We start from the raw sequence: 72,089 nt of genomic DNA, 5'->3' as shown, positions 1-72,089 counted from the left end.
GAAATGGAATTCCGACATCACAAGTTAGGAGTATTTTGCTGAATTGCTTTCAAGAAAGTTAGTACCAGTTTTTCAGTCCTAGAAGCAATTTAAGAGAGATGTATATTTATATTCTTATTTATACTCCACTTGGCATTGAGAATTACCATGAAAATTTTTCTAAGTTTCATAAGGAAAACTGATAACATTTAATTTTCATTTCTTTGATTGTTGATGAGGTTGAACTTTTCATTTAATGTTTATTAGCCATTTATGTTTCCTCTTGTCTGTTCTCTGTTCCTGTTTTTTTCTCATTCAGCTTTTGATGCATTTGCATTTTAAAAGAGGAGCTCATTAACACAAGTGGATCTCTAATTAGTGAACCTGTTCAGGAAATACTTTCTAAGCAGAGAGGGATCTTCTTTGCTCTTGCTTACTATTTTAAAAAAATGTATTTAATAAAAAAAACTATTGAGCATCTACTTGGTATAAGGAACACTGTGCACTGTGGGAAATAAAATAGAAAAAAATGTTTTTGGCCCTCAAGAAGGCAGCTATTGGATGGCTTGAGTTTAAAATGATTGAGTTTATTGCTGCTAAAAGCCACTGATTTCTCATTAAGAGATTATAAAAACTAATTGAAATATGTTAGAGAAAATATGAACAATAGCAAAAACAAGAGATTAGTTACTCATAAATCTATCATCTTAATGCATCACTTTTATACTTCTTGGATAGCCTTTTATTTTTTTTTTTTGCATTTTGACATAGTTGTAATCAGACTGTACATAGTACTTTCTATCTTACTCTCTTTACTTCACATTATAGCTTAACCTAATTTTTTGTTAGTAGAAGTTTTTATTCTACTGACTGGGATTTCTCTACAATTTATTTAATCATACTCATATTTGGGGGCATTTAGTTTGTTTCCTTTTTTACGGTATAATTTCTATAGGTCTGTTCTATATTTATTTCCGGGCAATTTAATTTTTTTCACTTAATGTATGGTGGGCATAATACTCAACTATTTGCATTTTAAATATGAACTTATTAGAAAAAGCTAATTAGAAAGACAAAGAATAACAAAGTGATTTTTGGGAAATTATGCCACTTTTTGCAGGTGATGATTTTTGGGGTAGTTTCCTTGTATACCCCAGAGCACACCACATTAGTTGCTACTTATGTTGCATTGGAGAAAGTACTAAACCCAGTAACAGAAGACCTGGCTCACACTTCACTATATCATCTGAGATTACTTACGCTTTTAGAATCTGTTTTTTCATCTCGAATGTATGGCTTCTAACGCCTGCACCACACAACGTTGTCATAAGGATAAAATAAAATAGCATACAGTGCCTACTACAACGTGTTCCAAATTGGTTCAAGTTAATGTTAGATTTCTCCCTCCCTCACCCCTCACTTTCATTCTGGCTATTTGGGAGGAAAACTGGAGCTTAAGTTGGCTTGAGGAGTTGGATGTTTTATTTCTGTTTTTCAGATTCTTATAGGAATAGGTTCTTCATCATGGCTGTGCTTTAAGTTTTCTTGAAACCCCTAAAAATATGGAAATTACCCATTTTCCATCAGTTTAAGACAGGGTGTGAATATAATTTCTGTCAAAGAAATCTTTTCCATCCTTTCTTTGGTTGACTGTGACATGGCCAGAGTGTCTCAGGTAGAGCCAGGATTCCGAGCCACAGCTCAGGACTCTGCTGCCTTCTCAGGAAGCCAGGCTCCTGTTCCTCCATTGTACCTCTAATGGACTTTGTTCTCCTTAATCGTGTCCTTGAAACTTGTCCTTCACGTATTTTGTTCATCAAGTAATCAAGATACTTGTCCAGTTTTGACACAGCTGGAACAGAGTTACTCAAGATGCTCTATCCTAATTCCATAGTAATGTAGTGGAAGTTATATTTCAAGAGGGTAAAATGAGATTCTAAAAGTGGGCCTGCACAACAATGCCTTTCTTTCTCATGAGAGAAACGATACCTGTATATATGTGCTTTCCTTATTGAATACTTACAGGCATCACTGAACGAAGGTGGGAAAGCCCTGCTCTGGAAAAGCTGCTTTCTGTTTTAGGATCCAAAGTTAAAGGGAGACAGAACTTTTCTTTTACCTGTAGTAAATGTGTCCTTTACTATATAGCCTGTACTTTACTGGGCATGAGCCATATGATAATGTCAATAGCCTGCCCATGAGCAGAATGAAAGAACATTGTGCATATACATTCGAAAAGAAAAGCCATTTCTCCCAGGCTGTTTTGGAAAAGTAGAGATACCATGACATTCATTTTTTAAAAAAGAAAAGCACGTTTCAATATAACTGTTGTATACCATGGGCAGTTTATATTTTTCTGTCTTCGTGTGTTAGTATGATAGTGGATGAAGAGGAAAGATAATGAATTCTATTGAATTACCCAATCAAATGTGTGTCGGGTGGGTGGGGAGGGGAAGAGCATAAGTACAGGAGGGAGCAAAGCCTGGGCTATGCTCCAGAGCTGGACTACTTCACCTCAAACCCATCTCTGTCCTGAACTACTGCTGACCTTGGACAAACTATTTAAACTGTCTACACGTCAGGCTCTTCATCTATAAAATGGGATAATGTTCATACCCACTATCCATTGCCGTGAAGTTGGAAGTAATTTGGTGCAGTGCCACACAGCAACGGATCTCGAGGGGGAAAGTTATTGTTATTATTAATAAATTCTAGCACCTCAGGTTTTACCGGAAAATAATTTGATCGAGACTAGGGTTGTCAGTACTTTGATACATTAATAAATTTGAAGGAATAACTAATGACTTGGTTATTAAAAAGTGTGTCCCAAATTATCCATTCTATCCAAGTTACAGGGAGCAATAAATTACAATACAGAATTTAGCTATTACAGATGAAAACAGTGACAGCAAAAGCAAATTCTGGGAGAAATTTATTCATATATTTAGAGAATTGTGCTGTCAGGAGTTTCAAATTCCTTAGTGCCTGCTTCTTTTGAAGTGCAAATTTTCCAAGAAGAGTACTGAATACTTTAATTCACTAGCATCTTGGTGCAAATTATTTTTTATCAGCCCTATTTCTTTCTTCAGCTGAGAAGGACTGCATGAAACCACTTGGGGAAAGAAATGAATAAAATAAAGGTAAGGAAGAAGTGGGAAAAGAAGGGAGCGAGTCAAGAAGCAAGACCTGTCCCGCAGCTTCCGAGTTCGTAATTTTACTGACAGCCGTGTGCAGAATAGACATTTTGCTTGATATCTGTCTATGATTTCTTTAAAAATTCTCAAGAAAAATGTCAAATAAATTGCTTGGGAAAACTTTTTTAAAATTATGCATTTTGAAATTAACTTGCAATGATTCAAAAATCATTCTTGTCTAGCACCTGCTTGAGTTAACTACCAAACTCACTCCTTTCTTTCTTAGCTAAACTTTTTTAACACACTATTTTAGAATAAATTTAGATTTAGAGAAAAGTTGTAAAGATTGCATAGAGTTCCAAATACTCTTCACTCAGCCTCTCCTAACGTTAACGTCTTAAATAACCATGATACATTTGTCAAAACCAATGCACAATGGCATGATGCTGCTAACTAAACTCTAGACCTTATTTGGATTTCAACAGATTTTCCGCTAATGTTCTTTTTTGATTCCAGGATTCAGTTGAGGACATCAGATTGCATTTAGTCTCGTCTGGTCTGTGATAGTTTCTCAGTCCTTCCTTGTGTATTAGTTTCCTATTGCTGCTGTAATAAATAACCACAAACTTAGTGGCTTAAAACAATGCAAATTTATCTTATAGTTCTGGAGGTCAGAAGTCAGATAATGCGATTCACTGGGCTAAAACCAAGGTGTCCACAAGGCTGTGTTCATTTCTAGAGGATCTAGGGAAGAATTCACTTTCATGTCCTTTCCAGCTTCCAGAGGCTGCTTCAAAGCCAGTAATGTCTAGTCAAGTCTTTCTCACAATGCCATCTCTCTGGTTCTGCCCCTTCTGCCTTTTTCTCATTTAAACGTCCTTGTGATTATATTGGGATCACCATGACAATCGAGGATAATCTCCTTATCTTAAAGTCAGCTGACTGGTGATCTTAATTTTATCTGCAAACTTAATGGCCCATTTCTTTGTAACATAATTTATTTGAAGGTTCTGGAAATTAGGATATGGACATATTTGATGGACCATTATTCTGCCTACTACAGCCTACCCTCTGGCTCCCAAATATTCATGTCGGTTCCACAAGCAAAATATATTCCCCCTGATTCCAGGGTCCTTGAAGCATCAAGTCTGAAGTCTGACTCAATCTCCTCAGCTCAAAGGTCCCAAGTCTCACTGTCTAAATCATCTAAACCAGGTGTGAGCAGGCTCTGTGCATAATCCGTCTGGGGTGCAGTTTCCATCTGTGAATATGAAACTCAAGAAACAAGTTATTTCCAAAATGTAATAGTGGGACAGGCATAAGATACCAGTTATAGGTGTTCAGCTCAAAAGAGGAGAAAATAGGAGGAAGAAAGGAGTCATTGTGTATTGTAACCTTTAAAAATTCATACTTTCCTGCTTCTTGACACGCCTACAAACAGGCTGTGAGCACTGTCCAGGTGACCGGGCTGTCAGGCTGCTCCCTGCCTCGTTTCCCTTCCTGTCCCCCCCTGACTGTGACCTAGTGATATTCAAATGCACCTTGAAATCCCATTTTGCCTTTTCTTGTGTGCCTCACCTTGACCCCTAATAAAGGCACTTGCCCACAGCCTTGCTCTCTCTTGGCTCCCCACCTGCTTGGGTGAGCTCACTCCCCTGGTGTTCTCTCCCATGTCACCCCCTCTCGGGGTGCAGTGACCCCCTCTCTGGGACCTGAGAGGATGATAGATTTTGTTTTTTCCTGAGCCTTTCCTCTGTCTCCTCTTGTGGCCACACCTGACTGACCATGTGATAAAAGAATACAAAACACGCAAGTCCCAAACAATTCCAGAACCCTTTGGGGCTCTCTGGGTTTAATGCTTCACCCTTGCAGTTGCCCTTCCTTTTCCGTAAAAGGTAGCGCATGTCTGCTGCTGAGTAGTTGCATCCATCTGTTTCTCGCCTGTAGAATTTTGGGTCTCTGACAGTCTTCTTATAGTTTGTACTCACTATCTCTTTCAGTCCAAAGTTGCACTGTTTCTGCTGGTATAAAATTCTCAAGAACCTAAAAACATCATGATTTTAGCCTAGTGAGACTGTATCAAACTTCTAACCTAGATGGCTATGAGGTAATACATTTGTGTTCTTTTAAGCCACTAAGTTTGTGGTAATTTATTACTGCAGCAATGGAAAGCTATTACAATTGGATTTAGCAATATGGAGGTCATTGGTGATACTCATAAAAGTTGTTTCAGGGAAATAAGAATGGAAGTCAGTTTAGAAGAGATCTGAAAGAGAAAAACAGAAGAAGAGTTGGAGAGAGTGTGTTTGACCACACTTTTTCCCCACATACTCTATACTTTCTTACCTCCACCTTGGCTCATTACCTTCGTTGACTGGCTTGTCTTTCTTCCTATGCTAATTCACCCTGTTAGTGAGGTTAATTTCTATCATTAAGCCTTCCTTTGCTCTCAGTCTGGATTAGCTCTTTCTGCTTTGGGTCCCTATCACCTGGACACTCACCCATTGTATGATATAGGCTCTGTCCCCACCAAAATTCTTTGTAGGCTCAGCGCTGAGCAGACTGCTTAACCGTGATAGATGTCCATAAATGCTTATTGAATGAATAATTTGGGGGCTCTTGCACATTGATCAATTAAGCAGTTATAAAGTCTACCCTATGACTCTATGAAGTTTATTATTTCTATTCTTTAGGTGCAGTTCAGTAGTTAGGCTTCTATCCAAATATTTGGTAAGGTAAGCAGAAAGATTAACCAACAGAACAAATGGCTGGCAAATTTCAATCAAGTTCTAGCTTCAGCACATACAAACTATTTACTTAGATGAAAGCTCTTTTCCAGGGAAATATTTGTAGATCATTATCCTATGTTTCAAAAGTAAATTTCCCAGTAAGTCCTAAGTTGTGGATTTCCTTGGAAATTAAAAAAGAACGTATTTATAAAACTGAATACGAAGCTACTTAAATTGCAGGAAAGAGGATGCTAGGAAATGCTCTGAACATTTGAAAGCTTAAACACACCTATATTGAAAGCCTAAACACACACAGATGTAGGAACTAGAAACTTAAACCAATTATAATAATCAGGAAGCAAATTTTACCCAAATAAACAGAAAATATGATTTAAGTTTTAAGGCATTATAGAATTTTACTTCCTTGAACTTAATTTACTTTTAAACTTTCTCACTCATTCCTATCAATTTCCTAAACTTCCTCTTGGCAGTCCGCCCCTTCAGTAGACAAAACGTCCTGCGGCTTCAGAAACCGCATTGTTTAGTTAATTTTTCCTGCCCTCTCACCATGCACCAATTCCCACACTTTGTCTTTTTATTATCTGATAGGCACTGAAATTTGCTTTGAGTAAGCAGCACCATCTTACATAATTAGAAGTCTTTCATCTTGCAACTGCATCTTGCAATACATTTGAAACAACCTGGAATAAGGAAGAAAACAAGTGGTGTTTCTAAGCAACCAGAATTGCTGTCTCAAAGACAGACTCCACAACTCAAAGAATTTACTCTTGGAGAGTGCCTAAGCCCTTACTCAAAATCTACTTTGACATAGCCTATTTATCAATATATCCTGAGAACATTAATGACTGACGTCATAAAACAGTAACTAACATCCACGATGGAATGATCCCGAGTCTCAAGTACAAGTTAACGCACGTTCTGTAAATTAGAACAAATTAGAAGAGGTAGTGGGCAGTTCATTCCCGGAACAGTTCCCTCCAAAATAGATGAAACAGAAAAAGTTTTAACACTTAAGAAATGGCCTTATTAGTTTACAAAATACATTTTTGTGGAACACATCATTTCTAAATAATGCAGAACAAATTTTTCAATTGATCCACCAGCATTACTTTGTGATTTTAAATTTACTTTACTTTTAAAATTAAATGTGTTTACACAACAGTTTGGAGATAACTAAAGAAATCCTAGGATATCACAAAACCTATTGGGGTCCACGTGATGCCATGGCTAGAGAAAGAAAGTCTGGCTAATAAGTCAAAATTAGCCTAATTGACTCTGAATTCAGATAGCCTGGGTTCAAATCATTATTCTGCCACTGATGATCTGTGAACTTGGTCAAACTACAAAATTGTACTCTCCCTTAGTTTCCTCATTTGTGAAAAGGGGTTAATAAATGCAGCCACATTTTAGTGTAGGACACAGAGTAAAACACAATGAATCTTAGTTGTTATAACCATTTCTACATATTTTTCGTTTTATCAATGCCAGAAACACATTCATTAGATGAATAGAGAGAAATCAGAGAGAACTCCAAAATCTTCGCATTGGAGAGGAACTAAAAGATTACTCGGTGAAGGGAATGTAGAAACTATCTAATCCATCTGCAGTATAGGAATCCAGCATAGGAATCCCTCTCAAATTCCCTGATAATCACTTACCATCTGCATAGAAAGTTCATGGAAAGGAGCTAACTTTTACGAGTCTCTCTTTTGTGGCATGGCTCTGCCGACTTCATCCATTCACCCTACTCTACCTTTTAGAGCAACAGAGGATAAAAATTTCCACCATTGAGGGAGTGCAGACAGTGCTCCAGGTGATGTCACACCTTACGTGTATCATTGCTAATCCTTATAATAACCCTAAAGAATTGATATTCTGAACTCTGTTTTAGAGATTAAAAAAGACACAAATGGCCAAAGATCTTGCCTGAGGTTATACAGTTAAGACATTTAAAAACGATGCGGTATTCTTATCAGTAATAACCCTTTACAATATTTGAAAACACATTAGTTTTCTAGAAGCTCTCTCTTTCCAACAGCAAGCAATTCCTCAGTTGTTCCTTATATGATATGAGGAGTACATTTCCTATTTGTCATCTTTCCATGAATACTATAAATATTGCTCTGAAGTGTGACACCCAGGTAAGAAGACTCTTCTCCACACAGATATTGCCTATTCCTGGTTTAGGTATTAGATATTACTCTGTTATACAGCCTAAGACATTTTTTTGCACTGTATCAAAATGTTGACTAATGTCCAACTAGAGATCAACTAAGGCTTCTGGGTTTTTTTTTCCCTTAATAAAAATGCTATCAAGTCTACTCTCTCTCATCTTGTACCCTTGCAGGGTGTTTGTGTGTTCATTAGTTTGTTTTTTTATTCCTACCACGTCTGTTAATTTCATTTTATGAGTTCCATCTCAGTGTTCTGCCTTGTCAAAATCATTTTGAATCTTAATTCTGTCATCCAACCCATTAGCTCTGCCTCTCAACTTAGTGTTATTTGCAAATTTGATAACCATCCTTTCTATGTCTTCATCCAGCTTGTTGATAAAAATATCAAATAGGAAAGGGGCAAAGATATAATTCTGTAGCACGCTACCAGAGACATTTTAGTTAATGATGCTCCATCTAAACGAATAATTGTCAAGCAATAAAAAATGATGCAGGCTTTGTTTGTGTAGTGTTTAATAGTTTCCAAACCCTATATTTATCATATCACACATTATTGTGATCTACCTAGCTGGGTAGACAGAGAAATTAGATTCAAGGACAACAGGCCAAGGGGAGCATGGAGTGCCTACTGTGTGCTGGAATTTTAGGAGCTTTGGAAAGACTGCTTTTCCTTCTCAAATTCCTCCTTATTCAATCAATTTCCAAGGTCAATTCAAAGGGACCTTATTCTTGTGACAAGTCAAATAGGAGTTCGCGAGCTATTAAAAATGCTTTTTTGTGTGTGTTTTTCACCGTAGCACTTATCGTACTATATGTTTTACTTATTATCTTCTTTGTTTTCTCTCTCACTAGAATGTAAGCTCAACAGGGCAGGATTTCTTTTTTCTCACTATTTCCTAGCGCCTAGGACACTATAGAGTCTCTACTCTTTATAGTAGAGTCTCAAAAAATTATAAATAAATGAATAAAATCTTTAAGGCTTATAGGTATGTCGAGTTTTGCAAAAATGTGCTATTTCCTGCAGAGCAAGTTTTGATCAATTCAGCCCCATCAAGGCAGTGAATGTCTGTGGACTGAATAAATGTGAGCTCTCTGCTACTGACCACTGCCCTCACCCCTTGTGTCCTCTGTCACCCTTCGTGCTACTCTGACCCATGATATAGGGGGCAGGTGCTTCCCCCATGTTCTCCAAGTTTCCTAACACTTTCTCCATGGGGCCCAGGTCTAATGCTGACTTTCCATTCTAGTCCCAATTCAAGTTTGTCTTCCAATGACCAGTCTAGTCTGATGGTTTTTCTGAAATGAAAAACACCTTGCCTGAGACAGAAGTCCCAGATTCTGAAAGCCTGCCCTCAGTTTCCATTACTGCTCATTTGCATTCCTTGTTGCTTAGATTCCTTAATAGAGATGCCCACTCCCTTCACTTTGTATCTCAGTGTGCTGCTTGTCTGTAGCTTCACTGTAGATGCTGTAAAGTCCCAGGCCAAAATGAAGATGCGTTAAGCTCCAGGCTCAGTTGGGTCTGACCAAGCCCACATCCCTCTCATTGTCTGCCCTATCTCATATTCTTCTGCAATGACCCCAAGGTATTACAGACGGGGATGGAGGGGGAGGGAACATGAGGTCACTGATAGATGGAAGATAAGACACTTAAAAGCCAACTGTGCCCTCTGCTTGGTTTTGCACTGAAGACCCCTACTTATACTATTACTGAAATTGTTTGTATATGTACCCCTTCAGATATGATTAGGAAATAAAATACGTGCAAAACACCAATGGATTTTTTTTCTTTTGTTAGGCTGAAGAAAGAGAAGTGACCTAATTATTGTTTTCAACTACATGATGAATTGTGTCCACCTGTTTTTCTCCTCCACCAGGAATAGAAATAGAGGAAACAGGCTTAATCTGTAGCTTGAGCATTGTGGTTTAAATATGAAGGAGAATTTCCTGACAGTGAGTAGTAGATGATGGAATTTGTTTCTTAGGAGGTTTAGATTTCCATCTGGTTAGGGTATGTCTGAGGCAGTTGTCTCCGAAGGTGGCAGAGGTGGGTGTATATGTAGGTTAAACGACCTCTCAAAGATTCTTATTCCTAAGAATTGATGATTAACTTTTTGAAGAAAAAAAAAAAGAAGGACTACAATGACTTCATGCTTTCCTAATATTTTTTAATGTAGGATAATATGAATTTTTAATTTATTGGGGGAGTACATTTAAAAATAACTTCGAAAATGAATGTTCAGCCACTTCTAGAGTGTAGGAGGGCAGATCTTTGAATTTTGAAAAGATTGAACATGGTTTCCTAAAATATATTCCTGAGTTTGCCCTAGATGAAGTTGTTATTTATCCAGTATGTTTTATATTTCTAAAATTGAGTTTGAATTTGCAATGAATATTTTTTTCACGTGAAAGCATTTGGAGTGGACAATATTAATAGCAGCGATCTTAATGCCCATAATCTTTGCCCATGAGTGAAAAGTTTTGTAGACTTAGCAAGTAATCATAGTTACTCAACTAGTCCAATGGTAGATAATGGTAATAGAAATAAAAATAACCCAGGGACTGAATTGTACAATATGGCACCCTGAAACACACGATATATTTAGAGAATAAATGAAGTAGAAATCACTCACAGTAGATAAGGAAGGAAGATAAGATTCCAAGTGGCCTCAGAGTTACTTTAGACATCTACATAAATATCACAGTATTGCAACTCTGCTAAACTCACATATGGCACCTGCATGAAAACTACTCTCTCAAAAGTAAGTGCAAAATGTTGAAAATGTGAACTTTTGAATCTTGATAGAAAATGTTAAATGTTAAAGACTGATAACTGAAGAAAAGACTTTATGATAGTAGGTTAAATACTGAGAACCACACTACCCTGCACTGAGAAATCTGTGTGCCTTTCAAGTTAGAAGATGACTGCTTACATTTATGGTCTTGATTCTATTTGAAATCTGATTTGTACAAATGGAAAAAGAATAACTTAATTTGTACCATCAACAATGTTTTAATGATTTAATTAACAAATTGTATTTAACAAATTGTGAAAGAATACTAAAATTATGCTAAAGAGGCTATGTCAAATGCTGGCATTTTTATAATAATTTAGACAATGTGAATTAATCTTCAGGTTAGACTGTTCTTTCTTAAATATACAAAGGAATGCCAAAGGCTCTTTAGACATATCTAGAACAGGTTACATCGTTAGGGACGTCACTGGAGCAATGTTTCCCCTTCTTCCTAGTTTTGTTTTAAAAAGGAAAGTGATTCAGGAATCAGTCAGTCAGGGCATATAGAATTAACTAATGTCTTCCTAAAGAGTAGAAGTTAAAGTTTGAGAAATCTCTTAGGTACTATACGAATGTAAAAAAGGGGCTGGCTTGGTGGTGCAGTGGTGAAGTTCACGTGCTCCACTTCGGCAGTCTGGGGTTTGCTGGTCTGGATCCCGGGCATGGACCTAGCACTGCTCATCAAGCCATGCTGTGGTGGCATCCCACATAAAGTAGAGGAAGATTGGCATAGATGTTAGCTCAGTGCCAATCTTCACTGCCCCCTCCCCAAAACATGTAAAAAAAAAAAGTTTAAGAGTTTCACAATTCCAGGCAGCATTGGTGCATTACAGGTAGAAGTCACAACTCATATGTGACTGAAGTTCATGTCACTATGTGAATTGTATTACTTTTATTTTCCTTTTCTGACATTCTTCTGCCTATTTACTGTGTCTGCCTCTCTATCATTCCTTGGGCCCCAATATGATTACATCTAGCCCATGTTTTACTTTCCTCAATATGATACGGCTTTATTCAATATCTTGGGTAGATCTGCATATTATCAACTTAACTCTTGACTTCTTTTCAGTACCAGTAGCAGACTGAGAGGATGCACTTTAGAGTTGTATGTTCTGGATTTGTACGAGATTAAAAACTTTAGGGATAAAATTGTAGGGGGTTCTACCTCATGTGTTTGAAAATAAATGATTTGGATGAAGGATTCACACTGAGAAATCATACTCTACCATTGAAAAATAATCTTATTAGGTCATATTTAAATATGCTAACAAAGGGAGATTTTAGCTTAAAAAAGATGAGGTGAGAAAGAGTTTTGAGAATGAATCTATTAGTTATAAGATCCACTGCTATATAAACTCTTAAAAGTAGGGAAAGCTGTGAGGATTTTAACACCTTCTGGCATAGTGCCAGTTGTCCACCCTGCAAAATCTACTTACTCTTCCTCCTGGGAGTATGGTCACACAACTAGAGACTACTTTATCCAAGCTCCTTTGCTGCAAATGCCATAGGACAAAGTTCCTTGCCAGGAAACATGAGGGGAAGTGAGGTGTGCAACTTTGCCCTCACTTTCTTGCTCTGGGCTTACCTCCTTTTCACGTCCTGTGAGCTGGAGCACAGACATATTCGAGACCGAGCTGGACCGTGGGAGGAGGACCATGCCCTAGGACGTGGTAGAGCAACAAGATACAAGAACACGGTCCCTTGATAACTGAGTGGAGTGGAACCACTCTACCAACCTGGCTGCTCGACTGGAAGCGTGCATCTACTTTTTTAATCCATTGTATTTCAGAGTATCTTTAATACAGAAGCAGATTTGTCATCTAAATTATGATACTTTATGGACAAATACCTCAATCCAAGAAAAAATATTAAGGCAAGATGTTAAATAATTTTGATAATAAGGTGAGGACTAGTAAGAAAGGCTTTAAGTTATGTTCATGTTTATATTTTTATATCTTTATTCCTTTCTCCATACTGTTTGCTGCCCCCAGGAGACCAGCCTGCATGGATTATAGAAACAGACTTTCTTGCCCTCTGATTTCTGGTTGGGTTTGACCAGTAGGGAGTCTTGGCAAGTGATGAGAGGTAGGTGAATGAGGTCAAGTATTTACTTCCCTGGCTCTCTCCATGTATGGGTGTTTTCACTACTCTAACTGAAGGTAACTGCTTCTTTCAAGGCAGCCTCCCCCACAGGAGTCTCTCCTTTTTTTACAGTAACTGCTCCCTCTCCTGTCCCTTTGAAGTTAATAAGCCCGGGTTACAGAACCATCTCTTGAGGTTCCCCTCACCTTATCAACACCTTTATGAATTGTCACTTTGTAATTAAACTTACCCTGAATTATCTTAACTTGAGCATTCCACCTGTTTCCTGTTGGTAACCTAACTAAAACAGTATTTATGCAACATTCTTTTAAGTATAGTGTTACCTGAATGCTAGGAATTTATTTATGATCAGACAAAATTACTTTATTTTTATGAAGACGTTACTATAACTGAATGGCAATTTAAAGGAAAGCATACAATTTCTGTTCTAGATTACTAAACTTATATAACCTCAATTATTTTGTAGTGAAAACCTGACTTAGAGTCTTGTTTCCTTATTTCTACAGAAGTTTACTAAAATTACAGAGTGCTTGGGAAAAACCAATCAAACAAACAAAAACAAAGACTTCTAGAGAATAGTGTTGAAATTAGTCTACTCTAAGAAGTGATGGCTCACGTCCCCTCATGGCTCATGGAGGCTGGCAGGAGAAATAGTTTCCTCAGGTAGCTAGTTGTATATCTTGGTCCTCAAACGCTGTGGAAGAACAAACAGTTGAGCAGTGGGTTCTATCAGCTATTAACATTGGATTAGTCAAGATTCTTTCATTTTGACTCTTTTTTTTTTGAGGAAGATTAGCTCTGAGCTAACTACTGCCAGTCCTCCTCTTTTTGCTGAGGAAGACTGGCCCTGAGCTAACATCCATGCCCATCTTCCTCTACTTTATACATGGGACGCCTACCACAGCACGGCTTGCCAAGCGATACCACGTCCGCACCCAGGATCCCAACCAGCGAACCCCAGGCCTCCGAGAAGCGGAACATGCGCACTTAACCACTGTGCCACCGGCCGGCCCCTCTTTCATTTTTAAAAGAGAAGAACCCAATCAGACAATTAGATTATGACTTAGGTTTAACAGAAAAGTACTTTCTTTGCTTATATAACCGGTAAGTCCAAGAATCAATGTCCAAGGCATCATGGGTCTATACATTGCTCCTTTCTGCTTTCTTCTCTTTAGTTCGTTCTGCGCATGGACTTAATTCTGAGGCGGGCTTTTTCTGTATGTCAGGCAAGGCGGCTGCAGACAGTCTTAAAAAAATATGCATGTTTATGGCATGCGATTCCATGGACATAGAGCCCCTTTCCCTTTCAAAGTTGATACATCAGATCTCATGGAGGGACTGTGATTGGCTCTACCTAGCTCGAGTTCCCAGTTCTCAGCTGTGTTTGTGGTGGATGCAATACTTTCAATAACTAGCTTTTTTCATGTTACCAGTCCTGTGGCTAAGAAGAATCAAGTAGCGTGACTGACAGCTCTGTAGAATCATGAAATTGAAGAAGAGTAGCTATCTTAATGTCAAATATCTCTTTTAAAATCACTCAGAAAATGAGGTCTAATGTTTTTCACACGTTTAGTGGAAAAGTTAATGTTCTTGGACACCTACTTCCGGTAATGGCAAGATTGGTAATTTTGACCAACCTTGCTTCTCAAGAAAATGAAAACGCTGAATAAAATATTTAAAAATTATCCTTAAAAGCATCAAATGGCTAGTAAGTTAGAGAGAGATTTCTGAAACAACATCCCAGAAAAAGTGAGGACTGAGCAAAGTAAAAGCAGCACTTGAAACTGCCTTTGCTCGAAGGACATTTGCTGTTCTCTTAGAAGCCTCTTTGAAACTGGATTTAGGTAAGGGTTAGCTTAAGTTTCAACCTCATGAGTTGAGGGAAACAAAAATTAAAGTTGAGGACCATTCCTAAATAGAGTTTCTGATCGTCTCTCCCTTTACATGCACACACCTTAACTGGGACCTAAAGAATGAGACCCTCAGGACAAGTTTCAACACGTTGCAAATGACGAGAATCTTGCAGTTTGTGTTTTTGCACAATGACGGAATTATGACAGAAATTTATAGCCAAAAGACAATTAGAGAATCCACAAAAGTTTGGAAGTTAACAAATATGTTTGTAGATAACCCATAGGTGAAAGAAGATTTCATAAAGAAATCAGAAAGTATTTTGAATCACACAATTTATGCATACTACTTATCAAGTATGTAGGATTCTGGTAAAAGAGCATTAGAGGGAAATTTACAGCCATGAATAAATATGATAAAAAGAACACAGTCTGAAAATCTATCAGCCAAACAGACATCTCAAGATATTAGGGAAAAAACCCAACAAGAATAAAGAAAGTAGAAGAGAACCGGCCCTGTGGCACAGCAGTTGGTTAAGTTCGCATGTTCCTCTTCGGTGGCCCAGGGTTTGCCAGTTCAGATCCCAGGTATAGACCTGTGCAATGCTCATCAAGCCATGCTATGGTAGGTGTCACACATATAAAATAGAGGAAGATGGGCATGGGTGCTAGCTCATGGCCAGTCTTCCTCAGTAAAAAAAGAGGAGGATTGGTGGCAGATGTTAGTTCAGGGCTAATCTTCCTCAAAAAAAAAAAAAGTAGAAGAAAGAAAATAATAAAGATAAAAGCAGAGATTAATAAAATAGGGACCAAACATAAGCTGATTCTTTAAAAGAATTAATAAAATTGATGCAATAATCTTTTGGCTGCAAACGACAAAAGAAGAGACATATAGTCAAGGTTTTATTTCTTAAAAAAGTAAGATTTTAAAACTATTTTTATGCCTATTTTATTATTGTCTTATAAGAATCCTAACTCCTTTAGGTGTTTTGGTGAATTGCCACCTTTGTAGTTGAGTCAGAGAATCACATATGTACGTGTATGTGTTGTACAATGAGGAAAACAATAGTTATACCTTGAATACGTATATATAGATGCCTACATATATCTTTACTTATATATATCTTTATATATGTATGTCTGTATAAGTATGTGTATATATGTATATATATGTATATGTGCATGTATATACATGTGTGTGTATATATATATATATATATATGCTTTTTCCCTACAAAAGAGTGAAAAACTCTTTTTCTTTTTTTTTTCTTTTTGTTTAAAGATTTTATTTTTTCCTTTTTCTCCCTAAAGCCCCCCGGTACATAGTTGTGTATTCTTCGTTGTGGGTTCCTCTAGCTGTGGCATGTGGGACGCCGCCTCAGCGTGGTCTGACGAGCAGTGCCATGTCCGCGCCCAGGATTCGAACCGACGAAACACTGGGCCGCCTGCAGCGGAGCGTGTGAACTTAACCACTCGGCCACGGGGCCAGCCCCGAAAAACTCTTTTTCTACATATACTTCTATGATTTCTGATTCATCCTCATGCACATTGAGTCAATCTTGTTTTTTTGTCTCCTTAAAAAATTTTTTTTTTTTAATTGTGGTGAAATGTACATAACATGAAGAGCTGGCCCCATGGCTTAGTGGTTAAGTTTGGCACGCTCCACTTCAGTGGCCCAGGTTTGGTTCCTGGGCATGGACCTACACCACTCTTTGGTGGCCATGCAGTGGTGGCGACCCACATGCAAGGTGGAGGAGGATTGGCACAGATGTTAGCTCAGTTGAATGTTCCTCAAGCAAGAAGAGGAAGATTGGCAACAGATGTTAGCTCAGGGTGAATCTTCCTCAGCAGAAAACCAAAAACAAAACCCATGAAATTTATTATCTTAATCTTTTAAAAGTGTACAGCTCAGTAGTGTTAAGTTCATTTACATTGTCATGCAACCAATCTCCAGAACTCTTTTCATCTTATAAAACTGAAACTTTATACCCATTAAACAACAACTCCCCCATTCCCCACTACCCTCCAGCCCCTGGCAACCACCATTCTACTTTTGGCTCTATAAATTTGATAACTCTGATACCTCATCTAAGTGGAATCATACGATATTTGTTTTTTTATGACTGGCTTATCTTGCTTAGCATAATGCTTTCAAGGCTTATCCATGTTGTGGTGTATGTCAGAATTTCCTTCCATTTTAAGGCTGAGTAATATCCTGTGGTGTGCATTATACCATCTTTTGTTTATACATTCATCCAGTGATGGACATTTGGGTTGCTTCCACCTTTTGGTTATTGCGAATAATGCTGCTATGAACATGAGTGTCCAAATATCTTTTCATGACCCCTTTCAACTTTTTTGAATAAACATCTGGAAGTGGGATTGCTGGATCACATGATAATTCTATTTTTAGTTTTTTGAAGAAGTGCTAGACTATTTTCCGTAGTGGCTGAGCCGTTTTACATCTCCACCAACAGTACACAAGGGTTCCAATTTCTGCACATCCTTGCCAGCCTTTGCTACTTTCTGTCTTTTTGATAGTAGCTGTCCTAAAGGGATGTGAGGTTATAGTTAGGTTTTACGTCTATAGATTGAGATTGGGAATGGGCATATGCCATTTATTGGTTGGTTTGAGAGCTTGTAAAAATATTTTCAATTAGACTACTTTCCAAGGCAATCTCATAGCCTTCATTCCATGTTTCTCTTTCTAATGCACTTTTTTCTTGTCTAAACAGCTGTAATGTCATAAATTTTTGAAAAGTCCCCACTTCTAATGACTTCTTTTCCTCAGCCATGAATCTACCAGGAGCCTCAACTCAAAAATACCACAGTAAAATTAAAATTATTATGTATATATTCATATATATATATATATATATATATATATATATATATATACACACATACACACAGACACATAAACATATGCTGCATGGATTAATAGTGGGTACAGGAATGACTCCCTCAAAGTAAAAATAAGTCAGTATTAGCACAAGAAGGGGCAAGTGTTTGACGGGACACAAAATCTACCAAAGTCTACTGCACAATGTCTCCTGTTTAGAGAAATTTTCCTTGTTCCCCACGGCCTTAAGCACTTATCTCTCTCAAAAATTTGAAAATGAGAATGAATAACATTTTCCATAGGTTAAAAGATTTAAAAAATTGATATTGCATTGGAGCTTTCTAGAAATCTACTCATGAGAACAGAGATGTAGAAAGGCCTTATGGGAGAATTGTCTCCTTATGTTCCTTTGTTACTTGACAAAGGAAAGGATACAAGACGACCCTCACACCAAACTCCACTTCATAGAGAGAGATGCCGTAGTGCAAGCATGATGTAGAGAATCAAGACTTGAAAGTTTTCACTGGACTAGTCTAACTCTGAAAGGTGTTAAAATTCCATCTCTTTCATCTCTTTCAATGAAATACTAGGAGTAATTCCACTTTCCTACGTGTAAAGTGAGGGGAGAGTAGGGCAAATTAAAGTTTCAAAGCTTCAGTTCTCCTCCTTGATAATAACTACTGAAGAAGGGCACAAGTGGAATTTTCAAAGGACCTCTGTTCCCAGTGTTGAATTCTGTGAAATGAAGCAATTAAGTGACTTGGTTAATTCTATTTATTTAAAAAATTGTCCCATTAGTTCTTCCTCATTTTCTAATATGCAAAAAAACTCAGAAATAAGGAGCTACAGGTCCTGTTCATTACTTAAGAGAAGAGCTGTTTGCCAACAACAAACGGCATTGTTGGGGGGAGAGTTTTCAAATATCAATAACTTTCATTATAAGGTGTCCCATCACACCAAACACTGTTGATGGCTTAAAATTCTTAAGAACAGGTTCAGGAATTTTGACCTTACTAATTATTTCAAAGTGGGTACAAAAGAGAGGTAAACTATTATAAAATTGTGTTTTCTACTCAAAGCACCTGAAAAGCAGTATTTGAAACTTCCTGCAGTTTGAAATAAGCAGCGTGGCTTAGTGTTTCTAATATATGAGAGAATATCACACTTGTGGGTGTATTTTCAGCTCATTTCTAGAGGACGAGTTGTAGAGCACAAAAGAGTCAACCCAGAAGGGAAATGGAAGACGTAAAGATTGAACGGTGTTCTAACTTCTGTTTACCCTACATGAAAGCTGCACATCTGTGAGCCAATTTTCTAGAGATTAATAGCTTAGAGCTGCTAACCTTGAGCTGCCCAAGGAGGGTCAGCATGGGAATATTACTGAGTAAATGGAAGAAAACAAATTCACAAACACCAGATTAAATGCAATTGGAAACAAGATGAAAGGTTCAACAATTTTTCTCGAGAGGTTTTCTCAGGAAAGATCTGGGAAAATCTGAGAAAGTCTTTCCCAAAACGTTCATAAAGTTGAAGAGAGAAATGAAGGCAGTGGTGAGAGAAGCTGGGCTGAGGATGGGAGAAAAAATGAGCCTGACAGCTCTGTGCACTTAAGATGCAGACAACTACAGTGACTTATTTTTTATGAGGTTTTCTTTGAAGGAACAAGGACATGAAGGACCAGTGGCCATTCTTTCACAATTTGCTTTTGTTTTTCTCAGAAAAAACGTAGAAAGCATATTAGGAGTTTTGATATAGCTTTTTTTAAAAAAATAAAAAATTGGATGAATGTCATAACTTCCTACTACTTTATGGCTTAACAGATCTCTCATTTTATTTCCAGGATTCAAAGAAGATAAAAACTACCAGCACAAAAATAGATTGCTATTTTCCATTTAGAAGCTACTTATTCATAGAAAGAAAGAGAGAGAGAGGTCTTTTAAAAAATCTTTAATGAAGAATTCAGATGATTTTTTCAAGGAAATGTCATATCTTACTATGTTACCCACATATCATAATGTTTTCGTCACAAGATGATCCCAATATTTAACACTAACAATTACACTGCTTTTCCTCAACACAAATTTGTTTTGCGGACTGCTTGGGGTAGAGAGAACTGTGTGAAACGCCATTTTATGAGCCCCATCTAGGGCTGTCACTTGTTATTTTTACTTTGTTCCCTGAAATTTCAGAATGTGGATGAAGAGTGGTCAAGTCCTACAAAGTCACTGAGGAATAAATTGGAATTGATTATTTATATAAGCCAAATGAAGTCTTGCAGCTCCATACTAAAAAAAATTTTTGGTGGGAGTAGAATTTAAGAAGCTCTAGTAAATCCATTTTACCAGAGTATTCTCTTCTAAAAACTAGCCTCACGGCAAAAGACTATACAGACAGTTGTGTGGAACTTAAGAAGCCCCCGCTCCTTCACTGAGCACAGCACCTCCCCTCTGAAACTGAGGAGAGAGCTTCACATTAGAAAGGAGCTCAGTTTTGGTCTTAAGAACTTGTATTTGAATAAACAAATTAAAATTATTTGTAATCAATCTTTGCTTAGTCTAATTTTACACGATAGTTTTAGCTTTCCTTTTGTTCCCCCCTATTTCAGGTTTAGTTGTTTATTTTAGGACACATTACATGAAATGCAAAACAATAAAACCATATATCTTCTGCTTTCTCTCCTCCCTTTTTCGGGCAGTTATGGCTTCCTATGGTTAGATGACAATTAGAGATTAAAGACGGTGATAGAATTAATGTAGACTGGTTTTGTTCTCCACCTGGCCTTAGCACAGATCAAAGAAGATGAATGTCCAGCCATTAGGAAGCAATTAAAACTATTGCCTCACACGGGAGTTTTTGTCCTTGTTCCTCCGTGTATATCACCAAGAACTCCTCATTTTTTTCCTCCTTCTTGTCCACATCTTAACCCAACCTTTTCCAATTACTGAGTGTAAAGAGTGTTTTATTCAGTCCTCCATATTGGCTTTGCAATCCCTCTTGGTGGACAGTTCTGGTGCCTCCTGAGCCATGGTTGAGAGGAGAGACTGAGGAAATCGTCACAAACAACTCATTTTCTAGTCTTCACTAGATGATTGACAGTGGTCAGTTATTTGTGTGGTTACCTTGTCTACTTGAATCAATCAGGATTCAACTTTTGGTTATTTTGTCCTTTGGAATCTTATCCTTCCTGATTCTTTAACTAGCTTTTAATACTAAAACAAACAATAAGCAGGACCTGGCCTCATGGCTAAGGGGTTAAAGTTCCGTGCACGCCGCTTTGGTGGCCCAGTTCGTGGTTTGGATCCTGGGTGCAGACCTATTCCACTCACTGGCCATGCTGTGGCAGTGTCCCACATACAAAAAAATAGAGGAAGATAGCCACAGATGTTAGCTCAGGGCTAATCTTCCTCAAGCAAAAAGAGGAGGATTGGCAGAAGATGTTAGCTCAGGGTGAATCTAACTTGGAAGAAAAAAAGCAAATTTAATTTTAGGTGTAAAAACTTAGGGAAGAAATAATTATGCTCCCTTAACTAATATTCTAATACATTCTATCTATCCATACCCCTAAGATACAGTGGGTTTTGTCTTAAAGAGTTACACTCATCAAAACTGGTTGGCATCTATTCTATTAATGGTTAAGGCCAGTCTTAGGGAACTTTGAGAAGTAGCTATACGATCTTTAGTGCCTCCCTCCCCAGTTTTGATTTTGACCAGCCCCTTTTCTTCTCTTGGTCTTTCTTTTCTGTCCTCACTATAGTCTTCCGTCTTCTCAAAGGCCACGCACGCCCAGCTCCCTGCTTCCACAGACACTAGTATTTTTCTCCAACAGTATTGCTGAAAGTTCTTCATATCTTTCCAGACTTTCTCTTCCTTTTGTCATCAAAGTTTTCTTCACCTCTATCCTAATATAGTCCTATCAAGTTACTGGTAAATTTAGCCAAAATTTAAACTAAATGCTAAAGGCTGATGTAAAATAGTTTATATTTATATTTTGACCTAACGGAGTTAGGAGTTGTGAATTTCAGGCCTCTGTCAGAGCCAGTGAGAAAGATATCTTTAGATAAGGTTTCTCCTACTAGAGATAATTAGATCATATCCATCTTCAAACGAACAACAGAGACGGGAGAAATGCCCTGGGAAGAGCCAAACGTGTATGTGAAGGACCTGACCCTCATCGGCCTCCGTATATTTTGCATCACTGCTTTTCCTCCGTCATCACCTCAGAGGCTTTAAAACTTTCTGCGAAACGTGATGAGGCTGTTATGGGTGGCATTCATGAGGGATGTTTCTCTTCTAGTTGGAATCTCCTTATGCTGTCTGAACTACAGAGGCCAAATTCTCTTCAGGGCTAGAATGTAGAATGTAGTATTTCATGTGCAAAATTTTCTTTTGTTATGAGACCAGATCAGTGCGATATAGACTAATGGTAGTCTTAATAAAATACTTTTTAGTTCTTCACTTATAATTTTAGATGGAAAGTTTCTATTTAAGACTGTGAATAGGTCATAGCTTACTCTGCTTAACTTTTCCTATAGTATTCCTTATTATGGCTAAGTTTAAGAGGGCATTTAAAATATACTACTTGAGGAAGAGACTAAGAAACAATTATTACCTGATTTTGAATCTTATATTTTAAAAAACTGTGATTTTAGTGTTACAAGCACTAGTAACTTGACAATTGCTTTATCATTTTTAACCTTAATTATAAAATATAGGTTCCCGCTAGAGCACCGATGAAGAGATTCTCACCTTTGGAAACAGAAGCGTAAGTAAAACAGTTTTTATTAACCTAAAATTCATGTTGATTAATTTGCCACACAGGCATTCATAATATGCAAAGGCTGATGAGTTCCTGACAGCAAAGGAATTATAGTTATAATGCTCCCCCCAAAAAGGAAACTGTTATTCACATGTTTTATGATTTAAAATTTTTATTTTTCCATAATGCAGTGAATTAAATTCAGCCATCATTTACTGAAGTCTGTTGCCTGGGGGCTTGGAACATTCTTGATATTTAGCAAGCAGGAAAACTAAACTAAAATTGTGACTTATGAATAATGAAACAGACAAATCTGCTCTCTCTGGTGAGATGGAAATAAATATTGTACACCTTTACAAATATTTGTTTATTTGTCCATTTTAGTCACTCTTGCCCACAGGATTAAGTTTTTTTCCCTCCTCTCTTTTTAAATGGAAATGACTAGAAGGTGGTCCCAGTTGAGAAATGTATTTTTAGAAATACTGAGGTTTTTATTCCCTTAGTAAGCATTGTTGGCTGTTTGCAGTTATGTATCTCTTTTAATAAAAAATGAATAATACATAGTAAGGGTTAATGATGATGGTTAGGCTTCTGAAGTAGGGGAATATTCTCGAATTAAAGCTTCCTTTCCTAGTGAGAAAGTGACCTAGAAACTGGGATATCTGGACTCATCAGCCTTAGGGAGGGTCAAGAGATACAAGTCATCTCTGAAGTTTGCCTTTAGGTTCCATGAACAAGTCCCAGCCGGGGGGTATATCTGATTCATGGGCTTGACATGCTTCCACCTGTCACAGAGGTGTCTTGGGGAAGCCAAGGCTGCTGCTGAGTCATCAGTCACCCAAAGGCTTGCCGTAAGCAGGCAGTCTGGAATCCTTTTCCTTAATTGTGTTTCCCGAGCTGTGTTCACTGTTATAAGCAAACATGGTTCTGGTGGCCACATTGTCTGAAAAGGCAGGCTTTCAGATCGTTTTATTTTTTTTCAGCTAGTACCTCTCCTGACTCGGGTAGTTGGTATGTTTGACAGTGTTTAAGTTCAGCCTATTTTGAAATACTGTACTTATGATTGTATGACCATATTAGGAATAAACTTCTTTTTGTATAGTCGTCTTAATATTTGAATATTTGAAGATAAGGGATGAATTCAGAAATTGAATTTCTCTTTCAGGTTTATCTTTTCTTCTTGACAAATTGGTAGCTACTCTAGAATGACTTTAAGCCAGAGCCTGAACTCTTTTCTTGCCTTGGTCAAGGTGGGATCCCCAGCCTTCAATAGGATCAGCTAAAAGGGCAATGCTGCCTGTTCCATCCCTGGAGAAGGGAGGAGACAGGGTTTTAGCTATTCCTGGGCTTAATAGTATAATATGATTATTTTATTTAGAAGACTTCCCGTATCTTAGCCGTATTCAAATATAACAGTACTGTTGGTTATGTGCTAAGTGTTTGGTACATTATTTCATTTAATACCTAAGCAGTAGTTATTATTGTTAGCATTTTTATGGATGGGGGTTCTGAAACACAGAAAGGTTTACTAACCTGCCCCAAGGTCACACCTTGTAAGAAGTAGAGCCAGTCGCTGCCCTCAGGGCTCTCTGACTCTACGACTCATTCTCTTAACCACTGTGGTGGTGACTGACAGGAACCAGACCAAAGAAAATGAGTCAAACTCTTGTTCCATCTTTTCCTGATGATTCCTCCTGGCTCTGTCCTGTAATGACCATTTTAGAAACTGAGCAGGAAATGTGCACTTCAGTGATTTCAGGGATTCTAAAATGCAACCCCCCCATTTTAACATCTCTTAAATTGGGGTATATAATCATCGCTGAGCTTTTATAATTACTAACTACCAGATAACAGTTGTGACATAGTTGTCATTGCCTTAACCAATTCATTGTTCTTCTATTTTCCTTTTAAATGTATAGGATAGAGTGAGACAATAAAGAAAGTCAATGTCAAAATAAGACTAAAAGAGCTCTTTCTCTAAATGTAAAATAAAAATTTTGAATGATGTGAGAGTAACTTGTTACACTTTAATTGTCAGTGCAGTGTTTTTCTTTCTTATTAGACATAAAATAGTGTGTTAAACAACATCTTAGATTCAATAAGTTACAGTATGTGTTATGTCTCTACAATGGGCACAGATTCCATTAGTATTAAGAAGAAAAAGCACCAGTACTACATTTTTCATTGTGCGTGCTAAATTGTAAATTTCTTGCCAATTGTATCATCTTTATATCTCTCTATCATCCAGTGGAGTGCCATGCAAGTGATAGGTACTGAATAAATCTATGTTGAATTGAATGTGTATGAGACTGATTTTTTTGTGTTTCCCGTAAGGGAAATTTGAAACAAGAGTTCCAGAAATATTTTAAGCAGTGTCAGCATCACTATAATTATTGTAGAACCTCCTACGATGATGACCTCCTTGAAATATCATGCTAATTTTAATGTATTCATCATAAAGAGGGGTGGCCTCCTCAAAAGGGCACAGTTTAGGAAGTCAGGAGATTTTAATTTTAATCCTGCCACAACCTTCCTATGACATTTTGGGTAAATCATTAAACCACGTCCTGAGCCATACATAAGAATAATAATTAACAGTTATCATAGCTGTTGTACATGGTCAAAGTCATTGTGACTCTAAGTGAAATTATAAATGCAAAATCGTTCTAAAAGCTTTAGAAAATGCTTACAAATATAATGCATTAAAATTTTTTATGGAGGTATAGTTGACATAACAGTATATTAGTTTCACTTGTGCAACATAATGATTTGATACTTGTATGTACTGCAAAATGGTCGCCACAGAAAGTCCAGTTAACATCTGTCCATCATACATAGTTACAAAAAATTTTTCTTTCTTGTGATGAGAACTTTCAAGATCCACTCTCCTAGCTACTTTCAATATGCAACACAGTATTATATAATGTATTATTGTAAATAAAACTGTCTCAATTTAGAGAGCTGGGAGTTTCCAACAGAGCCAATCAGAAGCAGGAGCCCCAGCTTGTTATGAAAATCGTCAGGACAGAGACTGTCCTACTCATTTTCTTCTTGGCACTGTTCTTGGCACAGTAAGTGTTCAGTACATGTTTGTTTAATGAGAGAATAAATTAACATAGGCAGAACAAATAACTAAAATGGGGAATATCCATAGATTTTATTCTCATAAAATTTCGTAATCATTAGAAAAGCAAGACGGACAAATGGGAATACCTCACTTCCCCTCAATGTGGCGCTAGGGTTGAAGGTCAACATTGCTAGGATTACATGCTACTTAAAAAAAATCCTGCCCCTTTCTTCTTGATCTGATATACTTGAAATTTCTGGGCAGAAATGATACCATTTTGCATAAGAAAATTTTATTCTGGAAACTGCAACTTTCCATACTAATAGTCACTATGTAGCTAGTAAGCTGTGGAAATTGGAGTCTTATTAATACTTATTACAAATACCAATAACTGCAGGTAGAATTTTCATGTTTCAAAATTCATCATAGCGGATTTGCTCATCAATCCGGAAAAAGACACATTTAACATGACTTCGACACTTGAATCACATGTTTTAAATCATGCAAATAAGCCTGTCTCTCTCAAAGCTGTGAGCACAATTAACAAAGGCAAAGTATATATTTTTCAGAAAAAAAAGGAAAACAGAACTGATTCAGGAATATGATATGCTGCCTCTTGGTGGCACTCTTTACTCATTTAAAGCAACTTTGATGGTGAGAAAAAATGTGTTTGTAATAAAGGAAAGTGACATCCAGGGAGAATTTCAATAGTCTAATTTTAGACACAGCATTCAGGTGTTTTGGCATTCTGATAGCCCAGATCGGTTGGAGCTTGCCAGTGTGCTGGTAGGTCTAAGGAACGCCACTCAGGTTATGGAATGCATCAGGTTTGCATATAATGATGTTTTTACACTACAAAATTTGGCATATTCGATTTAGCTCTTTCATTTTCTTTTGTCTCCATTCTGGAGGACACGGTTTTAAAAGCCTGACCAGGATATGGACAGTAAATAAACAGAATGAATGATTTTCTAAAAGAAGTTTCTCCTGTTAAAAAGAAATAACTTGGATCAGTAAAAATCCAGCAAAATAATGCATGAAAACCTTTTGGTTACTGGATGGCTAAGCCTTATTTACAAATAAGATTTAGAAAAAGGTAATCAAACAGCAGCTGTCATGAGACAGTTTATTCATTAAAGAGCATTTTTTAGGTATGCAAATTGGGGTAAATGTACACACATAACACTGAATGGAATGGGGTTGTTGTTAAGTCAGTCAGAATGCAGACTGTTAATAATGGCATCCTGGCCAACTGTCACTCTTTCACGTGATCAGCCACCATTACAAAGGTTTAATTCAACATCAATCATTTTAATAGACCATTAGAAAGGAAATTGTATTAGAATATAGTCAGTAGGATACATGGGAATGGAAATTTCTGACTCTGTCTTATTCTTGCTATATATGAAAATAGTCAATGCTAACCATTTTTCAGCATTTGGATAGGGGGTGGAAAACATTAAAGACCCATGCCTATCTTCATTACAATCACAGCATCTGGGCAACAGTCCCAGCCTCCAGCATAAAGAACCTCCCAGAGCGTAGCACATTAGTGAGTACAGTTCAGCTTTATCAGCTGTGGCATCAATCACATTCAGAATAGTTGTATCAGGTCTCCACCCAAGCCACTCAATTATGAAAATTTGTCCAATGCAGAACTAGCATGCCATTGCATTAGAAATCCGTTTAGACAAGCTCACTGACACTAAGATACCACGTTCCCCATTTTGATATATGAAGTTCATTGAGAAGCAGCCACATATTTTAGGACATTGTTTCTCCAAGTATAGCCTGAGAATGAACACGCTTCCAGATCCTAAATGATGGCTAAAATGCACATTTCCAGGCCCTACTGAAGGAATGGGGATTAGCATGGGCTGTCACTATTTTTAACAAGTTTTCTGAGTGGTTCTTGTGCTTACTAAAGTTTAAGAACCACTGTTTGGGGAGGGGCAGCTCTTGTGACGATTTAAACATCAGACATAATTCCTGTTTTCTGCAGCACGTGCTTGCTACTGTTCATCTTAACAGTGAGAGGGTTTTTACTTCCAATCACTCTCTAGGGTTCTTTGGAAGCCGAGATTGGGATTTAGAAATTTAGAGTGTATCAAGTATCACAGAGCCAGACAAGCTTAGAACTTAAACTACAGAAGAGTATTTTGCTTGAATTTTTGGCTTACGAGAAATATACTGTTTTCACAAATAGTACGTGTCCCCCATATAAATATCCAAGGATAATGCTTAGAGATGGTACTTTCCCAGGGAACTAACATTTGTTGACCATCTACTCTGGGACACATCCTCTACATTGTGATCTTCCAATTACCCCAAAGTTACCCTCTTCAATCTCCTATTCATCTATTGCAGGAAATGCTGTGCATGAATCATCATGGAAGCGTGATAAAGGCCGTGGTGGGGATGTTTTGCTCACTGTTAATGAGGTTGTCTTGGGGACATTTGAAGTATTATTGTTAAGATGCGCTTTGAAGACTGTTAAGGATCTCTGCCCCATCTTTAACTGTGTCTTTTTCTACTTTGAAAATCTTGTGTCTTGTGGGGTATTTTTAGATGTTTTCACAGGCTGTGCTCTTATCTTTCATTCCATGAGCTCACAACAATAAAATATGGCCTTGAACCAAAAAGTTCAATCATGTACTTCACCTATAGGATTTCCATCATAGCATTTTGTCAGCTAGTATAGAAAATTTATGTAACTGAACAGGCGTGCTTTGTATGCTAAATGTGCCAAAACAGTCAAAAGGGACACATAATTTTGAATCACAGAATCCAATTTTAAGTCTTATTTCTTAATCCTGTATTTCTAGGAGGATATTCTATTGAAATGTGAAACTTAACAAGAGTAATTATCATTTCAACTTCTTAATCACCATGAGGGTCCATGATAACGCTGCTGGTACCCCAGAAAGGCAGCCAGGGAGTCATGCAGATCACACTGAAAAGCTCCTTTTTGATTCCTACCAGAAATTAATTTCATGAGGCCCATTGTGTGATGGGAGTGGATGAGAGAGCACTTCTAGGTTCATCAACATTCTATTCTGCACCCACAACTTATTGATATGAAAACCATGCTTCTAATAATTGAGACTATTTGCTCCTATCATTTTTCTTTAAGGCTCGCATACTGATGGTGGTAGGGAAATAGCTTCCGTTATTTCAACTCTTGCTTGCTAATGAGTGTCTAAAAGTGGTTTGAGAGTAGTGAACAAGATCTCTCAAAAATATAGCCACTTTTGAGGCTATAGTAAATAGTAAATATCATCTATTAATTGTGGAATTTTAGAATCGAAATGGGCTATAGAGATCGTGTTGCTCAAACCCCTTATTTTACAGAAGAGGAAACAAGTTTAAAGAAACCAATTTTATTTTCACTGTAAAATCAAATTTACAGCTTTGCATAATAAAATGCTAATATGAACTGCACAGGAATGAATAAAACTGATCGTTCGGGCTTCACTTCATGGTTGAAAAGTCTCAAGCTGCTTTTCATTTTGTTTTATTGTCTTTTAACTTCTTTCTATAATCATTTATACTTAATCGACATTTCCCTAAATGTGATATCAATGAAAACCATAGTTTTCTCCAGTTGTTCCTATATTAGGAAATAATTTTTTCCCGGACAATATACATTTATTCTGATGATCATAAAGGGAACTGCATAATAATATTCACCATAATACACCGTAATACTTCTCACAGATTTCTTTTAGTATATTCTGCTTATCCTTGTCTTGGACTGAGAGAATTTGACTTTGAAGAGTTGATTGCTTAAGAAGTTCATCTGTTGATGGTGCTCTGGCTGTGCTCTTGGTGTTTCTGACAGTCCCTGAAAGAAATGGGTGAAGAGAGGTGAAGGCAGAGGCATGAACTCATTAATAGAGAGCTTATGTTGATTCCTTGGTGTGGCTGCATTGGGCTTAGCTCTGCAAAGGGCTGAGCTGGGGGGATTGCAAAGGATAAGCACAGACACGGTGAGTGACGGGGAAATCACAAGTTAGAATTCCTTCTATTTAGCCTCTGCTATGTGGCACACAGCAAACAGGCTGTGAGTCTTGTTTCTCTCCTTTGCCTTCCCCAACGTAGTCACTTACAGACCCTTGCCACTTTTTTCTTCAGTGGGTCGTTTGCATTTATCTCTCTTCAATAAAATATTCTTCTCTGAAAGAATGTTGGAGATCCTCCTGTTCAACCACATATCCATGACGAGAATCACTTCTATAGCATTGTTGATAGATGATCGTCCAATTTGCACTTGAATATTTCTTATACTAAATAACTTACTACTTTTACAAGAATTTTGTTTTATTGTTGGACTACTCTAGTTGTTAGAAATTCTTTCACTCGTATTTATGGTGAAAATCTTTTCCTCTATAATGTTTAACCTTTGATCTTAACTATTTTTATACTTATTCAAAATAAGTATAATCCTTGTTTTACGTATAATTCATCATCAAGCATTTACAGTCAGCTGTTATGCCCCATACTTCCCCTAACACACACGTAGATACACACATTTCCCTTCTCCAGGCTAAACATCCCCAAATTCTTCATGTGACATAGTGGTTTACGGCCATTTGTCAACCTGGCTACCTCTTGTGCCTTTATCACAGAGTATCAGCCTCTCCCTCATAATATATGTGAACTGAACACAGTGATTTTCCTTGACCTGGAGATTATATTTCCAAGTCTCAGGCTGAGATTGCAATGGGTTGTTTGCTTTTTGTGGTAGGAGTGACACACTCATTTTGGTCTTAGAGTCATCTGGCCACTCACCCTCCTTCATATAAACTTTTGAATCCACATGTCCTCATTGTGTAGTTTCACAGCTAATTTTTGAATGTTAGATTCATAGTTGTTTCATTTCACTATCAGTCCTTTACCTTTTGAAAAAATTTTAAGTTAATTCTATCAATCAGCATAGTAGTAATTTGTCCCAGCTTTGTGCAACATGAAGATCCGAAAAGCATCTCTTCATCCAGGTGGAACACGGGAGCTTGAAGGACAGCGCCTGTGGCACAATCACAGAGAACTCTCTGTAGCTTGATCAGCCATGAACCCACATAACTGTGTTGTCGTCAGCCCCACATCTACTGTTACAAGACTTGTCAAATCGCTTGTCTATGCCAAGACACTCTGCTCCTTTTACTGTTCTCATCATTTAGAGCTGCTCTCTGCCTCTGGCTCCTCATTTATTCATAGTTTGCTGTAACATATTCATGTATAGTCTTCCTGGCTTAGGCACTTTACCATCTATGTTCTCTAGAATTGTTGGAATTGTTTTCTTAAATACCATTCTTTAGCAAGTCATTGAACAAGGGTCACAATATAATGTCCTCGGAACTCAGGCATTTTTGCTTCCTCTTTAAAAAAAATATTAAAAATTAAATGTTACAATTGTGTGGGCATAAAGTTAGTTTTTTGAACTTGAAGTTAGTTTCTTCTTTGCATTTTAAAAAGAAATTAAAACATTATGGGCCTCAGCATGGTGCCAACTGTGCCTAATGGATAAAGCAGCCAGACGTTGACGTCTAACATCACGTTCATGCTCCCAGACCTACCATGATACATCCTCCATTACTTTTCCTTCCTTAGTACATCTATCTAATGTTTTCCTTGAGTGTACTGAAATCTGGTCCCTGTAAGTTAGACGGTCTACACCCTGACATCTCTCATCACCAATTCTGCTTCTTTCACATGCCATGGCACATTACGTAACAGCTGTGCATTTAGTAGTTGTTCAATACATAATTATTGGAAAATTTTATTTCTTTTTATTAAATAGAATAAAAATTTCACTTTGATATTTAGTTTAGAATTAATTAATTGATTAATAATTTATTATCATCGTTAGCAGTTAATACAGATTGCATGGTGTCACTATTATCAACTTCTAAGTGCCTGATGAAGTTTTCTTCACTAAATAAAAAAATTTTAATGTCTTCTCTTATTCATATGTGTAGTATAAATTCAATGGAAAATTTTGAAAAGCATTGAAAGTTATATAGAAGAAAATGTAAGTCACTCAGAATTCCATCACAGAGAGAAAAAAATGTAATTATTTTGTTCTATCTCTTTCTAGGCATTTTATGCATAGACATTTATACTTTTAATAAAATCATACTATTACACTCTTTGTATTCTATTTTTCACTTAGCAGTATACTGAAAACGTTAGCCCTGTTACTAATTATTCTACTGGGCTATGATTTTAATTCCTGAATTATGTTTCTTTTCTGAATACACCATAGTTTATTTAACCTATCATCTATTTTGGGGGCATTTACGTTGTTTCCAATTTTTAGGAGGTTATAGTCAGGTCTACTGATTTTATTTATTTGTTCTTTGTTATTCTTTCATTGCTGCTGAAAAATTCAGGATCTTGACAGGTGGTGGTAAATGAGCAGTTTGACAAATGCAGTAATTATCCTCATCAATGTTTCTGGGTGTGTTGTATTTTTAAATGTAGGCTTTAAGAGCTAGATTATTTTGCCTTGAATTAAAGATATATGATGTGATACAAAGGAAAACTAGAAGCTACTGTTACAAAAACTAAAGTTTTTGTTGGTTTGAACCTTTTAAAAATATTACAATAATAATATTATGTCAGTGAAAGTCTAATCTGCTTATAATGAATGAACTGGTTTCTCAAAACGACTCTAGCTTCTCTTATAGTTTCAACATTGGAGAAGCTGTTTATTGCTTTGTATGCTTTATCTAACAAATATTGCTTAAGAAACTAAAAAGGAAAAAAACCCAGCAAAATTACAAGATATATCACGGTTTGGAAGTGCAGTGTGAGAAATCTCTTCTATTAGGCATTGTCTACCATTTGAAGAAGAAAGATGGGTTGATAAAAGCTATTAAAAACTGGAATTAATGCATATTTTATGAACTCTACAACATTAAGGGGAAGATTAAACTTAAAGGTGGCCATTTCAGGCTTTACACAGCAGTTTATAATTTTATTTTCATTCCTTCAAGTAACGTGGGTGTAATGCCAGCAGACCAATTATGTTCTAGAGATGAAATAACCATCTTCAGCAGCTTGGCAACCAAGGATCTATTGTCTAGAAATCTTCGTGTTGTTTATACTGTAAAATAGCTCAGGCATCTGCTTTTTCATCCTGGCCTCATTCCGCTGGTTCCCAGTGTCCACAGGCCCATGTATCATCCCTGAGTATCCACCATAGAGCTCAAAAGATGTCTTACATTCTCTTGCAAAGCATTCTTTCCTAAATAGAAAGTTATAGCCATGAATAAAGGTAAAAGAGCCGCAAAGATAATTATATGAATGAATTAATCCAGACACTGATTTGTACTACAGGCAAATAAGGACAGCAATGTCTTCCCACATAATGTGAACATAATTTTGTTTCTTTATAATGTATTCAGACATCAGTCACATCTTTCAACACTGCAAAGTGCCACTCTTGTTAAATAACTTCTTCCACTCATAAATCAGTCTTGTGCACCTTTCCTCAAGGATATAATCTATGAAGAAATTGTTGGATGGAATGTAGAATTGTAGACATAAAAACAAAGGTAAAATAGGGTCATTTAACTACAAAGAGTAACGAAGTTGTAGATTTTGCATTTTGCTTCTAGTCCCAGGTCAAGAAGTTGTTTCAGTGAAGTGGGACAGTCTCATGACAAAAACATGTGCAGTAGATACAACATGGCAATGAACTGGATAGATACTTTAGGGGTGGGTAGGGGTGGGTTTTAGGGGAGAGCAATTTGAATATCAATCAATGATGCTGTGTTGATATGAAAGTGTTTCATTTAACGCATAAACACTTGCTAGTCAATTTAAAAGGATAATAAAAACAATACCAGTTGTTACTTATCAAAAGTCTACATATCTCAGCTAGACTGTTTACATACATGTTATCAAATCTTTGTAAAAAACATACAAAGTGCTGTTATTATTAAAAATTAAAATAATTAAAAACTAAGGCTGGCAGGAAGTGAGGGGAAGGCTAAGCTGGCCGAGGTGATATGTGATCTGCCTTCTGTCTAGTTGGAAAGACTACATTCTTTCCAACACACTGTGTAATAAGTGGGCAGCCACTTTTCTGCTGTGGTTGTTACTGAATAGGCTCTGAAGTCTGTAGTCTCCATCTGATAACCTCCATGACTTTTTGGATTTGCTTGCCAACTGTAGAGTAAACTCTTAGGTACCCACAACACATTCTATTCTCTCATGACTAAGTTGGCATGATTGATTATGACAGGCTCTTGCTAGTGAACAATTTTAGCATTGCTCTGTGGGTTGCCAAACCTCTGGCAATGGTAAGGGGTGCCCAGAGGGTAATCTTTGAGTTTGTGGAACACCTTGTAGTCAAAACTCCGAAGCCCATATCATTGATAGAATAATCGTTTGGGTGGGTCCTTTTTATACTATATATCCTAGGCTGCCCTCTGGAGAGTTATTAACCATCATTAAATACATAATTTCCTTCTCCTAAGGCACACTTTAGGGAGTTGCCCCTATAAGAAGCAGCTTCATCATGAATCAATGCTTGTAAATCTATCTATCATGTGTTTGTGCATGCATGAGCGTGTGTGTCGTCAGATTTTCAGGCCATATTTTTAATCACTGTTTGCTTATGCCTTCTGAATGGCAATTATGGCAGCATTTTTAACCCCAGCTACAATTTCTCTGGAAGATTTCAGCCTGTTTTAAAGGGTCTCCCTGAGATCCTCCAAAGTGATTTCTATATATGATCCAGTGCCAACACTTTAAATCTGACTCTTCTAATCATTTGTTCAAAATGTGAAATTTCTCTGATCTATTTTTACGTGATGGGCAAAAATCTTGAGATTTGATTTTCGTTTACATAGATTGTGACTTTTGGCAAATTGCTTACTTCTTATCCTTGGTTTCCTAATCTGAAAAGTGGGGAAAATAATAGAATCCACCTTTGTAGATTATTTTGAGGATTAGAGTGAATAATATAAAGAATGCAGGGGCCAGCCCTGTGGCCGAGTGGTTAAGTTCGCACGCTCTGCTTCGGTGGCCCAGGGTTTCACTGGTTTGGATCCTAGGCGTGGACATGGCACTGCTTGTCAGGCCACGTTGAGGCGGTGTCCCAGGTGCCACAACTAGAAGGACCCACAACTATAATATACAACTATGTACTGGGGGATTTGGGGAGAAAAAGCAGAAAAAAAAGAAAAAAAGAATGCAAGGTTCCTTGCTCAGGCTTAGCCATAGGAAACACTCAATAAATGTTAGTTATTATTAGTCTCCAGAAGCATGAATTCCCTCCATGTTCTCTTGTTTCATCAGTACCATTCATCATCTGCACCATTCAATTAGTACAGATGATGCTAATGAGAGAAAGAGGAGGCCCTAGAGTGAAGGCTATAGTAGATGGTGGGAAGAGAAAGGGTGACAGGAGAAAAGGAAGACAGGAGGGAGTAAAGGAGGGAAGGAGAGAAGAAGAGAGAAGGGGAAGGGAGGGGAGGAGAGGAAAGAAGAAAAGAGCAGAGAGGAGGAGGAGAGGAGGAGGAGAGAGGGAGGAAGAGAGAGAGTGAGCAGGTGTTTTGGATACAGAGAGGGGGAAGCAGGCTGCAGGCAAACATGAGATGGTGATAGAGGTTGAGTTTCCTTTATCTTCTATTTTCAAAATTTAGCGTATTGCGAACTGTTTTAAAATGGTTTATTCCATCTATATCTTTTTCTCAAGGTGGAATTTTCTTGTGGTTTGCATATGGCTACAGTGGAAAAGGGAAGAGAAAGGAGTGCGAATATGGGCAAGGTAGCTGTCTCTCTCCAGTCCTGAGTTTATTTCCTCTTCTTCATTCTTGAACTACCAGCTTTGTCGTGTAGGGGAGCGGAGAGAGAAGGGCATGGTGTTGCTCTTTCATTTCCAGTCCCCGCTGGTCAAAGATGCATTCAAGACTGGAGAGAAGTTTCGTGTATATAACTTATTCCCTATGCAATCCTAGCCATAGTCCATCACTTCTCCATTCCAAATTTTGTTTTTTTGTGTGATTTTGTGCATATGTGTCTGATGGGCGGGTGCAGGCTATTTGGTTTTCAGAAAAATTGGGAGACCTATATTGAGCCAGGAAAATTGAGAAATCATCTACTTGTGATTTAGCAAGTGAGAAGAGTTCTGTAAAATGAAAATGTGTGATTGCTTTTTTATTCAAGATAATGGCTGTTTCATGGCTAGGGCTTAAAGAAAATATTTATTGTGCTGACTTCTTTATAGAAAAATTGGTTGCAACCAAACCATAAAAGCCCTCTAATAATAGGCTACCTGCCAGGACTCAGGGATCTTCAACATACAGAGCTTTATCTTGATCTATTGCTTGGAGGGTTTGATATTTTCACAACCTGTAATGATCCATCTTATTATAACTGATTACACTGGACTGCCTAAGTCCCAGTGGATTACAACCTCATGAAATGGTATATAATCAGTTTGATGAAGCATAACTGGCATGTCACCGTATAATAGGCTACATCTTATGTATTGGAAGCTGGACCATTAAAAATAAATTTCACTCTTGAAGGCTTATATACTCATTTCTTTTCGTGAGTCAACACACTGCAAAAATTCCTTTGTACTTTGTTAAAGGCTTGTGTAATTTCTGCATATTTGTAGTTAGATTTTTATTATTTTAGTAAACATTTAATGTGTTTTTAAAACAAAATAACATTTAAAAGATTGGAGTAACCAGTTAAGAGAATTGTCTGCTTTATCTTTTTGTTTCATTTAAGAATTTAAAGTTATATTTGTAATTTCTTCAAATCAAATACAGGAAGTTTCAGAGTTCATCTGATCGCCTGATCAGAGGCTGATTCCTGGTGTCCTTGTTAACGTGAGATTTCTTTTTTGAATCCAGATTTTTGTCCTTTGTTTCTAGGATATTTGAAGAATGACATTTTTGTGCAATTAAGTCTCATCATCTGTGAAATGTTGTCACAGTGGCTCCAGTTGAGGTTGAGTAGAACAAACTGTTTTACAATATTACGTGTGATACTATGCCAGCAAATCAGCTTAGAACATGATGCATAACATTGCTTTCAGCAAAATTTTATTGCCAGTTCTAGTAATAGTCGGTACTCATGAAGATAGAAAATTAGATAGTTACTGTTCAATCTGAACTTTTATGAGCTCCTAAAAAAGTAGCTCATAAATGTACAAAAACGGAGAATTTTACCCCTTAGCTTGTGAGACAAAAAGAACAGCAAGAGACCAACTAATATCTGTAGCAGGCAAGGCCAGAGGATGTTTAAGCTCAAAGTGTCCTGAGAGCCCTTATTGTCTACAGCTCATATGGTCACTTTATTGTCTTCCGTATTTGTATATGTAATTTTCCCAAGGATTTTTAGAGTAAGCCCATCCAAGCCAGAATGCGTACACAGCGCAGTCAACAAACTCCACCTGCATGTTGAACATATGTCGATATTGTGATTTTATTAATTTCATCCTCGTAAAGTGGTTTCATGTGCAGTATGATCTTACTGAGTTTTTATTGTTGCCTTAGAAGTCCCATTAAAGTCAATGAGAGTTGTGATCTCATGCCAGTGTCTTAACAGCACTACTGTGCCTGGGACTGAGTAGACAGGAAAAACGGAGGAATGACAAGAGCAAAACCTATAATATCCTATGTCTTATAAGTAATCTTATTCCAGTGACACTAGAAGTGTATATTTCATGTTTGGTTTTTCCTCTTTTTGGAAAATAAAAAATGCATTTTAAATGGATTTGAATCTTGAATTTGGCTCATTATTTTGCTTATTTAAATCCAGATTGATTTACTTTTGCTTATGTGACAGTGTGTCAATTTTTTCTACAGTGCATTATTGAGTTTCCCAAAATAGTGGCTGTGCAGATGGTATTTCACATTTTCTTTCGGTATTATAATGCCTTAAAAATCCATAAACCAAAATATAGATTTGATAAATGATAGAATATTCCTGTTTAAATTCCATTTCATAGAGCTTTCTCTTGTGATCTATGATTTTAACCAGCTGATTGTTGTTTCAGCTTTCTTGCTTCAAATAGGTAACTCCCATCGTCTGACCCAATAGCATAACAATAGCTGCGACCACTTCTGATATTGATTTCTCGAGATGCTTTCAAGCGGCTTTCTGAAATGAAGTGTCATTGGGGGTTAAAACATGCTGCCTCTATTCCTACCACGAATCAAGCCTTCAGAAGCCGAAGCTGGAACCACAAACCAGATTTCTTGTTTCTCTTGATGTTTTTGAGAGAGTGAGAACAAAGAGCAAGAAAAGACAAGAGATGGGTCTGAGTCAGCAAAAGACAGACAGGGATCAGCAGAGGACACCAGCGTGCTGCAGATGGGTAATGAGCGCCCTCCTACTGACCAAGTGCAGAGGGGCGAAAGAATTGAGTTTCAATCCATGAGTGGTGGTAGACACATGACATTGTCATTTTGATTTCCCAGTGGTTTCTTGATGGGTCTAAGCTACTTGAACCATTGTAAAAACCAGTGTGAAAATAATTTCTATGTGGAAGTGATGGGAGTTAAAGAATCAATAGTAATAATATTTATAGTTAAAGTTCTTTAGGAGCTTATTATTTTCATGAGATTTAAAAAACTGTTTCACGTGTTTACTAATCTAATCTGTATGATAATTCCAAATGGTAGCTACTATTGTGCCAGTTTTACGGAGGAAGAAACTGAGGCACAAGAAGGATAAATAACTTAACCAATGTCAAGCAAGTACTTTAGGTCAGAGCTTGGTATTAATCCCAGAAATTCTGACTACAAAGCCCGAGAGATCAACTTTGCACTTGACCGTCTCTGTGCCTGCAGGACTAGGAGCAGAGCAGAATGTCTGATCATTTCAAACACCTTAAAGGTTAATTCCAGCCCACGTGCCAAGACCAGGCCTTTGCCAAATGACCGCATCAGAAACAATCCATGTTGGTGCTGCTCTTGTAGATTCTGTCCTATTGCTTTGTGCAATCTCCACATTTGCATCCTTTTCTAAGTTCTGATATTCTTCCATCTAAAACAATTATCTTGTTTTTGTATTTGTTATTCTGATTGCTTGGGAAAAATAAAGTTTTGGGTATCAAAAGGCAAAAAAAATAAATAGATAAAACATTTTCTGTCATGATATAACATCTTATATGCCACTTAATGTCCTTCCTTGTGCACTGATGTTAGATAACTATAGCCAAAGAGAAGTAGGGAATCGTGGCAATGCTCTGAAGTTTTTCAAGGGGAAAATTTCAAGGAGGATTAGATCTATTATTCAAGTAAATTGTTAAAGTTTTATGTTTTACTTATTTCTGGTTGAGCTGAACTGGTTTTTGACTTTTACTATGTATATGCAGTAGTTAGGTCTCTGAAGGAAAAAAAAAATGAATGGGTGACTTGGTTAACTATTCATACAACCCAGTCAGTTGCTTTCCTTGTGCTGTTCTTCAAACATCCGGAAGGCACTTGCCTCATCCACCACTGTTTTCTCATCTCTTTCACATTTTTTCCACCGCATATAATTCCTTCACTGACCTTACTTGAGATTTACTTCTGAATATATGTGTATAAAATAAATACTCATATATTCAATCTTATTGCGAATCATATACAAGTCTTCTTTTATTTATGAGAAGGTTCATTGGTAATTATAGGCACATTGGTAGTCGTTTTTATATATATTTAGTGAAAACTACAAGGAGAAAAGTTATAGATTTATCAAATACTTAGAGTATTAAATGTAAAATTTTAGAGTATAATTAAGGTTCAAAAGAGTGGAGATACTTTTATCTTTATCGTCTTTAAAGATATTTTTATTATGTAACATTTTTTTAGAGATACAGACCACTTGAAATGCTAAGATAAAGAACATTTGAAAGTTTCAGAAGAGTACAAAAGAGAAATAAATTTTACCTATATGCCTTCAATTTCAACACGGGAAGAGAACTGCTAATACACTGTTTATGTATGGTCTTCCAGCCTTTTTCTTATGTATATATATATGTATATATATGAACAAAATATATGCATAAGAAAAACAATATTATAAAATAATTGCAGTTTTTAATCTTATTTTTTCTCTTTTGAATATGTGAAAATATTTTCTCATGTTGAATATTCTTCCGTAATAGCATTCTTAACCTCTCTTATAACTGGGTCTACTCTGGTAGACTATTATTATGGATTGATTTGTGTACCCCCAAAAAAGATATATGGAATTCCTAACACCCATTGCCTCAGAATGTGACTTTGTTTGGAGATAGCGTCTTTCCAAGATAATCAAGTTAAAATGATGTCATTAGGGTGGATAATCCAATACGACTGATGTCCTTCTAAAAAGGGGAAATTTGGTGACAGACATACACACGGAGAACACCAAGTAAAGGTGCAGCCAGAGATTGGGGTGACGCTTCTACAAGCCGAGACATGCCAAAGATTGCCAGCAGCCACAAGAAGCTCCGGGAGAGGCAGGGCCCAGATTTTCCTTCAGAGCCCTCTGATGACACAGTTGGCTGACGCCTTGGTCTTGGATTTCTAGTCTCCAGAACTGTGAGGCAATACATTTCTGTCCTTCAAACCACTCAGTTAGCAGTACTCTTTCTGGCAGCCCTAGCAATCGAATACGCTTATGGACCTCTTTTCAGAATAATGTTTCTTAGTCTTCTAAAAAATACCTACAATTTAAAAAGAAACTAACTATGTTTAAAAACAGTTATTAAAATATTAGAAACATTTTGTGATGTTCTAACAATTAACATACTGTGATATTATAGCAATTAACATAGTTACTAATAATATTAACTATGGTCTCCCAGGAAGTCTAATAGCTGTCATAATTTAAAAGTAGTGATGGCTGTATGAGTTATCTGTGACAACTATAAAGTGATATGAAAATATCTGTGATTTCTTTTGATGACACTATAACAAATACTGTGAATATTACTGTGGCTTGTTTTCTCCACTCATAATTGAAATATCAGTTAGGGGTTAGTGAAAATGAGGATGTCAGTTTTTCTTTTTTCATCCAAGTTCATCGGCCCAGATGAAGAATTCCCATACAATGTGATTTTGTGTGTGTGTGTGTGAGGAGGATTGGCCCTGAGCTAACATCTGCTACCAATGTTCTTCTTTTTGCTTGAGGAGATTGTCACTGAGCTAACGTCTGTGGCAATCTTCCTCTATTTTATGTGGGATCCCACCACAATGTGGCTGGACCAGGGTTGCTAGGTCTGCATCCAGGATCCGAACCTGTGAACCCCACCATCGAAGGAGAGTACGTGAACTTAACCACCACACCACCAGGCCAGCCCCTACAACATGATTTTTTTAATGGTTCCCTATTATAACATCATTTATTGCAAGATCGACAGCTAGCAAATAGTAGACACTTGATGAAATATCACACTTATCAGTTTCAAGTTTAAAATAATGGGTTAAAGGAATCAAATCACGCATACTACCATATTTCCCACTGTAAAATGCATTATCTTCACTCCAGATATCCCTGCAGGTTCCCATGTCTATTTACTTGCTGGGCTTTTTCACCTGGCTGTTATACAGGAGCTTTATAGTCAACACGTATTAACCTCATTATTTTACTTTCCAATATTAACCCATGTTCCCTAGAAAAGAGTGCCTGAGACGAAAGTTAGTGCTAGCACTATTCAGTGGGGTGTGATCCCAGGGGAGCTCAAGCCTCAGGGAAAGAGGGAGAGCATGTGAAAGTGGAGATGTTACCAAGTTGATCTCAGGTTCATAACAAGTTTTGGTTGTTGCTGTTTCACAAGACATCTTCCAAGAAGAGGTATGAAACTAACTGCATCTCAGAATTGTCTACTGGGGAGAGGAGAAGAGAAGAATTTATCCTCTTATTCTCTAGATCTTCTCATCTCCTCTCTCTCATTTATCAGTTTACACAGTGGGCTCTTAACTCCCCAGCCCTTCTAGGTTGTGTTACCTACTCCCTCCAGGCAGCCACTGGAGAAGCCAGATTCCCTGACAGCAGCAGCGGCACTCACAGCACAAACCACAGAATGCAGGAAAACGCCCGGGCTCTCCCATCTCCCTGCAGCACGTAGCCTCATGGGCTCAGGTGGGTGGACCTGTGCACATGTGTGGGCAGCAGGTGGGCTCCCATTTGAGCCCCAGTGGTGGAAAGGAATCCCAAGGACAGGAGGCAGGGGGCACTGTTGTGAGGCATGAGGTGGGGTACCCTCAGGTTGTGCCATAAGGAATTTGGGAGACCAGGAAGCAGTTGCTGCGGTGAACCCAAGTGGCCAAGCAGGCAGAACACACAGTGATCTATCTGGCCATGGCCATAAAGGCAGAGATGGTGTCCAATGAGCCTTTATCCTATGAACATTGAAAGCTCCCTTTTTGGCTTACCTAAATCTGGTTGGGCCAGGTGGTCCTCCTCGGGGGTCGTAGTGGCATTGGTCAGGAACCAGGGCTGAGGAAATCTGGAGAAGTACATAAACTGGGTCTGGTGCACTCCCTTTTCACTTCATCCTTCAAAACCTGCTCTTTCCTTCACATTCATGTTGTATATGAACTCTGAGATAATTAAAAGATTAGACACAGCCTTTAAACAAACTCCTTAGCTGCACCAGATGATTTGGTCAAATCAAGCACTCTTAACACTAGATACTACAGAAAAGGGAAAAGTGCAGTGGATGACAAAAGATATGGCATCAACGCTCTCTTACCTTTTTTCTCTCATCTCTGGTCCCGGAAAAGACAATCTTGTGGACCAGGCATCTTTCTCTTGGGATGGTTGAAGTGGTACTTTCTAGAACACACTTTGGTTGCACCAGGCATCTTGCCCCCTTTTGGGAGAGAGAGAGTGTCAAAAAACTTGAGATGGGCAATCCTATCTGCATAGCTACAGTTCGCTGACTTCGGTAACCCATTTTTAGAGACCCTGAACCTCCTTACTAGAGAGCTGTGGCAGGACTCCTTCTGTTAGGAAGCAGGCTCACAGAGAGTGCCTGGGGCAGGCTCAACCACCGTCCATTGCATCACAGGACAGAACTTGTGAGATTATTGACTTTGAGTCAATGTATAGGATCCAAGAGACAATAGATAGTTGGCTTTATATTACTTGGAACTTGTAGGCAGGTTGAGATTGGAAGCTCTATTTGATATGCATGCATCTCAAACTCAGGCTCTACAGTGATATTTTGTTCGGGAGGCAGCCTCCCTGTGTTCCTTTCTTACCAGCCCCTTTCCTGTCTCCCATGAAATGTGTAAAGGCTGGGGATTAGAGCTGAGAGTTTACCTTTGTCTTGATTATCCATCACACACATATCTTGAATCTGTTTATCTTTTCTCTACCCTGTGAGTTGCTTAAGCAATGTCCACCCTTGCTTTCTTCCCCTTTGTCAGGTATTTTCAAACAGAAGGGCTATTGCATTCTCAACACTTTTTCTGAGCCATGCTGTGGGACTCAGATGACATGCAGATTAGGGCTTCACCTAATGCTGACATGACTATTAGTACATTATCACACAAGAGTTTTAGTTGTTTGTCATCTGCCGGGTGGTTTTCCAGCACGGATGCACAAGTTTCTTGGCTGATCCCATTGGCTGTTGCCAGATCTCCCAGGCACGTTGTCTTCACAGACAGCTGCAGACCAGCTTTGTTTTTGGTGATGAGATAACCTTCTTACACAAAAGCATCCCAAGCGAGCAATCTATTTTTTCCCACACAGGGCTCCATTTTACAACCCTCCTTCAGTTTGAATTGATCAATAGTTGCCTGTTACAGTCTTAGCAGCATAAGTTTACCTGTATAACCCATGCACTGTCACAGGCTGCTCTGATTTTCTTCTTTCTTGTTTGTGGATAGGATAGAAATCAAAGAGGAGGCCCTGAGTTCAATGCTGTCCACCATCTTGGGTGGTTCCCAAAGAGTTATGGGTGAGTGCTTAGATTAAAATATCTAGGGATCGTTCAAGGTAAAATCTAGAGTAACACTCACAGCTTGTTCCACACAGGACCCTCATGGTGACCAGGGATAGGCATGCTATTCATATTTCAGGGGGAGCTGTAGTTACTTCAGGGTAAACAAGCCAGTTCTTTCCCAGCAAGAGTTTAGCCGTAAGTTCATACATCTTTAAACTTGAAGAGGCTTTGTTTCAGCTTTTACTCCTCCGCCTGCCCAGTTCCGTTTGAGCTGTCCTTCTGCCTTATTGTATTTAGCAAAAATCTCATCGTAGGACAGGTGATTATGGGAGCATGTCTCCACTGGAGTGGACACTGTACTAACTGTCTAGAAAATAACTAAACAAAAAAAAACACACTGCTCTATCTTTTCTAATATTGTTTTGGATTTTTCTGAAATAGCTCATTCCCAAGAACATATGAATTATTTTATAAAGCAATTGGATAGAAATAGTTTGAATCACATTCTTGAAATTAAACCTTTCTTCTTGACATCTAGTAGATTCTCAGAATGCTCCTAACAAGGCTCTCTGAGAAGCAGCTTTTGGAGCCAATGGGGTGTCTTGAACACAGAAATCTGCCCAGGACTGAAATGGCATTAGGGCAACAAGAAAGATATATTTAGGAAAATCTTCAAAAGCTGTTTTTTGAAGTAGATGTGCCTGAAGTCTGTTAGATGCTACAGACCTCAAAATATTAAAGGATCCAAGCGCGATATTCTATGGTTTTTATAATTTCATTTGATTTCTAGAACATTTATTTCTCTTAGACAAATTGAGAATGTGAATAGGAAAGAGCCATCAATGGGCCAATTATTGGCGGGTCTGAAATTCCCTGAGCAAATGTGGAGATTAGTTGAAAAAAAGAAGGTGAAGATTTATGTATTTTATTTTTAACAAATTCTGTCATGTTGGAATTATTTAATCTTTCTTGCATGCAATTTATGGTTTGAAGAGTGAATCTGTTAATATAGAACATATTTCCTGACTTTATTACTGGGCTATATATTTTCTTGTCTGCGTACTGTAGGCAACCTTTGTCATTTTTATGTCCTTTCTTGAGCAAAATCTTCAACAAGCATAAATAAGTGACTCAGTTTTATATTTTTGTTCTCAAGATTGTACATATTCTCTTATCTTATCTAATGTCTATATGGTTAATGTACACAAGGTCCTAAATCATAAATTTTATAATCTCTTGAACAATTGAGTGCTTTATCTTCTGATATGCTAGGATTAAACTCTGGGTATTATCTTATCCAGTCAAAAGCCCTCTTGCTATTCTGTGATGCAAACGTGAAGCAAGTATATTGATCTTACCTGACAAGTCTAGATGTTGGTTCAGATACTAATGGATAGGAATACAATCCTTTTCTAGAAGGGTTTATTCTTTCTCCCTATGAAATAATGAATTTGCCACAGTATTATGGAAACACAGTTTATTTCCTGAAACAGTGCTCCAATTTTACTGTAGTTTTCTGTTGCAGTTTATCTAGATTTGCTAATCAGGAATAAAAATTTGTTCTTGAATATCCTTTTTTCTTTTTTGCTGAGGAAGATTTGCCCTGAGCTAACATCTGTACCAATCCTCTTCTATTTTTTTTATGTGTGGGACAACTCCACAGCATGGCTGGTGAGTGGAGTAGGTCTGAGCTTAGGATTTGAACCTGCAAACCCAGGCCACTGAAGTGGAGCATGCAGAAGTTTAACCATTACACAGGCCAGGGCCCTGAATATCTTTATGGAATTTTGAGTCATCAATTCTGTATACTTCAGTTGGAATAAAACCTTTTTTTGGAGTAGGAATCATAAAATGGTATCTAGGATTGATTAAATGCATTCTACATTATTGTATTGTTTAATCTACTGCACTGTTTCTGGAGTAAGTGTGGTAGGATATAGCACAGGAACAATTTTAATAGCATTAGGGGTTTGAATGGAACACAAACAATGTTTGCTGTTTGAGGCTGAGGGGAGTCAAACAGAATCTGTGGCTAAATGGAGTAACTTTGCTTTTCGTTTAATGTTTTGGAACATCCTAACTTCCTAGAGGTTTATGAAGAGACGTCTAGGCAGCACTCACTCTATGGCATCATGTGGACAGAGAGGGAGGATATACGCACGCATGAATGGTGAGATTCTTACATTAAGGAGACATTTCTTCTGCAACCAAAATGCTCTCCCCTTGGGAGGAGGATGATGTGCAGAGTGATTTCCCAGCTCCGGCAATGCTGCACAGCAGTCTGCAGCAGGAACCAAGGGGTATAATAAGCAAATAATGCAAATTACTTCAAACCAAATAAATTCTACCATTGCCCATGATTAGTAGAGGACTCAGCTCATTTTGCAGAAGGCTCTGTAGATTAAATTCCAACTCAGTAATGTACAGCTTGATCAGTAAAGTTTGTAAGTGGCTTTACAGATGAGGGATGCCATTCAATAGTAAAGATGCACTTCAGTTGCTTAAGCATTTAAAAACTTCCACAGCTGATATGTGCTGCAGCCCAGAAGCAGGTGCCCGGATCTGTTCCAAGTTAAATGGAATCAGCGGAGTATTCATATTCACTAAGGGTACTGTCTAAAAGGACAGTAAATGATATATAGTGAGCATCTTATTTATTAAATTCTGCAAGTCAATTAGCAAAGTAGGCAACCATATGACAGGTACAATGTGAGACTAAATGAACAAATTGAGCTTTATCAGAAATAATGATGACAATAAGATATCCAGGATATCTAAACTTTACCCTAACAGTCGTCTTTCCCTTGGGGGTATATTCATAAGGGAAAAAGGCATTTGGATGAAAGTGCCCCATTATTGTTGGCTGGACTGTGGTCCTCAACCACAGTATAGAGAACTCTAGTAAGCTGATCTGTGGCCATGTTTTCTTCCTCAACAAAAGCAGCTTCATTTCAAAAAAGGCTATCGGTGAGTAAAGCCTGCTCACTTACAAATTCCCCACAACTGATTTTCAGACTTTACTATTGAACTATATATAGAAAGAAATCAGATGGCTAGGGAAGAGGGAGAGAGAAATGTGGAAGAGAGAGAGAGAGAGAGACAGAGGGAGAGAGAGAGAGACAGAGAAAGAGAGAGATTGGAATGGTTTCAGGCCTCTGCCAATTTGGGCGGGCTTCACCTTTACTGCTTTGGCTCTGTTGACTAGAGAGAGGCAGAAGGAAGCAGCTGGAGTAGCCAGCATATCACTCCAATTGCAGAAAGTATCACCCACACGTGCCACCCTTTTAATACACAGCCTCCCTACCCTCTCACAAATGTGTGAAATGTGTGTCTGGAGATAGGACCAAACAGATTTTGCCTCCCAGCCCTAGCCTCTCCTCTGAACTACTGATTGGCATATCAAGCTATCTACAACAGTCACGCTTGCAGGTTTCACAAATTCTCAAATATAACAAGTATGAAGACTCTTGAGTTTTTCCACTAACTGTATTCTCATCCCTTTCCCATCTCCTACCCCAATAGTTTTTTTTCTTTGAGAAATGTGCTCCCATCATCCTCTCAGTAAACAAACCAGAAATCTAAGTGCTGTCCTTGATTTCTCCCTTTCCCTCATACCTCACATCCAATCTATCAATTCAGCCTTTCAATTCTCCCTCTCAGATATGTCTCCAACCTGACCATCTGTCTTCAACTTTGGTAGCATCCCTTCATCCAGGCCCAAACCCTCTCTCCCTGGGACTAGTGCCGCAACCTCCCTGCATCTCCTCTTGGTCCCTTCAAATCTGTTCTACACGCAGCAGCCGGATTGCTGCTTCTAACAATTGTGGTGTTCTGCTGGACTCAAAATCATGCCCAAATGTCTTGCCATAGCCTAAAGAGCACTGTATAACAAATCCCGGCCTGCCTGAGCCCTCTCCCTCTTGCTCACTGTGCTCCTGACATTCTGGGCTGCATTTCCTTCTTCACTTATGCCGAGTTCTTCCCAGGCTTGGGGTCTTTGTCCATATTTTTCTCTGCCTGGACCACTCTTCCTCGTGCGTCTGTCATGACTGACTCCATTGAATCCTTCTGGACTCAATTTACACATTACTTTTCAGAGAGGTTATCACCATTCTATCTGAAATAGGTCCTCAATTTCCATTCTCATTCTGCTTATTTTCTCAGCATCTTGTTTGTCCCCCCTCTTTTCTAGCCCTTATCACAACTAATCATTATTTACTTACTACTCTATTAAATCATGGGTCATATTTTCTGGAAATAATAAACCATCTTGGGATATTTGGTGACTTGGTTCTAACTACAGGCAATATTGTCCTGTTAATGCACAGTCTTGCCTCATCAGCTGTCGAAATACCACACAGTAGGTCTAGTTTTTGACCAGCAGTTTTGGTGAAACCATCTTGCACCAATCCCTCCATATTCCATTAGCCAATACAGACTCTCAGATATACATTAGAATATAAACTTAAACTAAAGTGCTGAAGGTTTACTATATAATATACAATAAGATGCTAAAGTTTTGTTATTTAATAGACCATAAATAAAGTACAGTTTGCAAGGGATGTGATTAGAGAATGAGCCTCAATTAGATTCCATCTTATCACACATGTGAGCGACGTGTACCATCCATTGGAAGTACTGGAACAAATGAGTAAAGACCAAATGACTAAGAAAACTATCAGAAATTAAATTCTATTTTGTGCATGTCGAAGAGTAATGTTTCTTTCATCAGACTACATTCCTGGAAAAGAATCGATTATTGTGTTCAGTCTTTGCAGAGTGGTTGGGTTTCCATAACTAGTCATTACTGCCTTCATTTATAATGATCACACACTAAAAGACTGCATAGTCACTGCATTGCCTTTTGAATACTTCTACACAAAGAATCTAAGATTGAATGGTACAAACTAGAGACAGCAGACACAAATAGGGATTAGAAAAATGTTAACCTTAAAAGTACATGCCTAGTTTAAAATTTCATGTAATTTCCTTCCTTCCTTCCTTCCTTCATTCCTACTTTCCTTCCTTCCTCCCACCCTCCATCCCTCCCTCCCTCCCTGCCTGCCTGCCTTCCTCCTTCCCTTCCTTCCTTCCTTCCTTCCTTCCTCCCTTCCTTCCTCCCTCCCTCCCTCCCTCCCTTCCTTCCTTCCTTCCTACCTTCCTTCCTTCCTTCCTTCTTTCTTTCCTTCCTCCCGCTCTGTTACGGTTTTGGAGGGGAGAAGTCACTGGGAAGAGCAACCATAGTCTATGAAGTGGTTTCCACTGTTCTTTTTTCTTATTGTTTTGATCTATATGTTGACCTTTAAAGTAGTTTACTGTGGATGGCCATGGTTATGGTGTTTTCCAGACTTTCATATTTATTTATTACCTTACTAGAGTTTTAAAGAAAAAAACTATGGTAAAAAAATAATTATAGGTGGACTGAAGACTTTTAAGACAGAATAAAGGAAAATTTTAATGCCATAACATCAAGCATGAAAAACAATATTCATTTGATTTTAAAAAATTGATTTCATTCATTTATTCATCCAAAAATAATTATTCAACAACTCCTGAGTGCCAGGCACTGTATTAGACAATGGGTATATAACAATTAATAAAATAAAATTTCTCCCTGATAAAATATGGTTTCTATAGACACAAGACATAAAATAGGCATACAAACACGTCAGGGGTGATAAGTGCTATAAAAACAATGAACAATTAAATAGCAAACCAAGGTAGGATAAGGAAAATATACTAGAGGAGTGTGCATTGGTGTGTGTGTAATGGTATTTTTAGAGAAAATGATGACATTGGAACGGGGATTTGAAGGAGGTAAGAGAGTAAGCCCCATGACTGTCTTGGTCAAAAAATGCCAAGAAGAGAGGGGGAAAGAGTGAGCAAAGGCTCTGGAGCACCGCTAGGAAGCCAGAACTGAGAGAGAGGATCAGCAGAGGGATAATTGGTGCCATGAGGCGGGAGATGAGGTCAAAGTTAACAGTGGAGGTCTAGACCGCGTAGGATTTTGTAGGCATGGCAAAGACTTTTGATAAAATTTAGCAGTTTATGAGAAGCCATTGAAAGGCTTTGAGGACAATGGTCACATTCTATAATGCTAAATGATCTATATCTAAGAACCACACATACATACGCACACACATTTTCATCATAAATGGGAGTATGACAATCAATTTGCTAGAGTCAAAAATTTTAAACATAGGTTAAAAAACACCAAGAAGAGTGGACTATTTATTAAGGATCTCTCCCTAAAATCTTTGGACTCAATATATCATTTAACAAACTTATCTGTCACAGTGTGTCATACGCTGGTGCTAGAGGTAGAGGATATTAAAATTATCCTTCTCATAGGATAGTCATGACTTTATTGGAGTGATATTTTTAATGACTGTAGTAGAATGAGATTTTAGAAACATATTCCAATTACTAAAAGAACTTATTTATTGATAAAAAGAATAGAAAAATTTTCCTTTTGCGTTTTGGAAGCTACGTATTAAGATACTGGTGATGAAAGTACATGTTAGATTGAAGTCAGAATGGCTTTTTATGAGGGGCATCTTTGTGGACCTGTTTGCTATTTGGTGTAATGTCAAGTACTTATAATTGCTTATTTCATACATTTAAAACCACATTTTTAAGACTTATTAAACCTACATACATTTGCAAGTTGCCTAATTAAGTGATTCATTATTCTGCAAGGATTCCTTTTTATTGTTTTTAATTGATGCATTATTTTCTCTCCAAAAACAATTTCTTATTTATCTATAAGAAAGAAGTCTACTTTAGATGTGACTGTACGCTAACACATAACTGCTTCAACAGGAGAAAAGAAAGAGACAAGTCAAATCAGTTTTGATGGCTTTGCCTGTTAAGTACTATAATCAATTCAAGACTGAGGATTGAGAGTGGCGATCAGAAATTATGTGGACTTTTAGCAGAATTCTATTTCACCGACACAATCCAGCAGGCTGAGGAATGGAGAAAATTCATGATAACTAATTGCTGCTATATCAGTTTTAATATCCACCCTCATTTTGAGAACTTGATATATCCCAACTCTCAAGGGTATGCTTATAATTATGCTTTTGAGGTCTTCAAGTGCTTTATCACAGAAAGACACTTGAACTCCAGTGTAAGAAGGTTAATTATTTAGAATATCCTTGAAAACATTCTCTGGTATGAGTGGATTACATGAAGACACCTTGGAGCGACTACACAAGTCCCAAGAAAGATAAATGAAAAAATCAATGATTTGTCTATGCTGAGTCTCAGAGGACTGCTTTAGAATATTAATGATATTAGCTACTAACCCTGTTTTCAGAAACTGTTTAAAACTGTTATTTCTCCCTCTAATAATGCATGCCTCTGGAGGACTGTGCTTAAATTTAGCTAAGGTTTTCAATTTCCTGACTTCCATTATGGGATTAATCTGTATAAATTATTTGATGATGAATAAACATGGCTGGCTTGCCATGTGTGTCTCTCTGTGGTCTTCAGTGTATATTTTTAGTGTGTAATTTCATGATTATAAGGCCTTTAAAGAATTATAACAGGTGGTTGTTGTTATTCTGAACTACTATGAGAGCACTTTTGGGTTTAGGCTATCCTCCATGTTTAAAAGTCTCATGAGAGAAAAAATTTATCTAATTCTATAAACATAAATTGGGAGGGAATTTGAAGTTTCGGTAGTCTACTTCTTGTCCACACATTTGATATCCAAGGAATTTTTATGGACCAGATGTCCCCGGGCTAAGGAAATGCATTGTTAAATGCTTATTTACATTTTCCCTCTCTTTAAATATAGGCTTACTTTCTTCATTAAAGATGAGAAATTTCCCCCCAAATACGAAATTTCCTTTTTTATTTGCTGTGATGACACTGAAGCCTACTATTTCCCTCATCATCTAGCCTAGGTTTTAATTCCTCTTTCTCCTCAAAGTTATCAATGGACCAAACAAAAGTCTTCCTCTCTCGCTTCCAGGACCCCTTCTCCATGGAGTTGTGCTTCTCCCCAGCATCGCCAGTTTGGCAGCAATTGCACCTCTCCGCTGAACTTGGCTCAGTGAAGGTAGCAGATTGAGTGACACAACTATTATTGTATTTAAAAAATCTTTTTTGGGGGAAACTCCTTTAGTTTAGGCATAAGGAGAAAGTTATTAGGACAGTACTGACGTGTCTCACGGAATCCTAGGTGATTTGAACAGCCAGGGAGAAGAGATCTCTGAAGCGGAATTTGTGGACCCTTCCTATATACAGTGGTATTAATATGTTCTTGCTCCATTGACTCCTAGAGTCTGCGACTGTTGGTAAAAACTACAAATTCCTGGGAGAGAGAATTTGATGGGTTAGCTTGGGGCCTGGCGGTCACCCCTGGTCAATTCTCTGTGGCTACACATGGGGTCCCTTATTAGATGTGTTAGAGACCCACCCCTGGGGGTCACATGCACTTTCCTGAGAAGAGGAAAATGACAGTGAGTCAGGCAGCCAGCCTAGGAGCGCCCACTACCTCTCTCAGGCCTCTCTGCCCTTGTTAAAGAACCCGGAATGCCTCAGCCCTGAAATCCTCACCCTGAGTAGAGGCACACACTGCATCTCACGATAGACACTTTCCTATTTTCCATGCTCTGCTATCCTGTATGATCACCGATACAGTTAGAGGAGGGAAGGGTTTCCTGGAATCTAAGCATATGCCACAAAAGGTGACTTCTTCTCTCCCAATGTTGTTCTGGTCTTAGTTTTTTCCTTCTTCCTAGTACATAATCACTTTTGCTTCTTCTGTTTAATTAATTAACGAATTAGTTACACAGATGTTCATTGAACATATGCTGAATATTGGGCTAGGAGGTGGCGAGGTCCATTTTGGAACTACTAATGATGTCTAGTACAAAGTACCTTTCTCCTTTGTTTGTTTAATCCATTCCTTTTTTGCTCTTTCCATAAGATATCAAATGTTAATTAAACTCCAACAGTGCTTTGCATTTTACCCAGACTTCAGGTATATCATCTTACCTACTCCTCTGGGATAAGTAGACCAGATATTGTTATTCTCGTGGAGAAAAGGAAACTGAAGCCTTGGGAAGTTAAATGCTTTACTCAGGTTTTCATAGCTACTACGTGGCAGATCTAGGATTCAAGTGAGTGTCTGACAGTGGACCCAGCAGTAATTTCATATTGGAGATTGTGATTTTACTGTTCTCTTCTCCACTATTGAAAGATCCACTAGCATCAGTACTTTCAGGATATGGGAAAGTCAAAAGAAGGATGACAATACATTTTTGCTAAGTGCGTTCTATACCTACAAGTCTATACACTCTGTCCTAGAACTATTTAGAAAATCGATAATATGTAGTTACTCATTTGGTTGTGTGCCAAAATACTGTCTTAATCTAACAAAAACCCACTAGATTTCCCTTAGCTAAATAATTTTAATAAAAAAATAAATACGTGTTAATCTCACTCTATGTTTTGTGATGATTAGATAATCTCTAGTCTTGTTTAGAGATGAAGTGATAGATATAAAACCAGTATCCAATGACACCAGAAAAGATTTTTATCCGCAAATTTGCTGGTGATGAACAATAATTACTTATACCAATTACCAAGTTCTTAAATCACTGGATTCCACTAAATACTTACAACCAAAGCATGATTGCTGATAGTGTTGAGTCAAAGGAAGAGTACACCCATAAATATAAAAAGTTAATTTTTCCACAAAAATATTTAAGTGGTCATCATGGAGAAGGGTGACAAAATAATCTTTTGAACAAAAGCATCTGAGTCAGTGTCTGTGTAAATGTTAGCAAGTGACATTTGAATCAGCAACATTTATTAAATATCTGCTATGTGACTGATGTGATGTTATACAAATGGAAAGTTAACAATGAATGAACAAAATAAACAGAAATAAAATGTCAGAAAGTTTCCTTTAAGAACTCTGGTACCTTGATTTCATGAATCATGAATTGAAGGGCTTATTTATATATGTATATATATAATATTTTATGTATATATATAAAGTAAATTTTTGGTGAGGAAGATTGGCCCTGAGTTAACATGTGTTGCCAACCTTCCTCTTTTTGCTTGAAGAAGATTGTCCCTGAGCTAAAATGTGTGTCAATCTTCCTCTGTTTTGTATGTGGGACGCTGCCACAGCGTGGCTTCACGAGTGGTGTGTAAGTCCGTCCCCGGAATCCGAACCCGTGAACCCCAGCCCACCAAAGTGGAGTGCGTGAACCCAACCACTACAACACTCGGCCTGCCCCTTATTTATATTTTTTTATGACTGTCCTTCAAAGTTCCACTTACGATTTGTGACATCTCAGTCACTTTTGTAATTTGAAAATAGTTGTAGAAAACTTGTCTTTGGGGTCTATTTTTAAAAACTTCTTCCTGATTCTACACTATGAACATATTGAAGGCTTTGTGAGAACAATATATCATGAGAACATTTCCATTGCCACTTCATGTACCTCCTGCTCCTTTCTTCTCTTCCCCTATGTTTCTACTCACTCTCAGTCTTGACCCTGTACCTCAACACTGTTGGCATTAGCAAGTCTGAGACATTCGAAATTCATTCATTCATTTATTCAGACTAATATTTTAAAGAATCCACTGTGTATCAGACATGGTCAGTGGTGAGGCTGAGGCAGTTGTTGAAGATAGAGAAGAGGGTGAGACTTTATTAAGTTATTGGCAGTGAGAATGGAGAGAAGTGGTTCGAGTTGAGCTATTTGGGAGATATAATTACCCTTTCTCAGTAATTGGTGGAGGCCAGGAGGTGTCTCTTTCCCAAAGTTTGGCCAGAGAATTGAATATATTGAATGTAGTTTCTCAAGCAATTTTTGTTCCAAAAGTCTGAATTGATTTCTAATAAAAGCATTCTAAGAAACTTCACTAGTACTCATGTTCCAAGCAGCCTTTCCAAGGTAAACACATTTCAAAGATGCATGGAGTTTTCCTGAGGTTAATTTTTGCATCACTATGAGATTTATACAAAATATCTTCAACATAAAACTTTAAAATACACTTACAAGAAAGCAAAACAGACTTGTCAACGCCTAAATAGATTGTCAAAATAAATCTGTATAATGTCAGATAAAAGTTACAGACATTGAATAAAAAATTTCAACGTGTGTTTTAAGGTTCCATTTTTAAAAACCTGAAACAAATGTCTTTTCACGGCTTTCTCTTGCCAGCAGATGTAATTACTGAGGATGGGTAATTTCACCAGGAGGTGCATGACTGCCACCTGAATTAGGAGGGTTCACATCACCACAGATGTTCCTCAGACGGGCAGATGGGGACTTCATGGACGATTTGCCCTTCTTCCCAGGAGCAAGTGTCAATCTGGAGGAGATTCGAAAACCTGCCATTTGGTACTAGGTCAAAACGCTCACTGGATCTGGATCTGTATTCCATTGGCTCTCTCGATGTAGGAACTTTTATCTTGAACTAACCATGTAAACGAAAGCCTCACCCTGAGACTAGATGGCGGTCTCACAGTACTTTGGATTTAAGCTTGTCTACTTCTCTCGTTTTCTTCCCTTCCATAAAAGGACTGCATCCCTTCGCTGTTTTTTTAAATGAAATATTTCAGACATGCCGAAGATCTAGAGAATAATCTAGTCCATACTTAGGAATGCACCATCCAGTTTGCAACTAAAACTTGAAAAGTTCAGAAAAGCTCTGTGTGCCCCTTTCCCATCACGGTTCTCTCTATATCCATCAGAGGTAATCTCTATTTTGAAGTTTGTGTTTTCTGTTCCCATGAGGTTCGTCATACTTCAAGTACATATGTATTAAATATAAAGTATTGTTTGACAGGTTTTAAACTTTAAATAAGTAGTGTACCGGTTATTCAACAATTGTCTCTCAGCTTTGTGCCCATCATTCTATACTGCTGAATGATGCTGGGGCAGGCCACGTTTCTGCTTTGCCAGCTGGTTCTCTGTTGGGCTCTGCCAAAGAGGCACAAGAGGGAGACTGGGAGGTTAGAGAAAGAAGGGATTTGCCTCTTGTTTGCTCCCTGTTCTTGGGACCTTAGCTGGGCAATTCTTCATCTGGTAGCAATAGTTCCTTCCGTTAGTGGCAGCTGAATCCAGTTTACAGTTTCTACACTCCCAGAACCAGCATTATTGCTGCCTCCTCAGAGACTAGGCAGCAGCCGTCGATGCTCCCTACCTTAGGGGTCTGGATCACCACGTCACGGGGTGGTGCAAACCACCTTCCTGGTTTGCAAACACCACCACCAATTAATGAGGGCCCCTTCTCTGAGGTCTAAGTTTCTGTTTTGTTCCCACAGCCCTAAGGGATGGAGCTGCTTCCTGCATTTACTACTCTGTGATTCCAAGAGTTTCTTTTTTGTTTTATTTTTTAAATTTTTTTTCTTTTTCTCCCCAAAGTCCCCTGGTACATAGTTGTATATTTTAGTAGTGGGTCCTTCTAGTTGTGGCATATGGGAAGCCACCTTAGCATGGCCTGATGAGCCATGCCATGTCTGCGCTCAGGATTTGAACCAGCGAAACCCTGGGCCACTGAAGCCGAGCGTGTCACTTAAGCTCTAGGCCACGGGGCCGACCCCCCTTTTCTGTTTTTAATGATTTAGTTAACTAGATATGAGGTTATTGCTGTGGACAATTCATTTTGTTAAATTCTCCTTGTCTCCTAATTTTGACTAATTCAAGTGGAATTATTAATGTAAGCAATCTTGAATGTACAGCTTTCAGCCAGAATTTTGTTTCTGAGCTTCATCTACGGTGTATGTTTGGGTCTAGAGAAATAGTTTTCACTATTGTAGGGTATACCTTCATGTAGACATGTCACGATTTCTTTATTTATTCTTCTTGGAATGGGTTATTTAAAAAGATGCTGCTCTAAATATTTTTGCAATGGTTGAGTGCAAATGCTGGTCTGAACATTTTATACATGTGCTAGAGAGTCTCAGAGAAGTTACCAAGCAGTGGATTTGTTGATCCATAGAATCTGTGCATTTTTAGCTTTACAGAATATTGCGAAATTGCTTTCCAATGTAGTTGCACCAGTTTATACTCCCAAAAAGCAGTACACAAATGTTCCCACTGTTCCACTAGATATTGTCAGGTTTCTTAATTCTTAATGTGAAATGGTGTTTTATTGTGACTTTAAGTTGCATTTCCCTGTGGTTGAACATTTGTTTCCTATGTTTATTGGCCATTTGGATTTGTTTCTTGAATTATTTGTTTGTATATTATGTCTTCTCATAGGTTGGTCTTTTATTGATTTGGTAATATTCTTTATATATGATAGACTCTAATCTTATGCCATTTTAAAGATTTTATTTTTTATTTTTCCTTTTTCTCCCCAAAGCCCCCTGGTACACAGTTGTGTATTTTTAGTTGAGGGTCCTTCTAGTTGTGGCATGTGGGATGCTGCTTAGCATGGCTTGATGAGCAGTGCCATGTCCATGCCCAGGATCCAAACCTGTGAAACCCTGGGCTATGGCAGCGGAGTGTTCAAACTTAACCACTTGGCCATGGGGTCAGCCCCCATTTTTTTTTTTTAAAGATTTTATTATCTTATGCCATTTTAAAATTCTTTTCAAGTATTTTCTCTCAGTCTATGGTGTCTTTTTTCATTTCTAATGAAATCTTTTGATGAACAAACATTTAAATTTTGAATATATTCAAATTTAATAATCAATATTCATTATTTATTCTTTTTTGTGTCTTTTTAAAAATTCCTTGAGATCATAAAATTATTCACCTATACTTTCTTTTAATCATTTAAAATATTTGCTTTTTATCTTTTATCCCTTAATCTACCTGAAATTTTGCAGATATTCATTTTTATTTTTTTATTTTGTTTCCTTTCATTTTAGCTTATTTTTTTCCATGTAGATAATCTATCATTTATTGAATGATCTATTCTTTTATGAGTAATCTGCAATGCCACCTCTGAAATTTATAAAATTTTCATATATTACTAAGCCTATTTCTGGGTTCTATTGATCTATTTGTCTACTGCCATGACACATTATCTTAACTGTTACAGCTTCATAAAAGGACTTGATTTTTTTTTATAGGACAAGAACCTACCATTCTCCCTGCTACTATCACCACCTGTTTTTACTCCTTCAAAATTTACTTGGCTCTTCTTGCCCTTTTTTCATATAAAAATTTCAAATTAGTTTAGTAATTTCGATGAAAAACCATCTTGGAATTTTGATTGAGTTTACATGATAACTCTGGGTTAATTTGGAGTGTTGGCATCCTTTGATATCAGATCTTATTCTTCATGGATATGGTATATATCTCTATTTATTTAGGTTTTTTTAATTGTCTTTTCTTTTTTGAGAAACATTAGCAGTGAGATAATATCTGCTGCCAATCCTCCTCTTTTTGCTGAGGAAGACTGGCCCTGAGCTAACATCTTCCTCTACTTTATGTATGGGATGCCTGCCACAGCATGGCTTGATAAGCAGTGCAAAGGTCCGCACCTGGGATCTGAACTGGTGAACCCTGGGCCGCTGAATCAAAATGTGCAAAATTAACAACTGTGCCACCAGGCTGGCCCCTTAGTTGTCTTTTAATATATTTTAATAATTTTCTCCATGAAGACCATGCACTTAAAAAAAAAAAACTTGGGGGGTGGGCAGCCCTGGTGGCTTAGTGGTTAAGTTCAGCATGCTCAGCTTTGGCAGCCTGGGTTTGGTTCCCAGGTGTGGACCTACACTGCTCTGTTAGCAGCCATGCTGTACTGGCAGCCCATATACTAAAAGATAGAGGAAGATTGGCATAGATGTTAGCTCAGGGTGAATCTTCCTCCCCCCCCCAAAAAAGTTATATATATATATATACTTTTTCTAGGTACTCTATTGCTGGTAATAGGAATATAATTGACTTTTGTATATTTATCTTATATCTGACAAACTTGCTTAACTCATTAATTTTAATAATTTGCAGATTTTTCTAACATTTCCTGTAGAAGCCATCATTACCTTCAAATAATGACAATTTTGTTTTTCGTTTTTAATCATTATACTTTTAAATTATTTTACTTTTTTTTTTTTTTTACCAGGTGTACTAGTACAACCTCCTGCACAATAATACTAAATAATCAATGACAGTGGGCCCCCTAGTCTTTTCTTCTCCCTGATTTTAAGTGAAATATCTTTAAAGTTTATCATTCACTATGAGTTTTTCTTTGTGTAATTGGGAGATGTCTTTCTTCAGGTTGACAAAATGTCCTTCTCTTCATAGTTTACTGAGACATTTATTTATTTACTTTGTGTGAATGGGTGTTTAATTCTACAGAAAGCTTTGTCTACATCTATTGAGGCTGTAACCATTGAAGAGAGAGAGCAGGACTAATGGGATGTGAACAGAAGACAGCTTTCGTCTCATCTCTCCCCACTCACTTCATATATGTTTTTTTTTTTTTTTTTGGCTGGGTACAGTGTACTTTATTGATGGTACATGACAAGGTAGGGCTCCCCAAGCCCCTCCACTTCTTCAGGGGGTCTGAGATGGAAACTGTGGAGGTCAGGAGACTCTCAATATGTTAGGGGGTCAAGTTGGGGCAAGCATTCCCAGCAGCTGAGGGCCTTTCTCCTTCTCTTGCTGGGTGATTGGTGGTCCAGGGGGCTCTTACTCCTTGGAGGCCATGTGGGCCATAAGGTCCACCACCCTATTGCTGTAGCCAAATTCATTGTCATACCAGGAAATGAGCTTGACAAAGTGGTCGTTGAGGGCAATGCCAGCCCCAGCATTGAAGGTGGAAGAGTGGGTGTCACTGTTAAAATTGCAGGAGACAACCTGGTCCTCAGTGTAGCCCAGGATGCCCTTGAGGGGGCCCTCCGATGCCTGCTTCACCACCTTCTTGATCTCATCGTATTTGGCAGCTTTCTCCAGGCAGCAGGTCAGATCCATGACTGACACGTTATGGGTGGGGACACGGAAGGCCATGCCAGTGAGCTTCCCATTCAGCTCAGGGATGACCTTGCCCACAGCCTTGGCAGCACCAGTAGAAGCAGGGATGATGTTCTGGGCAGCCCCTCGGCCATCGCGCCACAGCTTCCCAGAGGGGCCATCCATGGTCTTCTGGGTGGCAGTGATGGCATGCACTGTGGTCATGAGTCCCTCCACGATGCCAAAGTGGTCATGGATGACCTTGGCCAGGGGGGCCAAGCAATTGGTGGTGCAGGAGGCATTGCTGACAATCTTCAGGGAATTGTCATACTTCTCGTGGTTCACGCCCGTCACAAACATTGGGGCATCAGCAGAAGGAGCAGAGATGATGACCCTTTTGGCTCCACCCTTCAAGTGAGCCCCAGCCTTCTCCAAGGTAGTGAAGACACCAGTGGACTCCACAACATATTCAGCAGCAGCATCGCCCCATTTGATGTTGGCGGGATCTCGCTCCTGGAAGATGGTGATGACCTTTCCGTTGATGACAAGCTTCCCGTGCTTGGCCTTGACTGTGCCATGGAACTTGCCATGGGTGGAATCATACTGAAACATGTAGACCACGTAGTTGAGGTCAATGAAGGGGTCATTGATGGCGACAATATCCACTTTGCCAGAGTTAAAAGCAGCCCTGGTGACCAGGCGCCCAATACGGCCAAATCCGTTTACTCCGACCTTCACCATCGCGTCGCGGGCACGCGGCTAGAAGTGCGGAAGGGAAGCGGCTGTCTGTCGAACGAGGAGGAGCAGAGAGCCTCACTTCATATATGTTTTGTGCCCTAGTTCTTTTCCTGACCTTGGATCAAATGTAGTGTAGATCATGTGGTGTTTCCTGCCACTGCTAGTCTTCAATCACTTCTAAGCCCAGAAATAGTCTTATTTCAGTAGCTAAATTGTCCATGCGGCGGATATCTGAAATCTGAGCTTTCCCAGCCCAGATCCTTTCCCATTTCCCAGCTTGATTTTGTCCTAGGCCTGGAAGCTTGAAGTGGGACAAGGATCATGGTCAGCTTCTTTCCTCAGAACTTTGCCTCCTCTTCTGCCCACTAGCTATTGTAGACTTCCAGAGTCAGGCCTAGGGGGAGGGGATAGGGGGAAAACAGAACAGGTCTAAGTGGCTGGTATTCTCCTGCTTCAGTGGTAGAAACTTATGGACTTGGCAGACATTCAAAGCTGCTGTTTTTCTTTCTGGAAAGCATTTCTGAGCTATCCAGAGGCTTTTTTCCTGGGAACCTTCAACCCCAGTTCCTTTGTGAAAGGTTGTATCAACTTCAGTTTCACATTTAAGACTCTGCCTTTCAGTTTCTATGTTTTCAGGAGTTCTTTTGTCTGCTTGTTTCCTTCTCCAGGAAGTTCCACCCACCTCTAATTCAGGCTAACCTCTCTATTCGCTGCTGCCTTGGGTCCATAGCTACAACCTCTTACCTTTATGTTTTTGAGGCATGTTTAAAAAACTGATCCTCTGTAAGTTCCAAACCCCAGGTGCATGTATATCAAGGAGTTGCCTTGTATTTCATCTCTGTTGGCTTGAAGCACCCTCTCCCTGCTTTCCTTGGCAGTTGTCAGGAAGAAGTGCACAGCAGTCCAACGACTGTTTGCAAAGGAATATTCTCTACCAATTTGTTCAGCCAGTTGATCAAGACTTTCACTTCCCTGTGTACATCCTCATATTATGTGATGAGCCAAGTGTCACTGAACTAGTTTTCTACCATTTCTTCTGAACGTTCTGCAGTTGGACCAGACTCTTGCTTTAGAATGTGCAGTTATACAGGACTTACTATTTATTCCTGTCCTTTGTGGTTTCAGCAAAACAGAAAAGTGCTCCATTTTAACATACTCTTATGAGATGGTCCACTAATTTTTCTTCACTCTGTTAAGGTAGTGAAATGCATTAATAAATTTTCTAGTGTCAAACCATTCTTGCATTTCATCTATGTTTATAGGTGATTATTCACAAAATATTGTAATCTGTACCTAACTGAACAAAGTCAGCCTAATTGTCACTCCTTTGCAGAGAATCTGTCTCTTCTCTCTGGTTGCTTTAAAATCTTCTTTTTGTCTTTGATGTTGTGTATTTTCACTATGATTTGTCCAAGTTTGATTTTCCTTTATTCATCCTGTTTGAGAAATATCATGTTTCCTGAATTTGAGGATTTATGTTTTTCATCGATTCAGGGAAATTTTCAGCCATCGTTTATTTCAAATTTGCTTCTTTCCCATCTATTCATTATCTTTTGGAACTCCAATTAAAATATATTCACCCTCAATCTATCCTCCATGTTTCTTAATCTTCCTTTTATTTCTTTTTCTTCCTAGGTCTTCCTGAATAATTTATTTACATCTATTTTCTTACTTATGAGTAATCTTTTCAGATGTCTTTAACCTGCTATTTCTACATATTCATGGTATTTTTATTTCAATTTTTGTGTTATTTATTTTACTTTAAAATCTGTCTGCTTGTTTCAGACAGGATATTTTCTGAGTTTTGGGATTCAATCTTTCATTCTTTTAAAAATTTAAAACACATTTATGTGTTATTCTAGGTCTTATAATTCCAGTATCTGAAGTCATTGGGCTAAATTTATTATCTGATGGCCTTTGTTCATAGTGGCTTGTTTCCTCATATGCTGTAATTGTATAATTTTGTCTTGGGGGCACATATTTGGGGTGCTTTATCAATACTTACCTTGTTAGTCCTATTTTGATAATATACCTATGGAGTGCTAGCAGCTAGGGACAACTTTAAGTTAATTTCTCAGCTAGGAGTTTTCTGAACAATGCTGGTAACATAAATTTGGACCCCAAGCCCTTATGAGGACAGTCCTATGGTTGAGAATTTTCAGAGTGGCCATTTCCTTTTTGCATATCCAGAGCCCAGTCCATTTTTATTTAGTTTGATTGGGTTAGACTTCATTGTGGTAATGAATCCTGAAATTTCATTGACTTAGTACAACAAATGTTTATTTATTGCTCGCACCAAGTCCAATGTGCCTCGGGTTGGGGGTTCTTCTTCACTTGATGACTTAGGGATCCAGGTTCCTTCTGTCTTGCAACACCACCATCTCAATACATGGCTTCTAAAGGTAAGTGTCAGGGGAGATATTTGGACTATCATATTGCTTAGATAGATATCATGTAGCCTTCTTCAACTAGAGTGATTCTTTATTTGTGATCAGTTAATGGAGTTGGAAAATCAAGAAAACCATTAACCTTTTTATACACACATGGTACCAGAACTGTCATTAGTGAAAGAGATTTATTATAAACTACTATTAAATATATATGTAATATTTGGAGCTCAAAATATACATATATATACATTTTATACATATATACATATATATACATTTTATACATATATATACATATATATGTAACATATATGCATGCATATATACAGAAATATATATTTATTTTTGTGTATATATTATATAGACATATATACATATACATACAGTAATATGCAAAAGACCCAATAATATTGAAAATCAACTGTGGGAGCATGAAAATGCTCTAAGAGTAGAATTGATGTAGAAGCAGAATGCTTCATTTCCTTCACTGATTATTGATTTTCATATAACATTTTAATTAAAGCACCAGATTGAAATTCTATGATTGGTTGTAGGGTTGGTTCTTCACACAGGTAGCCAAATTATGTCAAAAGACCATGAATGTCTATGCTATAACCCTGTCTCTATTCATTTGTCTCTGTATCCAATCTATTGCTGAACTCTGCTGCTATTCCTTTATAATGACTATCAGCTCTGCCTCATTATTTCTTTTTCCTACTGTCATACAACGTTAACTGAGACTACACTCCTCTCTGACTTGGGCAGTGACAATCTCCTCCAGGAATCCATAGCTTTCCAATTCTCCTTTCCACTGCCTCCAAACTATCTTCTCAGTCCATTGCTTTGATCTTCACAGTTCCCATGTTTAAATCCAGCACACCCTAATTTCTGTCATTCCCTCATCTAGATTTTGTTTGTCCTTCAGTATAAAATACATGTTTTCTCAATAAGATTGAAATAAGAATTAGGTGCAAGTAATTTGAGTTTTAAATTCTCAGCTAAAGTAACTACATTCCTCTCCCAGCTGGGTGCCTGAGGGTCACTATAAATATTCAATAAGAACATGATTACCCTTCGACCTTGTTCTCAACACAGACACACATGAAAATGAGTTAATCTTGTTAATTTGCTGTTTTGTTGTTTAACCTGTGGGGTTACTCAAGGATCACAAGGATTTATGAGCTTGCTTTGCAGAAGGAAAAGAATGCCTTTAAGGAAGTTATGATCACCAGAGAACCAGCCCCCAATTGCCATTGACACCCAGAAGTCTGATTTCCCAAGGGCTTATCTGGAGTGAAAGAAACATGAATTTTCCCTTTGTTTCTCTGAAACTCCTCCTCCCAAGCCCCTTAGCTCTATAAAGTTCCCCTGCTTTCTTCTTTCATTAAGGCAGATTTGAGGGAACCTATCCTCCCACTTTCTCATTTTGGCCAGTTTGAATAAAGCTTTCTCCATCTCCAAGTACTGGTGTCTCAGTGATTGGCATATTGTACATTGGGCACCTGAACTTGAGATTAAGAGGTTTGGTGTCACTTGCCGTTTAAAAAAAGTAATTCTAAAGGGGAATAGGATCCTGAATCCCTTAGTCAAAGCTTGACTGCAGTGAGTTTAACTTAAAGGATCTGTGGAATCTCTCTGTGCTTTCAATAAATAAATGATTTAATTAGACTAAAAATAGGCCCAGCATGGTTTAATAGAACAGTAGTAAAGGGGCCAGTTCTAGCTTGTTGGAAAATTGCCATTCTTAATTCCATAGATGTTTTAGAAGAATTAGTTTTTCAATAAATAGTTAAAAAGGGAGAAAATGATTTGGCAAGTTACATACAGCATTTGGTAGATGTTAAAGCCAATAAAAATATTAGTAAGTTAAATTCAAAATGACCTCTGCCCTTTCATTGCAATATTCTTCAAAAGATCAATTGACATACTTTGCCGTGATTTCTGACCATACGCTCGCTCCTTATCTTCTGGAAACTTTGTTTTTCTTTCCAATTACTCTAATGATGTCTCTCTGTTGTTACCAATGAACTAATCATCACATTTAACTTTTTGCCTTCAGTTCATGTCTCTCTTGACTTCTCTGAAACATGGCACTATTGAACATGCTAACCTTTCTTTGTTCCACTATCTCAGCTCTACATTTACCTGGCTGATCACACACATACACACACACATTCAAAAAGGTGAATATATATTAGACTTTCTTACTCTTCTCATCCTTTAAATGTGAACATTAATCAAGATTTAGTTCTCAGCCTACTCATCTTCCTTTTATATATTCTTCTTAAAAGGGTTTCTTCATCCTCACAGCTTCAAGTAACCTCCATTCCTCTGCCCTTAATTTCAGAGTATCTTGCGCTGTGTTAGAACCAGTTGACTGAACACTGCCTACAGCTCTTTAAATTCTTGGATCTGTAGATTTTTAAACGTTCCATTATGGAAAATCAAAGAAAATCACTAGGTGGAAAATTAATTTTCTGGAATATAGCAGGAGTGACTCTCAAGCCTGGATGTAATGCAGCTGTAGACTTCATGCTTTTCAGTTCAGAGCATCTAAATTCTCTGTAGGTTCTTAAACTCTCCATGATGGCCAATGAGGAAAAGTGATTTGTATGAGAGTCTGGAGACCCCATCTGATTGAATCTAGATGTACTAAAAGAAAGTGGTTTAAAATTTCTATACCTTTCTATTTTTCCATTTTCATTCTCTCATGAGTCTTTTCTTCACCTCCTTATCATGGGTCTCTTCAAATCCCAGCTGTGAGTAGCTTTGCTTGACTCATTGCTGTAGTAGAATTTTGAGAGAACTTGAGTTTTGTTTGCAAGCTTTTGGCTCTGCTCTGAGAAGAGTATCATGTAATGGCTTTCTCTCCCCCTTTCAATATGTCCCTAAATTGAGAAATAATTTAAAAAATGGTGAGATGGATAATTAGCTTATAAAATACCTGTGCAAGCTTATAATTTTTGTTTAATAAAACAGTTTGTGGAAACACTCATATCTGTGTAGAAGTTTATAGTTCTACGGCTAAGTTTACTTAACCATGAATACAACTAGAGAGATATGAAATTTGGAGGGAAGAAACTAGAACTCTAGATAGGAATTAAATGGCTAACACAGTAAACTTGTAATCCACTCTCTTGGTGGGTTGGGTTGGGATGTGTGTCTGTGTCACTCTTAGAAAGAAAGAAGGGAGGTGATCTGGATTAATCTTCTTATAAATATGCTAATGACAGACCTTCCAGCAAAAGAATTCATGGTATTTGCTAGCAAGCGGGAAGTCCTTATCTGTGGAAAGTTTTACTGGGATGTACCTAATTGTCTAAGATTGTTTGTAGTAAACACACCTACTGATTTATATATGGTCCCCTGAAAATTGTCATGTAAACTGTGTAACTATTTGTCATAATCTGCTGTGTATGAGTCTCTTTACTGCTTGGATTTTAGAAATTCAGTAAGGTTTGATACTGCAGAAGCATTCTAATTTGTGTCTGTTTGGTTTCACAATTTGATTTTTTGTGTTAGCTCACCTCCACTATATACAGCAAATAGTACTGGCTTTGGAAAAGGTAAGTGTGTGGATTCTGGCATTTAGATTTGTGTTGCTTAACCTCAAGTTTTCCTGATATTTATAAAGAGGGAGCAGACTTTTTATAAGAGTTTTTGCTACTATTAATGACAAACTTGTTTAAATCATCTGCCACAGGAGTCGGTATATATTAATCTCAACTAGATGGGAAACTTCTGGAAATCTAGGATGCTGTCATATAATTCTCTATATCCTACACTCCTACTACTGTACCAAGATATAGTAGTTGCTCAATAAATATTTGTAGAAAGAATGAATATTTCAAGTGACAAAAACAAGATGATGAGTAAAAAAATCTGATGATACCGAAATATTTTAGGCATAATTAAATTCAGTACAAGGCACCTATGGGGGGAACTGCTAAATGTGCAACAAAAATCCACTTTTCCTTTCTTTGGTAGGAAATAAAGTTATAGATAGGTGTGCCCACCAGCTGAGGACTATACTTCCCAGCCCCTCTTCCTCCATTGTGCTTATGTGACCATGTTCTTGCCAATGGAACGGGAACAGAAGTAACCTGTGTTACTTCTGGGTCTAGGTCTTAAAGCATTGGAGATACACAACCACATCTGCCTTCTTGTGAGCTGAACATGGATGTACTTAACGCTCAGCTTTGACAATGCAGATGAGGCAAATTCTCCAGGGGATGTCAGAGAAACAAGGTGAAAGTTACCTGGATCATGAATGACAGAAGAGAGTGGAGTATCTGGCTGCAAACCTGGAATGGTCTTTGAAAGAGAAACAAGCTTTACTCCTTGATCTACCTTCTTTTGAGTGTCATGTTTTCAATGACTAATTTTTTTATTCTAGTATAAGCAGGAAAAGATAAAAGAACATAAATTATAATGTTTTTGATTGGTAAGGAGATCTAATTTATTTTAGCAAGTTAGCAAGTGATTTTGGAGAAAAAAATGTTTAAAAGGACACATTTATGATTTTATTTCTTTATATCTCTTTGAGATTTGATTAACTAGAATTAAATGTAAAATGATATCTTTAAAAATGACATTATATTTACACTAGTGAATTTATAAACACTTGATAGATTTTAAATTCCCCAACAGTTTAAATAGAATAGTTTTTATGTCATGAGATTTTTCCCTTACGTTGTCTATTTTTTTAACGTTTGGTTGTCTTCTCTTTCAAACATATCAGTTCTATTGTTTTGTTCTAGAAAGTTCATTGAATTCTCCTTCCAATGTAAATTTTTCTCTTTTGACAATGCTCAGCCTACCCGCAAATATTTTTGGTGAAAACTTGGGGAAGGTAATTTGGCCTCTCCTTCTAAATTCTCTTCCATACTACTGATGGGGTTCAGGGTAGGCCACCCCAAGATGTGCCGTTCCAGCATAGGGATTATTTTGAGCTGGAAACAATCAAGGTTTAGAAGGCTCAGGAAGAAACTTTGATCTTCCCCCTAACTGCCTAAAATAAATTAAGATAGAAGGCGCATCCCATGAAGAAGCTATTGCCATAGATAACTCTAGTATAATATGAACTAGGTGTGGATGACAAGGAGGAACCTAGAAAGGCCCATTTGATCAAAGTCCTTCTTGGGTCCCATTGTCTCTAAATGGTCCAACAAACATTTGTTTACCAAACATTAACTCTTTTCATCTTCCTATAAATCGCCTTCTTTCCCTTTGAAGTCCCAGACCTCCTCCTCTTTCTCCTTAGTCCAGAAAGACATATATACCTCATTTTGCCTGCCTGTCTTTGGAATTTTTCATGCTTATGTGAATTCCTTGTGCACATGTATTAAATGTAATTTTCTCCTCTTAACCTGCCTTATGCCATTTTAATTATTCAACCAGCCATAAGAACCAAGAGGAGAATGGGGAGATATTTCTCTTCCCCCAGGCTACAGTTGCACTTAGATTAAGTTTCTCAAGTGTAAAAAATGTGGACCACATCATTTCAAAGATGGTTATTATGGGAAACAAAGATGTTTAAAATGTGGCTAGATCTTAGTGTCAGATAAAAAAAGTTAACATAAATAATTCTTTTTTTTTGAGGAAGATTAGCCCTGAGCTAACATCTGCTGCCAATCCTCCTCTTTTTGCTGAGGAAGACTGGCCCTGAACTAACATCCATGCCCATCTTCCTCTACTTTATATGTGGGGCGCCTACCACAGCATGGCTTGCCAAGCGGTGCCATGTCTGCACCCAGGATCCAAACCGGCAAACCCCGGGCCGCTGATGCGGAACATGTGCACTTAACTGCTGCTCCATGGGGCCGGCCACAACATAAGTAGTTTCTTATCAAACAAAAAAGAAAAAATTTTCAGGTCAAATACTATTATCATAAATCTTCATAGGACTTATCACAACTTGTAGCACTTGTCAAAAATTCAAGTTTATCTTTCATTTGTTTGATTAATTAACATCTTCTTCCCTCTAACAAGTGTGTTCAGGAAGACACTGTTCCTGCCTTTATTATTGCACTAGCTCCAGTTCCTAGCACAGTGTCTGACACCTTGTAAGTGTGTAATAGATATTTGAAAGTTAAAGAAGCACCTGTAATTAATTAAAGATACATTTTTGATGGACACCTGATACAACAAATTAATGGTACACTTTTCTTTTTCATTTCTTTTTATTTCTTTGGAACTATTAAATCCCATCTAAACACAGTAGAAACATTTACCTTTATTAATGTGAGTTTCTTTTTAGATATCTCGATGAGTAATTTAATATAAAATACGTCATGATTAAAAATACAAAAACAAAACCTCATACAGTAGTTTCATACAGAGAAAAAAATAGAACATGCAGTTACAAAAGCATTATTTATGATAGGTCAGAATGTTCATATTTTGACAAAACCCAAATATATTGTTTTTTATATTATAAAAGTAGTATTAAAAATAATAAAGTATTAAATACAACAAAATATACTATTAAAGACTATAACAAAAAGAATATTACAAATGTTTTTGACATGTTCTAATTGACATTACTGTATCTTAGACTTACGAATTATGGCAATCAATGTAACACTCCCAAAGCCGAATCGCCCGGTCACTCAGTCATAGCTGGGAGGCACATTCAAAGAAACAGCATTCAAACAGTCTCAAAATAATTGAAAAACAACACAGATATTTACTGAAATCTCTTGAAAATGAAAATGATGGGGGAGTAGATCATTTAAAACGCACAATAAAACTTAAGAAATGACTTTATTTCTTTCTCACTCTCATCTATGGTACCAAGCAGGCATCTTCTTCCTCTTCCCAAATTTCCTAAAACTTCCCTAAATCGAACCCATGCTGAGTCTTGTAGTTCTTGCCTGTCTCTCCTACAATCTGGATCTACTAAAGCACTTCGCAGCAACTAATCTCGTCCTCTCACTTCTTTTTTCACTCATAACTCCAGTCTGACACGGCAGGGCACAGGAGCTGACTCTATGGTTATCCACAGCTATCTATGTTTTAGTTCTTGTTAATAGAAATTAGAGCGTGGAAACTACAACCACAAATGAAGAGGCAAGGTTAAGTATACATTGCCAAAAAGATGAAAAATGATAAACCATCTAGTGTTATCTAGGGTTAAGTGAAATCAGAGTTCTGTATTATTTTTTAGGGGACAGTTTGGTTATCTATATCATAAGTCTGAAAAATATGCACACAATGAGTATTTTAAATCTTAGGAATGTATTTTAAGGAAATAATTGATGCTTATATTAGTAAAATTGAAAACAATCTAAATGTTCAAGAATACAAATAACTGATTCTTTGAAATGAAAGAACTAACTCAAAGTTGTTTTTAAAACTTAACTATCCAAATGGATAACAAACATTAAGACAATAAAGAGATACGAATCCACAATACCAATGTATTCAGGTTAGTTCACTTTCTGTTGTTCACGGATGCTAACTAGTGGATTTCAGCTGTGCTGTTTCTTGATATACAGTCCTGGCACCTTTGAATTAGAGAAATATTGACAAAACAACAATGATTTGCCCTTCCCATTTTCTCTCTCCTTTTCAGGAGGAACAACAGGTTTATATACTGATGGAAACAGAAAACAGAAGAGATGGTTCCACTTGAAAAGAAAGAAGATAGAGGCATATTATACTGCATATTTCATTTTAAGAAAGAGAGAAGGATTTAAAAATAAGAAAACAATTATTAAATCACATTATTTAAAGTCTTTGTTTTCCATGCGTTGAAATAACTTCATGTGGATTTTCTAGAAAACAGTATCATGTATTATCATAGATTTGGAAGTTTAACTGGATTTAAAGTCATAGTTAGAATGTTAAGTAGAGTGTTAACTGGATTTGCAAGTGCCTATAAAGACCTTAGATCTGGACAGGTGTTTTTCCTTTGAAAGGTTTTTTTTTTGATTGGAAGTCATCCAATTGTACTAGGTAACTAATTTCAAGGATTTACCATTGTTCAATTATATTCACAAATAAAATAATTTAAATTTAAATATAGCTCAATGTTAGAATAAACAGATCATTAGAAAGAAATCTTTCTTCATTTGGGGAAGGCAAGAAATAATTGGCCTTCATAAAAAAACTTTATTCTTTTCTCAAACTTGAAACTACTACAACTTTTGTTTTGACAGTGTTGATATCTTGAAGTTTTTTTATAACTTAAAATGGTCTTATTTTTTACTTATAAAATGGACCATTTAGTTTTTTAGAACAAATTTTATTTTTAACATTCCAAATACAGGATCACTGGTTAATATATTATATTTACGTAATGCTTTGAAATCAGAAGGAACCCAGTGTGTCTTACAACCTTGGATATGCTAGAAAAACCTGCACCCACCTGAGAAATACAGTAGCACCCTAAACAGAGCACATTGTGGTCATTCAGTCTGTAACATACAGAGTAATAATTATTTATATGATTTGTGAGAGAGCAAAGCCTTGAGTCCTTTTAAATCATTTCCTTTCTTCTCCCACCAGTTTTTCTTCTAGAGGTAATTAGTACTTTTGCTTGACAAGGAATTAATGAGGGAAATTTCTTTCTAAAATTCTTCTGCAGGATTGGCTGCTAGCGTGGCTTTCTGCTTTTTTTATTAATTAAAAAAATTAATGGTGTGTTGGCTATGCAGTCAGATGTAGGATTTTGATCAGTTGAGTAATAATGAAAATGAAGGGCCTTTTAGAGTAAAGGTCAAGATGGTTAGGCAAATTTTATCTTTATTGCACCTACAGTTTCTTGTGTATTCTAACTTTTATTTGTTTTAGAATAATGATGTTATTGTATTTATAAAATATATTAGAAAGGCAATACAAAAAGTTCAAACCGTACAGAAGACAAATCCCAATTTCACCACCCAGGAATAACAATTAAGTTAACATTAAGTAATTATAATTTCATATTTCTTTCTGTTCATTGTAATGAAAGAAGGCTAGACAGAAAAAATAGTTTTATAAAAATGAATAAGGGGATACATACTGTTTAACAATAAAATGCATTAGTTTGAATTTTACTTGAATTTAATAGAAGAAAATGAAACTAGCAAACTAAAGGAATAGGAAATCTTCTTCTTCATCACAAGGATTATTAGTTCCTAAAAGATCTCTTTTAAATTAAAAAAAATTATGAGAAACATTAAGATTATGTTATTGTATTGTCAAGTTTTATATCATTTATATATTTTTGAAATGTAATTCAATCACTTGTTTAATTTCAGTTCTATATTTCATATACCTTCAGTCCTACATTTCTTGAATTCTTTCACATTTGGAAATGTCTGTATTCTAGGAGGACAACTTAGCTAGGTCTAAAATTCTTGGTTTCCATTTTATTTACCTCAGAAATTTGTAAACATTGGTGCTGTATTATTTTTTGGCATTTCACATTGTTTGGAATTTTCTGAGGCCAGCTTAATCTTTACTCTTTTAATTGACTCATTTTTTCTTTTCCAGGGGGAAGATTAGCCCTAAGCTAACATCTGTTGCCAGTCTTCCTCCTTTTTTCTTCTCCCTCTCCCCTCAAAGCCCCAGCATGTAGTTGTGCATAGTTGTAAGTTCTTCTGGTTCTTCTACGTGAGCTGCTGCCACAGCATGGCTACTGACAGGCAATTGATGTGGTTTCACGCCTGGGAACTGAACCTGGGCCACTGAAACAGAGTGCACAGAGTCTTAACCACTAGGCCGTCAGGGCTGGTTCAAGTGACTCA

At 37.5% G+C, this 72,089-nt stretch overlaps 1 long non-coding RNA gene and 1 pseudogene across 1 annotated transcript; one reads left to right on the top strand and one right to left on the bottom strand.

The window, feature by feature from the left end:
* The first annotated feature begins 12,801 nt into the window (after positions 1–12,801).
* LOC111768777 (uncharacterized) lies at positions 12,802–40,337 on the top strand. The gene is made up of 3 exons (XR_011428589.1): positions 12,802–12,917; positions 22,340–22,389; positions 37,476–40,337. It is a non-coding gene; the product is annotated as an uncharacterized lncRNA (long non-coding RNA).
* An 18,599-nt stretch (positions 40,338–58,936) lies between these two features.
* On the bottom strand, positions 58,937–60,034 carry LOC100054877 (glyceraldehyde-3-phosphate dehydrogenase pseudogene; annotated as a pseudogene).
* Positions 60,035–72,089: the final 12,055 nt, after the last annotated feature.

The sequence above is a fragment of the Equus caballus genome, chromosome 18, assembly GCF_041296265.1.
Source record: "Equus caballus isolate H_3958 breed thoroughbred chromosome 18, TB-T2T, whole genome shotgun sequence".
In the NCBI taxonomy this organism is placed as follows: Eukaryota; Metazoa; Chordata; class Mammalia; order Perissodactyla; family Equidae; genus Equus; species Equus caballus.
Note: the sequence above shows the minus strand (reverse complement) of the source record. Positions and strands in the feature narration are given on the sequence as shown.